The 63,899-nt window shown below is 42.5% G+C and overlaps 1 protein-coding gene across 3 annotated transcripts; it reads left to right on the forward strand.

Annotated features, from left to right (window-relative positions):
- The first annotated feature begins 13,680 nt into the window (after positions 1-13,680).
- Positions 13,681-44,718, forward strand: CDC7 (cell division cycle 7). 3 transcript variants are annotated; one of them, XM_008068271.1, is made up of 12 exons: positions 13,681-13,786; positions 14,467-14,643; positions 25,638-25,721; positions 26,018-26,153; positions 30,826-30,919; positions 31,015-31,157; positions 32,823-33,072; positions 33,694-33,789; positions 34,558-34,736; positions 35,498-35,580; positions 39,373-39,522; positions 44,250-44,718. In XM_008068271.1, exons 2-12 carry the CDS (start codon positions 14,529-14,531, stop codon positions 44,642-44,644), a joined length of 1,725 nt encoding a protein of 574 aa, XP_008066462.1. In that variant the 5' UTR covers positions 13,681-13,786; positions 14,467-14,528; the 3' UTR covers positions 44,645-44,718. The 3 variants fall into 3 exon arrangements, with proteins under 3 accessions (XP_008066462.1, XP_021573363.1, XP_021573364.1); XM_021717688.1 differs by having other exon boundaries at positions 13,687-13,786; positions 14,500-14,643; XM_021717689.1 differs by lacking the exon at positions 25,638-25,721 and having other exon boundaries at positions 13,688-13,786.
- Positions 44,719-63,899: the final 19,181 nt, after the last annotated feature.

Here is a 63,899-nt window from a genome sequence, read left to right on the forward strand (position 1 = left end):
GAGGCCTAGACCTCCTTTTCTTAAAACAAGGAGGGCTATGTATAACCCTGGAAGAAGCCTGCTGTTTTTATGCCAACAAATTAGGGATAATAAGAGAAACCCCTCGCTCAAATAAGAGACAATATAGAACACCGAGAGTCACAAAATCAGGCCTATGGAAACTGGTATCAGACCCTCTTCTCATGGCCCCCCTGGCTCACCACCCTAGTTTCGGCAGTAGCCGGCCCAGTAATCCTCCTTCTACTGGCTGTAACCCTAGTGAGAGGACAGTAATAGAGTGTACCATAGACTTAGGTTAAGAGCATGCTATAACCCAATAAATATGTAATCGACTTGTGGACAATAGCACAACCATTTTTAGTTTTCGATCTTAAAACATAACCTGTAACTGTTTAAAGTTTCAGTTATGGGAAAAACTGCAAAGCTCCAGTTACAAGCTTCAACCCCTTCCCTTATCTCACTTTCCCCTTAGCAACAACCAATCAGGTGCAAGGGGGTAATCACCTAAGTTACCAGATGTCTCTACAACTTCCCTAGCTAGTGGGCCAAGGTCAGCCCGAGTCAGGCTAGCCAATCCTCCATGATTAAGCTGACCACCAGAGGTTACTACCCAATTAAATGGTAACAAGACTGGCGAGCCCCCCAAACTCCTCCTCCCTGTGTGTAAAAGCATAAAAGGCATCTGCTTAAGAAAGTCAGGACCTCTGGGTGTACTCTGCTGCGACAGAGGTCCAGGCTCGAGCTTGCAAATAAAGACCCACTTGAACTTTCATCGGAATTGGCTCTTGGTGGTCTCTCGGATTGAACTTTCGGCCACTACACTAGGACCATGCATCATCAAATATCTCCTTACTTACATAAAAACCACTGCCTCAAACTTTTCAAATCAAAGCCTTAACCTCCTGTTACTTAATAGCTACCAACCTGTTCCAGTAAAAAATCCGGAGCTATAACAACCAAACTTCTCATCTAATTTTTCCTATTTACCCCCACAGTCTGCTCCAAGACAGCTGGCTACTATCACCCTCGTGCTCATTAGAAGACTGGCCGAAACAAATCGCTGTTCTACATTTGCAAGGAACCTTCATGGAACTCTCACCTGCAGAAATTTACACCTTCAGCGCCTATCTTTGGGCCCTGTTCTGGCTGGTTCTGTACCCTTCTACCCCCATCCCCCACAACGTCCCCGGCCATCAGGAAGCAGCCAGGAAGAATAACGATGCCCCTCCCCCCAAAAAACAGAAAAGGTGGGAATGAAGGGTGCAGGAAACAGCCAGAGGGGTGCCTCCCAAAATGGTGCCGAGCACGGTAAAACCACACTAGACAACAAAGACCCTAGGTTCCGGCTTCTTCACGCATGGTTCCCCTAGCGCACATCCAATCATTTTCCATAATGTAGCTAGCTTTGTTATACGTCCAATGGGCCTGCAATACGGCGTCTGCCCACCCTGCTCCCAGGCCGCTCCTCCAATAAAACCTAGCGCTGCCCCTTCCGGCCACTGTCAGGCTAATAAATATAGCCCTCTCCCTGCAGTCTCTCTCTCTCTCACTTTTCCTCGGTTACAGTCCCTTCCTGTAACTGCCCCTTTAATAAGTCTCTTGGTTCCGGCCAGGTGTGGAGTCATTACTGGCGCCAAAGTCCTTTCAGTACTGAACATATACAGACTTTTTTTCATGTCATTACTCTCTAACAGTATAAGTATTTACATGGAATTTACATTTGTAGTAGGTACTTTAAATAATCTAGAGATTATTGAATGTATATGGATGCATAGGTTATATGCAACTACTAAGTTACACACATAATATCCATGGATTTGGGGATTCTCGAGGGATCTTAGAACTAATCCCTCATGGACAGCAAGAGATAACTATAACATTTTGCTTTTCCATTCATTGGTTGATGGACACTTGGGTTATTTCCATATTTTAGCTATTGTGAATAATTTTGCTATAAATGTGAGTATACAAATATCTCTTCCAGACCCTTGCAATTTAAGGGGTTAGTGTATACCCATTGACCTGCTGTACTCTGGCGTTCCTTCTGTCTCAGCCTTCCAAGTAGCCAGAACTACAGACACATGCTAACATGCCCAGCTAATTTTTTGATTTACTTTAGAGATGAGGTCTCATCATGTTTTCCAGGCTGGTCTTGAACCCATGGGCTCAGGCAATTCTCTCACCCCGGCCCCCCAAAGTGCTGGGATTACAGGCTTGAGCCACCACACCCAGCCCAGAGTTTCAGTTTTACAAGATGAAAAGAGTTCTACTGATAGATGGTAGTGATGGTTGCACAACAATATGAATGTACTTAATATCACTCTACACTTAAAAATGGTAAAGATGGTAAATTTCATGTTATGTGAACCACAGTAAAAAGAGGGAAAATATAGTTGAGGTCTAATATAAATCAAGACCTTTGTAATTAAAGAATCCTAGATTCAAATTCCAGCTCTGTCACTTACTGACTTGTTATCAGCAATTTTCTTAATCTTTTCTAAAGCCCATTTTCCTGATCCATAAAATAGGCCCAATAATTAAAGAATTAATAATATAATACATATAAAGATCTTATTGTAGTGCTCAACTTACTGCCTATGTCAGTGCCCATTAAGTGTATCCGTGTCTCTTACATTCATTATGCCAATGCATTAAGTGTGATTGAGAAGAAATTGCAGAGGGGTTCCCTTACAGTACTGTGATTGAACTTTCCTGATTTTTGTTCAGGATGCCTGGATGGGAAGAAAGTCCTTCAGTTTGGTCACAAGAATTTTTGTCCTTTGATGCCAGTACTGTGTTCTTTTACCTGTATCAATTCCCCTCGTTATTCTAAGGTAGGACTAAGCTAAGAGATTATATACCTACCTCAATTCCAGCCGAACCATGAGGAAAAGGTTAGAGGGCAGAACTGCTTATCCCAAATACCTCTCAGCTGTTTATCAGGTTCTTAAAAATGCACCGGCCTGTTTGTTGGGGGAGCAGCAGTCCTCAGAGAAAGGTATGTCACCAGCTGCCTAGCTTTTGTTGTGAGCCCATACCTTGTATATAGAGAGTATCTATACTGTTTGTTCTTACTCTTTCACTGTTGACCCCAATGTAGAGTACTCTTTTGGATGTTTTCCCAGAGATGTGTCTGGAGGCAAGTGCTATGTTAGTGACACTTCTTGGACCATGACTCTGATAGCTATTGACTCTCATCTTCGGGGGAAGCCAAAAAAAGGCAGACTTGAAAGTCTCAATCCATCATCTAGACAGATGGGCTATATACAGAGTTCTTCCTGTGTTCAGAGTTCAGGTCATCCCTTCCCTAATCCTAACTCCCACAGGGACCCACAGTTCAGAATCCACCTCCTCCAAAAATGGTTATATCAGAAGAAGGGATGTACTTTTTTTTTTTTATCGGCTAATTTGTTCCTATGACCTACTCATTAGAATCACTGACCTGGTTATTATTACTTCAATTGCTTTCTCTTGCAAAGGAGACCTCATTTGGGAATGCTAGAAACAACATTTGTGTCAAGTCAGCAATGACAAGAACAGGGTTTCTGCTTTCGCTTTCTTGTATGCCTTGTTCTTCATAAACAAGCTATAAGCTTATTCTCTTTTCATCATCTCTTAAGGAGAGAAACACAAATGTCCTGTGAGCAGGATAAGGCCCCATAGGAGTCAACTAAAACACTGACACTTTTCCAAAAGAGACCATTTCAAGTCATCTATTTTAAGTTCTCTCTCATTTTCATGCTCTCTCTAAACATTTATTAAATAGGTCACTCAGATGATAGGCTCTTTATCATGTAGCTTCTTTCAACTGCTCTCCCTAAAGTGATCTATTTTTTCCCTGAGTTGTTGGAGTTTCACTCTATCGCCCAGGCCACCCCAGCGTCAGCCTGCAGGGCTGTGGTGATCCTTCCACCTCAGCCTTCCAAGTAGCCAGAACTACAGGTGTGTGCTGCCACACCCGGCTAATTTTTTTGATTTATTGTAGAGACGAGGTCTTGCCAAGTTGCCCAAGCTGGTCTTGAACCTGTGGGCTCAGGCAGCCCACTCACCTCGGCCTCCCAAAGTGCTGGAATTACAGGCTGAACCACCGAGCCTGGCCGTTGTCCTACTCTTGTAGAGAGAACAAGTGTCATGGGAAAGAATGACATTAAGAAGAATTATTTTAAAATGTGATAGAAGCAGGAGCACAGGGTGGTTTGGAAGTGCACACACAGGCTCAACCTACTCAGGTGGTGACATTTCCCTGACTAAGAGATGTCCAATGCTGGATCATAAAGGATGGATATGAAAATTGTCTGCTTCAATATCTAGATCAAGGATATCCAAACTTTTGCTTTCCTGGGCCACATCAAGTAAAGAGGAATTGTCTTGGACCACATATAAATTATATAATATAGTGTGTGTGTGTGTGTGTGTGTGTGTGTGTGTGTATAAAATAAGACATTTTATTTTTTAATATTTTTTATTATAAAGTTTAGGAAAAATGAGAACAATATAAAACTAGTGGGAAATTTGACCTTGTTTTTGTAAAACTAATCTATCTATGTCTGGTTCAAAGGAAGTGGTCACAATTCTTTTTTTTGAGTTGGAGTTTCATTCTGTCACCCAGACTGGAGTGCAGTGGCCGCTTGCGGCCACCACAGCCTCGATCTGCTGGGCTCCAGCAATCTTTCCGCCTCAGCCTTCCAAGTAGCTGGAACTACAGGTGCACACTACCATGCCCGGCTAATTTTTGATTTATTGTAGAGATGAGGTCTCGCCAAGTGGCCCAGGTGGGTCTCGAACCCGTGGGCTCAGGCAATCCACTCACCTCAGCCTCCCAAAGGTGTGGGATTACCGGCTGAGCCACCAAGCCTGGCTGGAGGCTCACTCTTTGTCGCCCAGGCTGGAGTACAGTGGTGTGCTCACGGCCACCTCAGCTTCAACCTGCTGGACTCTGGCGATCCTTCTGCCTCAGCCTTCCAAGTAGCTGGAACTACAGGTGCACACTACCATGCCCGGCTAATTTTTGATTTATTGTAGAGATGAGGTCTCGCCAAGTGGCCCAGGTGGGTCTCGAACCCGTGGGCTCAGGCAATCCACTCACCTCAGCCTCCCAAAGGTGTGGGATTACCGGCTGAGCCACCAAGCCTGGCTGGAGGCTCACTCTTTGTCGCCCAGGCTGGAGTACAGTGGTGTGCTCACGGCCACCTCAGCTTCAACCTGCTGGACTCTGGCGATCCTTCTGCCTCAGCCTTCCAAGTAGCTGGAACTACAGGTGCACACTACCATGCCCGGCTAATTTTTGATTTATTGTAGAGATGAGGTCTCGCCAAGTGGCCCAGGTGGGTCTCGAACCCGTGGGCTCAGGCAATCCACTCACCTCAGCCTCCCAAAGGTGTGGGATTACCGGCTGAGCCACCAAGCCTGGCTGGAGGCTCACTCTTTGTCGCCCAGGCTGGAGTACAGTGGTGTGCTCACGGCCACCTCAGCTTCAACCTGCTGGACTCTGGCGATCCTTCTGCCTCAGCCTTCCAAGTAGCTGGAACTACAGGTGCACACTACCATGCCCGGCTAATTTTTGATTTATTGTAGAGATGAGGTCTCGCCAAGTGGCCCAGGTGGGTCTCGAACCCGTGGGCTCAGGCAATCCACTCACCTCAGCCTCCCAAAGGTGTGGGATTACCGGCTGAGCCACCAAGCCTGGCTGGAGGCTCACTCTTTGTCGCCCAGGCTGGAGTACAGTGGTGTGCTCACGGCCACCTCAGCTTCAACCTGCTGGACTCTGGCGATCCTTCTGCCTCAGCCTTCCAAGTAGCTGGAACTACAGGTGCACACTACCATGCCCGGCTAATTTTTGATTTATTGTAGAGATGAGGTCTCGCCAAGTGGCCCAGGTGGGTCTCGAACCCGTGGGCTCAGGCAATCCACTCACCTCAGCCTCCCAAAGGTGTGGGATTACCGGCTGAGCCACCAAGCCTGGCTGGAGGCTCACTCTTTGTCGCCCAGGCTGGAGTACAGTGGTGTGCTCACGGCCACCACAGCCTTGACCTGCTGGGCTTAGGTGATCCTTCTGCCTTGGCCTTCCAAGTAGCTGGAACTACAGACGCATGACACCATGCCTGGCTAGTCTTTGTGATTTATTGTAGAGATGCAGTCTCACCAATTTGCCCAGGTTGGTCTCGAACCCCTGGGATCAGGCAATCCTTTCACCTCTGCCTCCCAAAGTGCTGGGATTACATGCTAAGCCACCATGCCCGGCCCACAATTCTTAGTGAATTCTCAAGGTGCTTGTCAGAAATGCTTGTTTGAATTTTGCTCTTTGTGTGCTTCAGAATTCACGAGTGTATGTGCTGCTGAAAAGTGATGTCATGAATAAGACGTGATTGTGAACTTCAGAAATGCAACTATGAATATACATGGGGTCATGAAGAAAATAAAAGTTGAAAAACACACCATGTTAAAAGATATGGGGCCATATTACTAGCTGTCCTGGGCCACATACTGCCCATGTACTGTGATTTGGACATACCTGCCCTAGATAGACTTGAAGCTACCTAAGGATGGAGTCTCCTTCTTAGTCATCTGCATATTACAGGTACCTATTGTATTGCTAACACAGCAAGTGTGAGAAGACATTTATCAAATGAATAAATACATTACAATGTCAGATGTCATCTATGAGCTCTACCAGAAGTTTTAAATATTATTTGAGCTGGGCATGGTGGCTCATTCCTGTAATCTCAGCACTTTGGGAGGCAGACACGAGAGGATTGCCTAAGTCCAGGGGTTTGAGATGAGACTGGGTAACTCAGCAAGACCTCGTCTCTACAATATATCAAAAAATTAGCTGGGTGTGGTGGCACACATCTGTGGTTCCAGCTACTTGGAAGGCTAAGGTGGAAGAATTGCCTGAGCTCAGCAGGTCAAGGCTGTGGTGGTCTTGAGCATTCCACTACACTCTAGCCTGGGTGACATAGTGAGACTCTGACTCAAAAAAATATATAAAAGTCTGTGTAATAATTCAGCACAGCAGTCACTTTTCCTTCCCACATTACTAACTGAGAAACTGAACTTTGGTTCATTCATGGACCTTTGTGTATTTCAAAATTCCTTGCAGTTCCACTGCATTTACAGAATTGACTCATAGCTTTGATTTTTGAATAATTTATAGTTTGATTTGTTTGTTTGTTTTTGTTTTGAGTCAGGGTCTCACTATGTTGCCAAAGCTGGAGTGCAGTGGCATGACCATGGCTCACTGCATCCTTGACTTCCTGGGCTCAGGCAATCCTTCCACCTCAGCCTCCCAAGTACAACACCCAGCTAATTTTTTGATTTTTTTGTAGAGACAAGGTCTCACTATGTTGCCTAGGCTGGTCTCGAATTCCTGGACACAAGCAATTCTCCTGCCTTGGCCTCCTAAAGTCTTGGGATTACAGGCGTGAGCCATAGGTCCCGGCCTGTGGTTTTATTTCTATTTTTGTGAGAAAGCAGGATTTATTGAGAGGACAGGAAAGCTCCCACAGTGGTAGTGGAGGGGGGACTGAAGGGGTTGCCAGGTTTTATTTTTGAAATAAAAAATTTTCCCCATGAACTTGTGTTTTGCTCTCTATATAATTTTATTTGTTTGTTTATTTATCTATTTTTGAGTTAAAGTCTCACTCTGTCACCCGGGCTGGAATACAGTGGCACGCACACGGCTACCACAGCCTGGACCTGCTGGGCTTTAGCAGTCCTTCTGTCTCAGCCTTCCAAGTGACTTGGAACTACAGGTGCGTGCCACCACACCAGACTCTATACATATTTTGTTGTTGTTGTTGTTGTTATTTAGTTTTTATTTCTCTGCAATCCAACTAGACGTGGAAGGGAATAAGGAAAGTATGGAACCCAAAGAATTGTAGCGAGAGAACAAAGATTATAGGGATACTGCGAGCAAATAGGATGGAAGGGGTGCTCTCCTGACCTACAAAGGGAATGATCTGGTGGTTTAAGATAAAACAAGTCCAATTTATTAGAGTTGTCAGCAATGGTGATCTTGTTGCTGGTCTTGCCATTCTTGGACCCAAAGCCCTTCATGGCTTGCACAACATTCATGCCCTCTTTCACCTTGCCAAAAACCACATGCTTGCCATCCAACCATTCAGTCTTAGTAGTGCAGGTGAAAAACCGGAAACCATTTGTGTTGGGTCCAGCATTTGCCATGGACAAGATGTTGGGACCTGTATGCTTCAAGATGAAGTTCTTATTATCAAATTTCTCTCCATAGGTGGACTTGCCACCAGTGCCATTATGACGTGTAAAGTCACCACCCTGGCACATAAACCCTGGAATAATTCTGTGAAAGCAGGAACCCTTATAACCAAATCTTTTCTCTCCAGTGCTCAAAGCATGAAAGTTTTCTGCTGTCTTTGGAACTTTGTCTGCAAAGAGCTCGAAGGAGATGCGGCCCAAGGGCTCGCCGTCGATGGTGATGTCGAAGAACACACTGGATTTGACCATGGCTGATGGAAAAAGGCTCAAGGTGGCAGCATCTGCAAAGCAAGCCATATTTTTTAAATGGCTAAGATTTTCTCTTATAACCTGGGAATCTTTTTCTCTTATAAGCTGGGAGTTTTTTTGTTTTGTTTTTGTTTTGAGTTGGCGTCTCACTCTGTTGCCCAGGTTGGAGAGCAGTGGCACACTCAAGGCTACCGCAGCCTTGACCTGCTGGGCTCAGGCGATCCTTCTGCCTCAGTCTTCCAAGTAGCTAGAACTACAGGTGTGCACTACTATGCCCAGCTAATTTTTTATTTATTGAAGAGATGAGGTCTCACCAAGTTGCCCGGGTTGTTCTCGAACCTATGGGCTCAGGCAATCCCCTCGCCTCAGCCTCCCAAAGTGCTGGGATTATAGGATGTGCCACCGAGCCCGGCCTAACCTAGGAATTTTTTAACTGACCTGAATATTGCCCTATTATTCCTATTTAAAAGCTATATATTCGCTTTTTCTTTATTCTAGGTTGGCTATCTTTGAGGAGTTTCTAAGAGAATGACTCAGCTATTTCTCCCAGTTTAATAGTGATTGGAAAACAGGGAGGGGGATAAGACTTGAGTAACTTTTCCTCTTGTATGCTACTCATTTTTTTCTTTCTCAGCTTTTCTTTGATGTTTTGAGACAGGGTCCTGCTATGTTTGCCTAGGCAGGTCTTGAACTCCTGGGCACAAGCGATTCTCCCACCTCAGTCTCCTGAGTAGCTGGGACTACGGGCATGAGTCACCAAGGCCTGGCTTCTTTTGTGTGTGTGTGTATGTGTGTGTGTGTGTGTGTGGTTTTTTAGTAGGTACCTCTATGTAGAGAGAGATGAGCAGAATTATTTAAAAGTTGTGGTGGGAACTTATTCTGAGTTGATTATACAACTGACCAGAGACTCCTCATTTTTCCCAGAGTGAGAGACTACACCCTCAAGTTTCCATGGGCCCCAAGGTCTCCAATTGCTGGGCATCTAGTTTCCCCACACAACTGTTACAATCACTTGGCATCTGAATGCAGATTACTTGGTGCCTAAGTAGTTTGAACTCCACTAATAAGATTGTTCTCACATGTTCCCTAGAATAAAGGAGGGCAGGATCCTTTTCCTAAGCACAGACCCACAATGTCACTGGCATAGACAGGTCCATGGCATTTCTTTCTACTCCTCAGTTAATAACTTTTCCCAGTAAAGTGTATTCTTTTACCCAAACTGTGTGATGGTGTCACTGTAGAACTCACCCATCGCTATCTCGGAGGATGGCCCTAAGTTAATCTTTATTTGTCAAATGAAAATTTCTCTTTATTTAGCAATCAGGTGTAAGGTTTTAAGAATGTGATGTGTCTGAAAGAGTTTTGCTAACTGTTTCAGGACAAGGTAGGAATTTTTTTTTTTTTTTTTTGAGTTGGAGTCTCACTCTGTCTCCCAGGCTGGAGTGCAGTGGCACGCTCATGGCAACCGCAGTCTCGACTGCAGGGCTCAGGTGATCCTTCTGCCTCAGCCTTCCAAGTAGCTGGAACTGATAGGCATGTGCTACCATGCCTGGCTAATTTTTTATTTATTGTAGAGATGAGGTCTTGCCATGTTACTCAAGCTGGTCTCGAACCTTCTGCCTTAGGTGAGCCTTCTGCCTTAGGTGAGCCTTCTGCCTTAGGCTTCCAAGTAGCTAGAACTACAGGCACGCCCCATACACCTGGCTAAGGGTAGGGATTTTTATTTTTATTTATTTATTTATTTTTAAAAGTTGGAGTCTCACTCTGTCACCCAGGCTGGAATGCAGTGGCACATTCACGGCCACCCCAACGTCCGACCTGCTGGGCTCTAGTGATCCTTCCGCCTCAGCCTTCCAAGTAGCCAGAACTACAAGCATATGCTACCGTGCCCGGCTCATTTTTGATTTATTGTAGAAACACGGTCTCACCAAGTTGCCCAGGCTTGAACCCGCGGGCTCAGGCAATCCACTCACCTCAGCTTCCCAAAGTGCTGGAACTACAGGTTGAGCCACCGAGTTCAGTGGAGATTTTTAAAACAACTGAATAAACACTGGAGGACTTGATGCTGTGCAGTATCTGGGTCTCAGCCCAGGTGAAGAGCAGCTAACTGTCCCTCTAACTTGCTCCCTCCTTCAACAAACAATGCACAGGTTTTGGGACATAAAGGCTAGAATTAAAAGTCCCCACTCATCTAGTGTCGTGTGAACTTGCCAGGCAAGTTCAATTTCCAACTCAGTTCTTCAAAAAATAATAAAAGGCCAGGCACGGTGGCTCATACCTGTAATCCCAGCACTTTGGGAGGCAGAGGAGAGAGGATTGCCGAGTCCAGGGGTTCAGAACAAGCCTGGGCAACTTGGCGAGACCTTGTCTCTACAATAAATCAAAAAATTAGCTGGATGTTGTAGCGCACATCTGTGGTTCCAGCTACTGGAAAGGCTGAGGCAGAAGGATCGCCTGAGCCCAGCAGGTCAAGGCTGCGGTGGCCATGAACATGGCACTGAACTCCAGCCTGGGCAACAGAGTGAGACTCCTACTCCAGTAATACTACTAATAAATAATAATAAGAGCTATTTCTTTATCTGAATCAAATTTAATTTACCTTTGAGCCGCCCTTCTCCTAAGGTGCATCCTCTCCACCCCTTGCCAAGATTATCAACCAAAGGTCCAGGGAGGTGTCTTAGGCATCACCAAAGGACAAGAGAGACCACATGTTACTGATGGGGTCCCCATGGTTTAGCCCACCTGGTCCATGTTTCTGGGTTAACATGGTTGAGCATCTTTCTAGGTCTGGGAGCTAGTCTTCCTATAAGCACTGGCTAGTCATAATCCACTCGTCTTCCACCTTCCCGTCCAGAGGACAGGACCTACCAGCCTCTGTCCTCATCGGTGTTTGAAGTACCCCATCTGCTCCAATATCTCCTTTTCCTCTTCCCTCCAGAACATCTAGAATAAGATTAAAGCAACATGATCAACTTTTCACATATTCATTCCTTTTTCTTCTATTTTCTCTTCCTTTTCGTACTCTTTCCATTCCCTATCTCTTACCTTGGCTGAACAAGTTGGGTTTACGATTTGTTTCAGTGAGTATGCACACCAGGGGGAACCATGGGAATGTCTCAGGAAGAAGGTATTAGAAAGGACTTGTGGCGGGTTCAGTGGCTCAGCCTGTAATCCCACGCCTTTGGGAGACTGAGGTGAGTGAATTGCCTGAGCCCGCGGGTTCGAGACCCGCCTGGGCAACTTGGCGAGACCTCATCTCTACAATAAATAAAAAATTAGCCAGGCGTGGTAGCGCGCGCCTGTAGTTCCAACTACTCGGAAGGCTGAGGCGGAAGGATCGCCGGACCCCAGCAGGTCGAGGCAGCGGTAGCCGGGAGCGGCCACTGCACTCCAGTCTGGGCAACAGAGTAAGACTCCAACTCAGAAAAAAAAACCAAAAAAAATCAAATAAAATCTACAACATATAAATAGTTTAAAAGATTGACATACATTAAAAAAAAAGATAAAAAAAAAAGAAAGGACTTGTTATAGGTGTTAGGTGATTTACGGAAGGGGTCAAGGAAGAGGGACTTTGGTCTGCATTGACACTGTAAGGAAGGAGGATAAATCTATAATTGAGCATTTTAATAAGGATTATCTAGGTGAAAGGAAGACTAGATGAGGCTAAAATCACTGGGAAAGGAGCAGCAGGCGTTCATATTAGCTAGCATAGGGAGATGCTTGGTTATTTTCTCAGTTTGGACAATGTTTGTGTTTTGTCTGTGTTCAAACATGATTATAGAGTGATCTTATTTTTGTCTTGATCTATCTGGCCTTGTCTGGTGTTGATGTTCTCTGAAATTATGTTCAACAGAAGAAAACTAAGGCTTAGTTGTAATTGCCAGACCAGCCTGTAGCAACAAAAAGCTAAGCTGGTAGTACCAGGCCAGCTCCTGGATGTCAGGGTCTGCTTTTCTCTTTCTCAGTATCCATACAGAAACTCTCAACTTACTCTCTCCCTCTTCACTCAGCCAAAATCCAGCCTTCCCTTCTTTGTGGCACCACCATCCACACATGTGCTCATCCCAAAACCTTTTCCTCATCTTCCACAGTCAGTCAATCATCAAATCCCGTTGTCTTCCTTCCCTTATTTCTTCTGCCGTTGTTCAGGTCCAAACCACCATCATCTCTCTTAAATATGAGGTAGCCTCCTATATTCTCCGCTTCCACTCTTGACCCTCCACAATCCATTCTCTTCATAATAGATTTCAATCACTCCCTTGCTTTAAAACTTCCAAATAGCTTCTCGTTGTGCTTAGAATAAAAGCCAAACTTCGTACTCTGAATTTTAAAGGCCCACCTGCCCTGGTTTCTGCCCAACTCTACACTCTCCTCCCTTGACTATTCCCCCTGGCTTACTGTGTTTAACTCACACTGACCTTCCCCCCCCCCCCCCCATCGGACATACCAAGCTCACCCTTATCTCTGCACTTGCTCTGTCCTTGAAACTGTCCCTATCAGCTCCGTTTCACCCAGGTCCCGTCTCTGAGAGGCCTTCCCTGACCATCTCATCAAGATGCTGCCTTCCAAGTCACTAACACCTCCTTTCATTGTTATCCTTCAGAGTACTAATCAGTGTCTGAAAGGTCTTTGTTCATTTATTCGTTTGTTTACTGTCACCGCCTCCCTGGAATTTGACTTCATAAGGGGATGGCGTTGGTCGGGTGCCATGATCCCAGCCAGGGCTCAACAAATACTATACACTGCCCGCCTGCCACTGTGCCCACGGAGTAAATACGGCTACAATCAGCAATTACATTTTTTTGTTTGTTTTTCACGCGATCTAGAGCAGTCAACGAAGAGGAAGTAAAAGTAGGGGATCCAGAAAGGGCCTTTTATCCATGGAATGGCCAATGTCTGGTGTGGCCAGTCAGTAGAGATGTGTCATGACTACAGGCCCTGAGCCTTTTCTTTCTCTGAATCATCTTCTTTCCTGAAAATAGAGTTGGGTCCCGAACCTTACGTTTCACCCTGTTTATTTTATTTTATTTTTAGTAAAGTATCATCCCAGAGCTTTATCTGTAACCGCCCTTCCACCTGGAGTCTCGGGAGACGAAACTTAACGGCCGCCCCCGCCGCGCCAGGCGCGCAGGCGCGCAGCGACGGAACTCGAGGCGCCGAGTCTTTGTAGCGCGCATGCGCAGCCAGGAGCAGCGCGGCGGGAAGCGCCGCGCAGGCGCATTTGTCCCACTCGCTAGGTGGGGAGCCCTCGGAGGCGGCGGCGACCCGGGCAGCTGGGGGGGCCACAGAAGTCGTACTCCCTTCAACCGTGAGTTTCCGGCGGCTTCTGTCATGGCGCGGGAGTGTGAGGGATTAGAAACGAATTCTGGGCCGTACTTCGGTTTTGTCGCAGTGCAGCTCCGTCCCTCCCCCGGTTCGCACCCCCCCGACCTGCGGCGGGAAAGCCACGCGCCTGCGCAGTCGGCCTCCGGTTGGGTCCAGTTTGAGCGAGGAAGGTCCTTCCCAGCTGAGCTCGCGGCCCGCGCTGGCCGGAGGATGCCCATTCATTCCCCTTCGCTTCCTCCGCCCGGCTGTCAGTTCTCCTCCAACTTGCGTGGGCCCTCGGACGAGTCTCCCCACGCTCCCTCACAGTGGTCAAACGATTTCCTCATCCTTTTCCTCGGGCCAAAGCGCCCCCCTCCACCCTTCCCCACGTTCTCCAGCCGGCTGGTGCAGCCCCCCAGCCTCTTCTCACCTCCACCAGCTGCTGCTGAACCCCCCCCCCCCCCCCACACACACACACTGGGAAATTCTCCCTCCAGCCCCCCTGCCGGCATTTCTGGAAGCAAACGGAATTCCTTAGGAATGGCCTCAGTTTCCGTTATTTGGGGAGTTTGGACATGTGGTGCGTTGTAAAACGTTTGCCCCTTGGGAGGCAGGGGCGTTGTTTTAGTGCTCGGTTCAGTGAGTGATCCAAACTTGTCTTCTCCGGTGTTGTAATTTTCACAGCTGCTTTGGTCCCCCTGTGGACGTAATCTTTAGCCGGCATTTTGCATCCCAGGTGTTTGGTGATGGAGGCGTCTGTGGGGATTCAGATGGATGAACCAATGACTTTTTCTCCTCAGCCTGACCGGTTTCAGGCTGATGGCTCTTTGAAAAAAAACGAGCAGAATTTTAAACTACCAGGTATGTGTTTGATTCCCGAAACGTACAGTTTCAAAGTTTTATAGGCAGCAATTGTATGTTTTCGATTAAAAAGCAAAACAAAGCAACAAAACACCTGATTGACTCTTACAGTGAATTGTATGTTTTATAGGAACATTTTACAAAGCTTCGTAAGATCTAGATTTAGGATTGCATTGCATTTAGGAGGATTTGTCTTTTGACAGATGACGTTGCTAAGGTCTAAATATTGGTAACTGTCTAAGAACATCTAAGTTTGTCAATGCCCAAACTAAATTTCTCTTCTATACTAGTGTTATCTCTAGTCACCATATTCCAGTAAGGTTCTATTTAGAAATACACACTGGCGGGATCTTAAGAATTCAAAAGCAGAATTCACTAACAAAAACAAATTACATGTTCGTAGTAATAATAAAGCACTATATCTCGATGTACATCATGAAGTGTGGTTTGACCATAACCCAGACCTTGGGATGAGGAGGAGATGGTCAAGCAGTACCTACTCCTGTACACTAAAATGTTTACCCAGCACCGGGCCTGGAACATAGTAGACATTTATTTGATAAATAGAGGAGCTCCAGGTAATTGTACTTTTTATCCCCTAAAAGATAGCTGAATCTTCTTTTTCATCCTTGTCTTAGGTGAATTTCATGCTTGTCCAAAAGATACTAATTTCGACTTCACGTCCATGAGGTACACAATACCTTAACCCCACCCCAGAAAAATATACATGACATATTTGTCCTTTGATGAAAGCCACTATTAACCCAGTTATCTAAACTTAAAACTTGAGTGTTCTCTTCAGCTTATGCTTTTTATTTGCTCCCCATACCTTGTCACCCAACTTCATCTTTGAAATACATATGGCATTGCGTCCTCTTGCCATTCCCATTTTTGCCACATGAATTCATTTCCTTACACTTTGTTTCTGGATTACAGCATCGTTTCTTACCTAAACGGCCTGCTTTCACTTCTTTTCCATTCTCCAGTTCATCTTGTACATTGCAACTAGAATAATCTTAAAATGCCACTTTCATCCGGTTTCATGGATGCTGTTCATCTTCCCTCTTCCCTCCCATTTTTCTTATGATTAACTGTTTTTCACAGTTCAGCTTTCCTTACTAGTTATTGGACACGGAATATAATAACACAGTGTATTATTCTTCTTGTACTGTTAAACACTCTGTTTTGTTTCTTCAGTTTATGCTATAAGGTCCTTGAAGGCAGTGTTTCCTGTAATCTGACATATGTTGTGACTTAAGCAGAGTGTATGAATGGATGACTATGACTTGGTTTGAACATTTTGCTCAGGAGAATGCTACTCTTCTAGTATTTTGAAAATCTATTGGGAAATAAAGAGTAGGGTGAATTTCATTCCAAATTTCAAAAGTTTTGTAGCCTTTATATAACAGAACATTGGACAGCATTATAAATAGTGCCATGGTAATTTATAAAACATGCTGAAACTTTACTCATCTGGTTCTTTTTTAATATGACCCTTAATAACAACTGAGGTTATATTAAAAAACATGACATGACTTCAATAAGAAGTAGAGTTGATGAGGTCCAGGGACATAACTGTATCTCGATCCAATTGAGAAAGTAAATCAAATTAGGTTATGAGACAATTATGTGCCTGTACCTCATCAGCTTTACTCTTTATTGAAGTTACGTTTTTTCATTGACTGGTGGGATTCTTTTACATTTTTTTTTTTTGTTTTTATTTTTTGAGTTGGAAGCTCATTCTGTCGCCCAAGCTAGAGTGCCGTAACACCGTCACAACTTCACTGCAACCTTGATTTCCTGGGCTTAGATGATCCTTCTGCCTCAGCCTCCCTAGTAGCTGCGGCTACAGATGCACACCACCACATCTGGCTAATTTTTTTTTAATAGAGACAAGTTCTTGCTATGTTGCGTAGGCTAATCTTGAACTCCTGGGATCAAGCAGTCGTCCCCTGGGCCTTCCAAAGTGCAGGGATTACAGGCATGAACCACCATGCCCAGCTTGAATTTTTTATTATTTCTTTGAATTCCCACAACTTAACAGTGTCCAGCATGTACTAGGTGCTTGAAAAGATTTGATTGAATGATTTAACGTAAGGATATGAAGTAAAATGCATTGTGTAGCCGGGCTCAGTGGCTCAGCCTGTAATCCCGCGCCTTGGAAGGCTGAGGTGAGTGGATTACCTGAGCCCACGGGTTTGAGACCCGCCCGGGCAACTTGGCAAGACCTCATCTCTACAATAAATCAAAAGCTAGCCAGGCTTGGTAGCACGCGCCTGTAGTTCCAGCTACTTGGAAGGCCGAGGCGGAAGGATCGCTGGAGCCCAGCAGGTTGAGGCAGCAGTGGCCGGGAGCGGCCATTGCACTCCAGTCTGGGCGACAGAGTGAGACTCCAACTAAAAAAAATAAGTAAAATAAAAACTAAATTGGGATCTATTTCTAATTTCCATTTTTTGCTTATCTATATCTTTGTCTATATCTTGAACATTTTCCATGGAGTTAAATATTCTACAACATAAGTTCCATTGCATAATACGCTATAATTTAATTACCTTTTATTACTCAACCTGTAGATCGTTTTCCATTTTTTCCTATTAAGAAAAATGCTGCAGTCCACAGACTTTCTGGCATAATATTGGGCAAATGTATGTTCTTTAATTGTTTCAGCAAGTTTTTTCTTTTAAGTATCTACTGTATGTTAAGCTTAATAAGTGAAAAAGATCTGTTCAGTGAAAGAATGAAGTATAAACTATTTACATACGGAATGTCTCCTTTATACTGGTGAACTGTTCTAGAAGGCTTGCTTTCTGTGTGTTACATGGGCACCCTTAGCCCATGCTTCTAAAATGGGCTGTAGATACTATCTTGGTGTGCCTAGGACAAATCCGGTTTATGTCTGTTTTACAATGTAATTATTATTATTATTTTTGAGTTGGAGTCTCACTGTCGCCCAGACTGTAGTGCAGCGGCCGCTCCCGGCCACCGCAGCCTCGACCTGCTGGGCTCCGGCGATCCTTCCACCTCAGCCTTCCAAGTAGCTGGAACTACCGGCGCGCGCTACCACGCCCGGCTAGTGTTTTTTTGATTTATTGTAGAGATTAGGTCTCGCCTGCCCAGGCGGGTCTTGAACCCGCGGGCTCAGGCAATCCACTCACCTCAGCCTCCCAAAGGCGCGGGATGACAGGCTGAGCCACCGAGCCCAGCACAATGTAGTTATTATTAGTCTCCTTTCACCCTCAAGATTGCCCCAGTTTGGACTACATTATATTATCCCCTAGTTGTAGGAGGTATAAAGCAAGCAGTACATGAAACCCCTGGGTAAACATGACTGCATTCGTGGAGTGTCGGTTTTACTCCATAAGATAGTGAACATATTTAATTTATGTGATGAATAGTTACTATTTTTTTTAGATGTTTCATGAATACAAATTTTATCGAGCACTTACTACATGCCTTGTGTGACAGCTGGAACTAGTAGCCAGGTCTCTTGTTTTCCTCTTAGCTGAAAACAGGTCCTGTACAATAAGCTAAGGAAATAGATTTTGCTTATCAAAATACAGCCTTTAGTATTTCTGATTTTAGCAGCATTATAAACTTATTACAGCAAAATTAGAAACCCATACAAGAAAAAGAACACAAAATTTACTGCAACCCTCTCCTATCCATAGACAACATGGTGGCTTTCTTGGTCTGTATACTTCCAGGTTCTCTTCTATGCATTGTCATGAACAGAGGCAGCTAGCAAGGGGACAGTAGCACAGCTTTGGGGCCAGTCTGCCTGGATTTCAGTCCCAGCAACCAGTCACCAGCTGTGTGACTTTTGGACAAGTTTCATAATTTTATTATGTGATGAATATTTATTAGGCATCTGTTATGTGCACTTTTCTAGGTGTCCTTGATAAATCAGTGCATAAAACAGAAATCAACACCCTCAATCTATAACCTTTTATAAAAGTAAATAAAAGGAATAAATAACTATGTTCAAAAATGTTTAGTGGTATGGATAAAATGTAGAAGAGAAGGGAAGATAAGAAGTATTGAGGAAGGAGATTGTGATTTTACTAAGTATGGTTGATCAAAGAAGCCTTCAGTGAAGTAACCTAAAAACTTAAGGTGCTGAATGAGTGGACTGTGCAGCTATTTGGGGAAGAACATTCCAGGCAGAATAACTGGTAAGTGCAAAGACCCTGAGATGGGAGTGTGGTTAGCATTCAGGAATAGCAAGGAGTTCATTGTGGCTAGAATGGGAAAGGTGGAGTGAGATCATAGAGAGATGTGTGGAGGAGTGGTTCTTTGACTTTTATATGGAGTGAGATGTGAAATCATTAGGAAGTGCAAGCACAATCATGACATGGTGACATACTATTTGCTGTGTTGCAAATAGACTGTAGGCCAGCATGGATGGAAATAGAGTATGTAGTTAAGGAGGCTGTTGTTATATTAAAACCAACTTGGATATATTATCTAGCAGAGAACAGTTTACTTAAATTTTAAAAATAGAAGCCTAAACCCTCAGGTATAAAATATGGGCATTTAAATAAATTTTTAGCATGTTATGGACTTTTCAGGGTCTTCCCCAGACCTCTGTCTATATTCATTTGTCTCTGTCTTGAGCACTGTTTTCCAGCTGTTAACATGAATGCTCTTTTCTGCTTTCTGCTCTCATTTCCCACTTAGGATTGGAGGATATTGCATTCACTTGGGTCACCAGGAAGTTTTACTGTTGTTTAAAAATGTCATTGCGTTCTGTAATGACAGGAAACCTTAATATATTTTGAGTTTTGTAAAGAGGGGTAAATACATAATAAGTGAGTAGTGGGGTGGAAGCACATTAAACTTACACAGTCATTTATATGACTTGTGCATTGTAGCGTTTTCTTATTACATATACAGGTATTTTCTTTCTGGCAGTTTCTTCATTTTTTTTTTTTTTTTTTTTTTTTTTTAGTTGGAGTCTCACTCTTGTCGCCCAGGCTGGAGTGCAGTAGCATGCTCATGGCCACTGCAGCCTCGACTTGCTGGGCTCAGGTGATACTTCCGCCTCAACCTTCCAAGTAGCTGGAACTATAGATGCATGCCCACACGTCTGGCTAGTTTTTGTGATTTATTGTAGAGACAAGGTCTCACCAAGTTGCCCAGGCTGGTCTCAAACCTCCAGGCTCAGGCAGTCCTCTCATGTAGGCCTCCCAAAGTGCCCAGCCCTCTGGCAATTTCTAATAGTTAACCAGTATCTCTGCTACTAACTGCTGGCTCATGCTTATGCAAGAGAAGTTCCAAACTGTGGAACTCTTAAGAAAACCATAAACCGTTATAATTGGAAGATGAAGTTCACCTGATGCAGCCTCTTTGTTTTACAGGTTAAGAAACTGAGGACTAGTGTGGTTTATGACAGGAGTTGAATTCAGATCTTAAGTTCCAGGATTTCTCTATATCAGCTCTGTCCAATAAACCTTTCTGTGATAATGGGAATGTTTCTGTACTGTCACATGTGGCTAGTGTAACTGAGGAAAATGATTTTCAGTTGTAATTAATTTGGATTTAAATAGCCATATGAAACATGGACAGCACGACTATATAATCCTATACAAAGCTTTCAGTGTTACTAATCACATGCACAGAATGAAATATGCACACAGATACTGGAATGCAATTAGTAATAAAACAACTACAAATAGCGTTCTTAAAATATACTGATTGTAAGATGCACCATTATTGTATGTACTCTTCAGAAATGCTGCCAGTTGTACTATGACACAATGCTTTCTTATTACCTAGACTTGGTTTTATTTTATATTTACTGCAAGTTATTTTAGATCTAATTAGACAAATAATTGTATATCTCTGGTTTATACATAAAAAGAGAAATAAACATTTCAGGTGTATCTCTTCAGAATCACTTTTTGTACTTAGACTCATTAATATTCTGTTTTCCCTCACAGTATTGTCTTGTGACAATATTGTTTATTAATGATAGAGTTTCATGAAGAATTCAATTAAAAATAAAAAACCATTGTTAATGGACTTAGCAGAAGAGCCCAGTTATGTGGAGCTAGCCTACATTTTATTGCTTCATCTCCTCCCCTTCTCCCTGTAGCCATTGGGCGCTTAAGGGTTAAAGGAATGCTTCTCTGATTTTCTTTAAGTCACTGACACCTATTTTGTAAGTTCTGATGCTGACATTTGTAAGATGCATCCCAGTACCAGAGTTGTTACAATTGTGTCTTAGAGTCAAAGAAATATATTATCAAATTTAACACACCATTTTGGTACCCATTCAGGGTGCCTTTCCTGGTTGACACTGGAATTTGAAGCTGGCTGGAATTGACACTCATTAGGGAAGATTGTAATTGACTGTGGCAATAGTCCAGAGCCACTGCTAGAAAGCCAGCTTTTCCCTCAGACCTGGGTTTTGGCTTCCAGAGTGAAGTGTCATAGCTGATAGTGAGATGGCTGATACTGTTCTTGTCTTCATTCTGTTGTGACTTCTAAACTTGTGCTTTATTTTTCCCTCCAGCTATCTCTGGATGCCATACTGATAGTAATAATTCATGTATTCAGCATATGTGCCAGGCACTGTTCTAACTCGGAGCCAAGTATATTGTAGTGAATTATATAATCAGGAAACCTGTAGGGATAAAGCTTATATGCTAGTGGGAAGAGGCAGACCCCAAATGAATAAACAGGATAATTTTATAGTGGATGAGTACTTCAGAGATAATAAACAGGGTAATGGGAAGAATACTAATTTAAGTAGGGTGTCAGAGGAGGCTGTGACAATTGAACTAGCCTGTAAAACTTTCCGGGAAGAACATTTCAAGCAAAAAGACTAATAACATGAATATTTATTAAGCATCTGTTATGTGCACTTTTCTAGGTGCCCTTGATAAATCAGTGCATAAAACAGAAATCAACACCCTCAATCTAGTGGAAAGAGATAGTAAATAAAAGGAATAGGGAAATAATGTTAATAACAGGAATAGAGAAATAATGTTAATAACAGTAACTACAACAAGAGTTACCACTGTCGCCAAGCATTGTGTTAAAAGCTTTATTTATATTTCATTGAATCCTCACAGTATCACAGTGGCATAGATACTGTCATTACTTACCCCTTTTCTTTGTTTTTATAGGAGAAAAAGCATATAATTTATTAGCATGTGAGGTTGGGGAAAATCACAGAGTGATGACTCCGACCTTCCAATGGGATACCAGATTTTATATACCCTTTTTCCACAGGGGAGGGAGGAGACAGGGTATGTAGACAATTCTTTTGAAGGGCAGTAAATGTTTATTAGGGGGAATGACTAGTCCAGGGAGACAAAAATTAACTTGTAAATGATTTTTGAGGCAGAGAGTCAGGCATTTTCTTGTGGAAAAGCCCATCTAGGTTTGGTTACATTCTTCAGACTTCTTTTTTCTACTTACCCCTTTTCTATAGATGGGGAAACTAAGACACACAGAGATGAGCTGTGTGCTCAAGGAAGGTGTTCATACTGACTGGTGAATAATGGAGCCAGGTTTCTAACTTAGGCCCCCATCTCCAAACTATTATACATAATTACTCTGTTACGTTGTTGCCTCTTGAGTTGAAATCCATGAAGGTTCTCCAGTCCACCTATGAAATACAAGGGGGGGCCCTCCCTCCGAAAAACAGAATTTGTTTGTTTAAAAAAATGTGTATTTTTACATGTTTAAACTTCAGTCACCTTCATAGTACTCTCGGTTTGTTGTAATACGCATATCAAGATTTTTTTTCACTGCTAGAAACAGTTTTTAAGCTCGCCAGTTTTGATGCCTTTTAGTGCTTTTGCCACTTTTTGTCCCACCTCTTCCACATCAGCAAAACATTTCCCTATGAGGACCTTTTTCATCTGAGGAAACAAAAAAAAAAGCCGCTGCCTCAAGATAGGGTGAATAGGGAGGGTGGGGCACTGGGGTCATGATGGTTTGGGGCCAAAACTCCTGAATATGCAATGTGGTTTGGGCAGGTAGGCTCGTAAATCACCCGTCATGAAGTGTGCAAACCAAATGCATTGAAAGAATCTCCAAAAACAGAAATTCACTGAAACCAGAGGGTAGCCTCTCACAACAATGCTACGTGGCACACTGATGCCAATAGGAGAAGCTACCTGGTACACTTACCTAGTGAGAAGTCTGTACTACAAGGAGCCCGCCCTCCAAAATGTAATTCTGCTTTGTTTTATTTGGTTTTTTTTTCGTTCTCCCTCATAGATAGGAACGTGGGGACAATTTACATCAAGTTCTTCCCATTTCCTTAGATGGGTTGATGTTGTGGGAAGAATACAGGGATAGATCTTCCTGGCGTCTTATTTGATGTCTAGTTCTTAATGTTTATCCTCCCCTTCAGATCCATTCTCCACTTGTTTTTCTGCTTAAAAACTTTCCATGGCTTTTATTTGCATTCTCTGCTGCTTTCCTTTTCCCCAGCCACATTGTGGCTCCTTTTCTCTCTTTTTTGTCTTTTTTTTTGAGACAGAGTGTTGCTCTGTTGCCCAGGCTAGAATGCAGTGGCACTATCATAGTTCACTGTAACCTCAAAGCCCTGGGCTCAAGTGATTCTTCCACCTCAGCCTCCTAAGTAGTTAGGACTACAGCCTCATGCCACCACGGCCAGTTATTTTTATTTTTTTGATAGAGACAAGGTCTCTCTATGTTGCCCAGGCTGGTCTTAACTCTTGGCTTCAAGCGATCCTCTCCCCTTGGCTTGTCAAAGTGCTGGCTTTACAGGTGTGAGCCACCATGCCCAGCAGCATTGTATTTTATTCTCTTTCCACTCTGCTGTACCCTAATTATCCATTCCTTTTTCCTTTTCCGTATCTTTACATACATGACTCCTTCTTCCTAAATGTCTTCTTACCCTTTTGCTACCTGGTAAATGCTTCAGAACACAGCTTAGCTGTCACCTGAAGGTTTCCTGACACTCTCATAAATGTTCATTCCCATGCTCCACCAACCTAGTAGTATATGCGTTCTTTAAATTACAGTTATCACCTTGTATTAAGAGTGGTAATATGTCTCCTTTACTCGAGTAGTCTCCTAATGGCTGCACCAAATTTATTCATCTTTTTATATGCCTATTGCTCTGAGCATTTTTAAAAAGGCATTTGTTAAATTAATGAGTTCTATAGACATCAGTGGTACCTCAAATTGGGCAAATTATTTAACTTCCCTGAAATAGGGTTTCCATATCTGAAAAATCAGGGTAATAATTCTCCTTCTGCCAGTAACTCAGTGCTGTTGTGAAGACCTGAAAAGATAATACATATAAAAGTGCTTTGAAAATGTCTAAACTGTTAAACAATGCAGAGTATTATTACAGTAACTTAAAGTAGCTGATGCTTAGTCTAGATATTGTAATGGAATCTGAAGACTCTTAGGTGGTTCTGTTTTGTATCCAGTAGTTTATTGGATTTTGTATTATTGCTTCCTCTTATTTTAATCACATGCATTTTCACAAAGAATATATATTTACTTAAAAATAGCAACTTATCTGCTGTCAAGGATAGAGGATACTATTGGGACTAATTTTTAAAGTATTCCTTAACATGCCCGAGAGCTTTAGTAGGCCTTCTCTCTGAGAGTATACCGTGAATATTCAATACATAAAGCTTTTCCAGTTTGTAAGATTTTGTATTGGCCAGGCTTGGTGACTCAGCCTGTAATCCTAGCACTTTGGGAGGTTGAGGTAGGTGGATTGCCTGAGCCCTCAGGTTCGAGAACAGCCCGTACAACTCGTCTCTACAATAAAAAATAAATAAATAAATTAGCTGGGCATGTTAGCGTGCACCTGCAGTTCCAGCTACTTGGAAGGCTGAGGTGGAAGGATCGCAGGAGCCCAGGAGGTCGATGCTGGAGTGGCCACGAGTGTGCTACACTTGAGCCTGGGCGATGGAGTAAGACTCCAACTCAAAAAAAAAAAAAAATTTTTTTTTATATCTTTGTGGGAAGGAAATAGTTTTCAAGAACTTTGCATTTTGTCCTTGTCAAGCCTACTAGTGATGACAACACAAATTTTGAGTTATTTTTAAAACGTCATTGTGCTATAGTTTACACAGTAGTGATATATCTATTAGTATGCAGTTTCAGTGTAGTAGAAATTTGGTGTGTGTAATTCTGGGACTTTCATTTTTGTCTGTTCAAGAGATAGGTGTGAGTTATAGCAACTTGATGGGGCTCTGATTATTCTTTTTTTTTTTTTGAGTTGGAGTCTCACTCTGTCGCCCAGACTGGAGTGCAATGGCCGCTCCCGGCCACTGCTGCCTCAACCTGCTGGGCTCCAGCGATCCTTCCGCCTCGGCCTTCCAAGTAGCTGGAACTACAGGTGCGCGCTACCACGCCCGGCTGATTTTTTGATTTATTGTAGAGATGAGGTCTCGCTGCCCAGGCAGGTCTCGAACCCGTGGGCTCAGGCAATCCACTCACCTCAGCCTCCCAAAGGCGCGGGATTACAGGCTGAGCCACCGAGCCCAGCTTGATTATTCTTAACATTTTTTTGTTTGTTTGTTTGTTTTGAGTCAGAGTCTCACTCTGTTGCCCAGGCTGGAGTGCAGTAACATGCTCACTGCCACTCCAGCATCGACGTGCTGGGCTCAGGTGATCCTTCCACCTCAGCCTTTCAAGTAGCTGGAATTACAGGCATGCACTACCATGCCCAGCTAATTTTTTGATATATTGTAGAGACGCGGTCTCACCAAGTTGCCCAGGCTGTTCTCAAACCTGTGGGCTCAGGCAGTCCTCTCCTCGACCTCCCAAAGTGCTGGAATTACAGGCTTGAGCCACTGTGCCCGGCCTCTTACCATAATTTTAAGGTTTATTAAAACTTTTATTTTAATTAATTACTCATGTTTTAGAATTTATTTACTTGAGTTTTTTAATTTAAGAAACTGCTGTATACCATTAAGAATAACTCAAAAAAAAGAAATGATAAAATATACTCTCTTGATTGTAACTATAAATTTTTATTTCCTTGATAGGTGTTAAAAAAGACATTGAGAAGCTTTATGAAGCTGTACCACAGCTTAGTAATGTGTTTAAGATTAAGGACAAAATTGGAGAAGGTAATTTGGGGATATGCTTTATTATTCTTACACTTTTTTTTTTTATTTTCCTTGGTTTTCATTACCATTCCTTATTGAAAAATATATCACTTATAAAAATATTAAGACCGTGGTTATATTACTAATTATGGTAACAGCTTTTCTTTTTTCCCCTGGAAAGAAAGAATAAACATTACAGTAAAATAAAATCTTGTTTTAATCTGTTACGCCATTAACATTGTTTTTGTAGTCTCTTTTGGTATTGTTTCACGTTTTTAAAACCCAAATACTGAAAAATCTATTAAATCGTTTTACAGGCACTTTCAGCTCTGTTTATTTGGCCACAGCACAGTTACAAGTAGGACCTGAAGAGAAAATTGCTCTAAAACACTTAATTCCAACCAGTCATCCTATAAGAATTGCAGCTGAACTTCAGTGCCTAACAGTGGCTGGGTAGGCAATTTAAAGATATTTTAATTGAACTGGTTATATAAAATTTATAAGATTTTAAAGTAGATGCTTAACAGAGACGAGGAGATTGTACATTTTTCAGTCAAGTGTTTGCAATTTGCTAACGCTTTTCTTACCTTGCAATAGTTAGTTAAATTTATAGTAATTCTTTTAGAGTAGATTTCCCTTGAGACTCAGCTTGATTTCCTGTTCTTTTACCACTTCTTTTTGTAACCTTTCTGCTAAATCATAAACCTTGGCTTTCATGGTTTAGATTTTTTTTTTTTTTTGAGTTGGAGTTTCACTCTGTCGCCCAGACTGGAGTGCAGTGGCCGCTCCCAGCCACCGCAGCCTCGACCTGCTGGGCTCCGGCGATCCTTCTGCCTCAGCCTTCCAAGTAGCTGGAATTACAGGCGCGCGCTACCACACTCGGCTAATTTTTTTGATTTATTATAGAGATGAGGTCTTGCCAATTTGCCCAGGCGGGTCTTGAACCCTAGATCTTTTTTAATGTGGGGAACTCACATTTCATGCCTCCCCACCTATTGACAACTTCATCTCATGTTTGATTTAGAACAACAGAATCATATAATGTGTCTTTCTCCTTGGTTCCTCTCTGCTAGGTCTTTGCTGTCAACATACCCACGTGATATACTATCCCTCCTGAACTGCCCCCCTCTTCCAGCTGCTCTATCACTTCTTTGCTCCCCTTCACTACCAGACTTCTCAAAAATTACCTGCACACTCTGTTTATTGTCTGCATACTTCTGCACATCCCTTTCGCTACATAGTCATTGTGACTGCTCTCCTCTATGCTAAATTGAAACTACTTGAGTTAGAGTGAGGCATGACTGTGGATTTCAGTTAACATTACTGATTTGAACGATTGTCTTTTGATTTCTATATTGCCACACCCTTCTTGTTTTCTTCCTGCTTCATTTGGCCTTTATTTTTAGTTTCTTTGGCAGCTCACTGTCTCCTTCCTGACTCCTAAATGTTGGAGTTCCTCAGTGCTGATTCTTTTTTTTTTTTTTGAGTTGGAGTCTCACTCTGTCACCCAGACTGGAGTTAAGTGGCCGCTCCTGGCCACTGCAGCCTCGACCTGCTGGGCTCCGGCGATCCTTCCGCCTCAGCCTTCCAAGCTGAAACTACAGGCGCACACTACCATGCCTGGCTCATTTTGATTTATTGTAGAGATGAGGTCCCGCCAGGTAGCCCAGGCGGGTCTTGGTCTTGAGCTCTCTTTCTCTGTATTCTTTCTTAGTGTACTGCATTTTCACATGGCTTATAGTAATGATTCTCAACAGTATGTATCTCACCTCAAACCTTTTATCTTACCTGCAGGCTTGTGTATATTCACCTGCTTATTTGACATCCCACTTGAGTGCCTGATTAATATCTGCAACCTAAATTTGTCAAAAACTAAATGTTTTTATTTTGTTTATTTATTTTTTTGAGTCGGAGTTTTACTCTGTCACTCAGGCTGGAGGGCAGTGGCATACTCACGGCCACTGCAACCTTGACCTGCTGGGCCAAGGCTTGCTAACACGTGCCTGTAGTTCCAGTTCCCTGGAAGACTGAGGCCAAAGGATCGCCTGAGCCCAGCAGGCTATTGTAGTATAGCAAAATGTTGGTGTGGCTATGAGTGTGCCACAGCGCTCCAGCCTGGGCGACGGAGTGAGACTCCCACTCAAAAACAAATAAACTCATCCTTGTCTTTCCTGCCACTACCTCAGTCCTAGCCTAGACTACGATTATAGCCTGCTGATTCTCTTCCCTGCTTAATTCTATCTTCACATAGTAACCAGAGTAATTTTTAAAATATATTTGTACGTAACATAAATTGACTAACATTCCGCCACTTAAAATCTTTCGATAATTTTTCTGCGTCCTTTGAAAAAAAAATCAACCTTATCTCATGCCCGTCTTCCTACCTCCCTTACTGGGCTCCAGTTCCTCAAATACGTCTGGAGAGCCTTTTTCACTCCCAGTCACTGCCCCAATTGTTTCAGCATTCAGAAAGACCTCTCCCAGTCTTTGTGTGCTGACTCGTCGTCTTTCTGATCTGAGCAAGAGTGGCACCAATTAAAAGAGGTCTTCTCTGAATTAAATTCTAGATTCTCCCACTTCTTCATTGTCATAGCACCTTTTGATTTCTTTCAAAACCCTTATCATAATTTGTGATTATTTTTTGCCTTGTCATCTATATTGTCCACTAGATGGTAAATTCCATGAGGATCGAACCTGTATTCATTTTAGTCACTGTTGTATCCCTAATGTCTATAATCCCTAAGGCAAATAACAGTGCTCTCTAAATATTTACTGAATGAACAAATGATCCTATTTCTTTGTTTTACTCTTTTTTGTGTATTATAGAAGACAAGAAAATAAGATGGCCTCTCTAAGGAATGATTGCATGCATTCTGGTCTCCTCAATGTGATCATTTCTTTTTCTGTTCTTTAAATATCTCCCTCTACCATGTTTTCTTTCTCTGTGCTTCAAAAAAGTGCGATCTGGCCAGACCCAGTGGCTCATGCCTGTAATCCCAGCACTTTGGGAGACTGAGGTGGGAGGATTTCTTAGGCCCAGGACTTCAAGAACAGCCTGGGCAACATAGTGAGACACCACTTGTAAAAAATAAAAAATAAAGTGTAGGCCCGGCACAGTGGCTCAAGCCTGTATTCCCAGCACTTTGGTAAGTTGAGCTGAGAGGATTACCTGAGCCCACAGGTTCAAGACCAGCCTGGGCAATGGCAGGATTGCATCTCTACAATAAAATTTAAAAATTAGCCAGGTGTGGTAGCATGCGCCTGTAGTTCCAGCTATTTGGAAGACTGAGGCAGAAGGATTGTCTGAGCCCAGCAGGTCGACATTGGGGTGGCCATGTGCGTGCCACTCTCTCCAGCCTCAGCAAAGGAGTGAGACTCCAACTCAAAAAAAAAAAAAAAAAGTACAGTCTAAAAATGTTTCCATCAGATTTTGTGATGCAGTCAGGCAAACTTTCTTTATGCTTTGCTTCCATTGTATCATATTTTCCTTCCTGCTGTTTGTCTCTTCTTTTTCATTTAAATTGCTCTCTGAAAAATTACCAGTTAATTCCTTCTTGTCAAACTAAAAGCCTTCCCTCAGTCCTTATTCTCTTTGAATTCCATGCTACCCCTTCCTTCAAAACTCCTCACTTTGGTGCCCCTTCTCTTGTTCTTCTTTTCTTTTCTTTTTTTTTTTGAGTAGGAGTCTCACTCTTGTCCAGGCTGGAGTGCAGTAGCACACTCATGGACCCCGCAGCCTCGACCTGCTGGGCTCAGGCAATCCTTCCACCTCAGACTTCCAAGTAGCTGGGACTACAGGTGTGTGCCAACACACCTGACTAATTTTTTGGTTTATTGTAGAGATCAGATCTCACCAAGTTGCCCAGGCTGGTCTTGAACTCAGGCAGTCCTCTCACTTCGGCCTCCCAAAGTGCTGGGATTATAGGCTTGAGCCACCGCGCCCAGCCCCTTTCTTGCTTTTCTCTCCAACTTGAGACTTTTTCCAAGGCTCAGCTTTCTCTTCTTGCTATTAATTTTCATAATTTTAGGTATCACTTCCCTGAAAGTACTGCCACTGACCTTCCACTTAAGGTTTAGTCCCTTATCCTAGTTATCTATATCAAGTTGAAGAGGTCTAGTTTTAGATCCTTCTCTTTTCCTGATTTCTCTATTATTTTGTTGGTATCTCCATTGTTTTACCTACTCAGGTTCAAAGCCATGGAAATCACCTTGCTCTGTTTTCCTCATCTTTTACAAAGCAGTGTAACATGGTAATTGAGCTGGAACACATGGCCTACTAGTTGAATAGCCTTGGGGAAGTTCTTCAAATTTCCTAATGCCTTACTTTTTTTCATCTATTAAAAGAGGGAAAGAAATAATAGCTTTTTAAAGAGTTTTGTGAAGATTAAGTGAATTTGTTAATTAATAGGTGTGAAGTGCTTGGATCAGAGCTTAGCATATAGGAAATGTTCAGGAAATGTTAACTATCATTTTATTTTTGTTACCATCTTTTCTGCTACTGAGTCTTGTTAATTAATTCTTGTTCATTTCTCATTCTGCTACTTCCCCAGTTAACACTATAATTATCTCATGTTTGAATTATAGTAACCTTATAACTGGTGCTATTTTTGCTTTAAAAGAAAACTTAATCTTTAGTGAAAGTCACTTAAATGTCTGTACTATTTTTTTGTGTGTGGGTGTGTGTCCGGAGTCTTACTCTGTCACCCAGGCTGACAGTGCGGTGGAGTGCAGTGGCATGCTCACAGCCATCCTAGCGTCAACACGCTGGGCTCAGGCGATCCTTCTGCCTCAGCCTTCCAAGTAGCTGAAACTATAGGCGCGTACTACCACGCCCAGCTAATTTTTTGATTTATTGTAGAGATGAGGTCTCACCAAGTTGCCCAGGCTGTTCTCAAATCCATGGGCTCAGGCAATCCCCTCACCTTGGCCTCCCAGAGTGCTGGGATTACAGGCTTGAATCACTGTGCCCGGCCCTAAATGTTTATACTATTTTATCAGATGATGACTTTAAGTCAGTCTTCTAGTGATAGGAATGTGTTGCTAAAATTACATTTTAGCAGATTAAGCATAAAGTTTCAGTTTATTTGACTTTTCCTCTAAAGTTTATTGTGCATTTTTCCACTAGGGGGCAAGACAATGTCATGGGTGTTAAATACTGCTTCAGGAAAAATGACCATGTGGTTATTGCTATGCCATATCTGGAGCATGAGTCCTTTTTGGTAGGTTTTAATATTTCTTGAGTTTTTATTTACTTAGATACTTAATTGAAAATGATTTTCACTCATAACTCCTTTCATTCATAACTTTATTTTAGGACATTTTGAATTCTCTTTCCTTTCAAGAAGTACGGGAATATATGTTTAATTTGTTCAAAGCTTTGAAACGCATTCATCAGTTTGGTATTGTTCACCGTGACGTTAAACCCAGCAATTTTTTATATAATAGGCGCCTGAAAAAGTAAGTATGAAGCGTTACTAGAAATATTTACACTTGAAAGGATTTGTGCTATGGAGTCTGTCTTTATTTTTTAAAAATTGTCTACATTTAAGGTATTCGACATGATGTTATGGGATACACAGATACTAAAAAGGTTACTATAGTGAAGCAAATTAACATATTCATCATCTCAGTTACCATTTATTTTGTAAGATTAGCTAAAATTCACTCATTTATCATGAAAGCATAATTTTTTTAAGGAAATCCTCTGTTTTGAATTTTTATTTTATTTATTATTATTATTTTTTTTTTTAGAGAGAGATGGAATCTCACTGTTGACCAGGCTGATCTCAAACTCCTGGCCTCAAGCAGTCCTTGTACTTAGATTACAGGTGTGAGCACCGTGCCTGGCCTATTTTACAATTTTATTGCCTGTAGTCTTCATAGTGTACCTTACATCTGTAGATTCTAGATTTTTTTTATCCTATGTATCTGCTACTTTGTACCTTCTGGCCTACATCTCTTTTGTTTTTTGTTTTTTGGGGGTTTTTTTGAGTTGGAATCTCACTCTGTCGCCCAGGCTGGAGTGCAGTGACATGCTCACGGCCATCGCAGCCTTGATCTGCTGGACTCAGGTGATCCTTCCGCCTCAGCCTTCCAAGTAGCTGAAACTGTAGGCATGTGCCAACACACTCGGCTAATTTTTTGATTTATTGTAGAGATGAGGTCTCACCAAGTTACCCAAACTGGTCTTGAACTTGTGGGCTCAGGCAGTCCTCTCACCTCGGCCTCCCAAAGTGCTGGGATTGTAGGCATGAGCCACCGCGCCTGGCCTACATCTCTTAAACAGTACTAGTGTACTGTAACAGCCATACACAGATTATTTGTTTCAAATTTTCATTGTGATTGGGAAGGGAATTCAGTGAAGGAGAAGATAAAATTGTATAATACATCATTAGATATACCAAGGTTCCATGGAAATAGCACTTTAGCTAAAGACATAGAAAGTCTTAGTCCTTTTTGACCTTAGACATGTCTCTTATCTCTGGGCTTCAGTTTTCTTTTCTAGTAAATGAGGGTATTGAATCACGTGATAACCAGTTTCCTCTTTTAGCACTGAGTTCTGTCTTTTTGTGTATCTATTTTTAATTATGATTATAATTATAGAGATATTATAAGCTAAAAAGAACTTAAATACTGCTGTTTATATAGTGGATCATATTGAAAATGGTAAGAAGATTAAAACTGTTACTTCTTCCAGAGACTTTTATACCCCAGACTTTTCTCTTTGACATTCTTTAATTCAGATTTCAAAATCATGATTTTTAATTTTTTTTTAGCTTGCTTAATTAAAATTATCTGTTGTAATGCCATCTCTGTTGCCATCGGGTAATGAAAGATTGTGTTTATATTGTGGATTCTTCTGTCTTATCAGCATAGGCCACTGGGAAAGTGAGAGAAAAGATTGATTGATTTTAGAGTACATTTTAACTTTCAATCCTAGTTAGCTATTAAATTTTTACTTTGCCTGGAATACTTATTTTTCTTTTCTTTATTCCAGACTGTTATAAATTCTTAATTGAGCTCTAAAATAATTATTGTTTATGAAGATGGTTTGAGAATATTATGCTGTTACTAAGCCTTAATTTTTACAGAGAAGTGAAAATGCTTAATTTTGTTTCTTAGGTACGCCTTGGTAGACTTTGGTTTGGCCCAAGGAACTCATGATACCAAAATAGAGCTTCTCAAATTTGTCCAGTCTGAAGCTCAGCAGGAAAGTTGTTCACAAAACAAACCCCACATAATCACGGGAAGCAAGATTCTATTGAGTGGCCCAGCACCCAAGGAACTAGATCAGCAGTCCACCACAAAAACGTCTGTTAAAAGACCCTACACAAATGCACAAATTCAAATTAAACAAGGAAAAGATGGAAAGGTTCTACTTCTTTTATTTCTTACTCACTGACACTGTTTTAGAAATGTACTCCTTCAGCCAACAGAGGGCGATATAATACTAGAATAGTACTTATAATTTTTTCACATCTGTTATATGTATTCAGTTGATTAGATTTTCAGTAAGATTTGTACTGAATCATTTTGCTTACTATTTCAGAACTAAAGTTAACATTTCAATTTATAATGTCTTTGTCATTATGTGTTACAAAATTATGACAAAAATGGAAAATAATAAAATTTCCCTGCATGTTTAGAAGCTAGGATTTATTATCCTTTTTAAAAGAAAGCATTAGTTATAGGGGAAAGATTCTGAAGTGTCTATCTCCATTTTAGCTGCACAGCAAAATGTAAAATCCATGCAGGTGGCTTTTGAATTTTTTCAGTTATATATATTTGTGGATTCTGATAACATTGTATGGGTATTGAGTTTTGTCTAGACTATTTTCTCCTTTCACAGAAATGTTTTGGTGCCTAAGAATGACTTGGATGCAGCTGTTTTTGTTTTATGTCACTTAACTCTTTCAAAACTATGGCAGAGTACAGCTGGCAGAAAGTGTTACAGATATAATCCTTGTTTTCCTTGTTTTTGTTGGTATTGTAGGAAGGATCTGTAGGCCTTTCTGTCCAGCGCTCTGTTTTTGGAGAAAGAAATTTCAATATACACAGCTCCATTTCACATGAGAGCCCTGCAGTGAAAGTAAGTAATGTAGCTTAATAGTGCACTGGTCAGTCGGTCATACACTGAAGAGAATTTAGGTAATGAGTAGAAAAGTGTTGATTAACGACAAGTTTTTAAAAGCAGAATTTGCCTTTGGCAGAAGGTATTACTTCTCTGAGCATTTAGTTAAAACTTTTGTTTTCTCCAGTTTTTTCCTGAACTTTTCTGGTGAAATTTTTTAAATCATTTTTGGTTAGCTGACTATTGTTGCTCTTTCTCTAAAGTGACGTTTAGAACATTAAAACCTTTTCTGTCATTGTTAGAATGTGAGCTTCCAACACCTAATGTCATAGTAGCACATAGTTGTTAATGTAAAGATGTTTGTAAATTTAACAAAATTGTCCTCCATGTTAGATGATTTTAATTGAACTTATATCATGTGACAGCTAGATAGCATGAGCAGCAAATTAAAACTCTGATTTTAGCCAATGTAATTGTGCAGTTTACAGTTCTGAAATGGAGTTAGACACTAGAACGTAACTGTTTTTTACTTTCATAATATATTAGGAAGAGTCCTGATAAAGTATTAGTCAAATATTTGCCAAACTAGGACTCATTATACATTTTAATATAAGGTATTATACAAAAGACTTTAACCATTTTAATAGACAGTTGTTTATTTACAATCCATCAGCACATTCAGGAGTTTTTAAAGTTACGCTTCTGCTCTTGCTTTTTGCCATGCCAGCATTTGAGAACATCATATTAAATGTTATTAAAATAGAAAATGTGACTTTTCTTTTACAGCTCATGAAGCAGTCAAAGACTGTGGATGTACTGTCTAGAAAGTTAGCAACAAAAAAGAAGACTATTTCTACAAAAGTTATAAATAGTGGTGTGATGAGGAAAACTACCAGTCCTTGCCCAGCTAGCCTGACATGTGACTGCTATGCAACAGATAAAGTGTGTAGTATTTGCCTTTCCAGGTAATGTGTTTTGATGGTATTATGAAGTCACCAGCATGCTGCCAGACTAGAGTAGAAATTGCACTGGTTTTGGTGGGCAAGTGATTTAGCGAATGCAAGGGAACAACACAGGTCGCAGACATTGAAACCGAGCAGTACCTTCGAAGAGCAAATGATAACAGTTGTCATGGTGTTGATTTAACATGAATATGCTCTTTGGAAAACACATTTGCTTTTACAGGCAAATAATTGGGGTGGTGAGAGGGGCAGATAGCATTTCCAGAAACTTAAAGACCCACATTTTGCTTGCTGTTGTATCTTTCCTGTTTTCTCTCTTTGCCCCTGCCTTTGTGAAGTAACGAGAATCATAATCTGTTTCTAGCCTTCAACTCTGGCTCATAAACCCCTCCCTTTCCTTTAAGACTTGGCTTTGGTAAAGCCTGTCCTGATGAATTCAAACATATAAGTAACATATCAGTGGCCATCCTGAAGAATTCCTGTTCTGTTTTTCTATTATGGCTTTTATTACCTACTACCTCTTTTTATGCTTGGACGTTACCTCAAAACCTTCTGGAGTAACTCCAGGGAACTAGTAGAGAGGGAAAAAAAACATTAGAAGCAAATCTAGCTTGTTCATCTATGAGATCATTTACTTTATGATAACTTTTATTTAGATAGATATCAAGGCAAAATTTACTGTGAACTAAATTGATCAGATTTTATTTTTTGAACTTAAATATTTCAACTTTAGCATAACTAGAGAAATTTTATTTTATCATAAGGCGTCAACAAGTTGCCCCTAGGGCAGGTACACCGGGATTCAGAGCACCAGAGGTCTTAACAAAGTGCCCCAATCAAACTACAGGTATGTTACATTGGAAATAGAGAACCCAATTCAATGAATTGTCCCAGATACACTTTTTATCTTATGGTCTTTGTCTGTTTATAACATTTGATTGCTCTGCTTTTAATTATATTATATAAGCAATTCTAGCAGTGTGGCATTCCTGTTTTTGAGATAATGCTATTCTTTATGAAAGTTTTTAATACTAGTGTTGCCTTTCTTTTAAGTTTTTTTCCCCATAGATTACATTTTGCTTATTCATTTACAAGATAATTTTACCAAGAATTTTTTAAATTGGGGTTTGGGCTCCTTTCCTTTGCCCAGACCCTTTCTTTCCCTCCCTCCCTCCCTTTTCTGAGTTGGTGTCTTGCTCTGTTGCCCAGACTGGAGTGCAGTGGCACAATCACAGCTCACTGCAGCCTCAGCCTCCTGGGCTTAGGCAGCCCTTCTGCCTCAGCCACCCGAATAGCTGGGACTACAGATGCATGCCATCGTACCCGACTAATGCTTTGATTTTTTTGTAGAGATTCAGTCTTGCTATGTTGCCTATGCTGGTCTTGGAACTCTTGAGCTCAAGCAGTCCTCCCTCCTCGGCTTCCCAAAGTGCTAGAATTACAGGCATGAGACACCGTGCCCTGACCGATTTTGTTAAGAATTTTGTTGGAATCACTTTTGTAGGGGACAAAAAATATGTTTAATAGTTTCTGTCAGCTGAAGACTTGGAGCGTTTTATGTGTTTACCTAATGATACCTCAAAAATTTTCTGTGATACAGATGTAATTATGTTCGATTAAAATTATCTTCTGTTATTGTATAAATAATATAATAGTAGTTAAAAGATTTTGAAGAAGAACCAGGTACAGTGGCTCATGCCTATAATCCCAGCACTTTGGGAGGCCAAGGCGGATGGATTGCTTGAGCCCTGGAGTTCAAGACCAGCCTGGGCAACATAGTGAAACCTATCTCTAAAAAAATCCAAAAGTTAGCTGGGCATGGTGGCTCATTCCTATAGTCCTAGCTACTCAGGATGCTAAGGTGGAAGGATCACCTTAGCCAGGGAGGTAGAGGTTGCTGTGAGCCATGATCATCGTGATCATGCCACTGTACTACAGCCTGGGCAACAGAGTGAGATCCCTGACCAAGAAAAAAAAAGATTTTGAAAAGGGAAAATATCTTCTATAATCTAAAAGGGTGTCATGGAGCAGAAACCCAAGAAACATCTTGTTGAATAAATAGATGAATCCTGCTATTCACTTGGATTATGGGCTTTTGAAAAAAAATGTATTTATTCATTGTGTTTTGTGCTTACTAATGATAAAAATAAAATGGACCATCTGTTCACATTCTAGTCAGGACACACTGCCAATAATTATAAAATGACCTGTTGAGAATAGTGGATAAAACTTAGATAAGGCTTGTAAGGAGTATCTTCACTGTCTTAACCTAAAAGGGATATGGAAGGAAATTAATGGAAAAGATGACCTTGGAGATGAGAGTGTAAGTTGGGGTGGGAGGTTAGCGTTGAGGCATTAACCAAGAAACTCAAGAAACAGCATAATGTTGTTATACAAAAAACTGAAAAAGTGGATGTTGCTAGAATATTAAGATGCAAGCTGAAGAATGGTGAGAAGTAAACCTGGAAAGAGATTGACATGGTCTGAAGGCTTTTAATAAACAGCTTGGACTATATGCTGTAGATGTTGGAAAGTTATTCAAGGGAAAGAGGTGGTTATGTTGTATTCTAGATGGATCATTCTGTCAAGTGGACAGAGGATAGATTTTGGAGCGTGGTGGTCTGAAGTGGTCCAGGTGAGAAGACGAAAGTATGAATGAGGTCACTGGTAGTAAGAATGAAAAAAAAGGCAGAGCTTGGTGGGTGATTGTGGAATTTGGGTGTGGTGTAGACGAAGGTATCCAGGCTGTTTGTCAGGTTCCTAGCTTGGGGACTTGAATGTGTACCAGTAACCAAGGTGGAGAATAAAGGAGAAGACTCTGGTCTATAGGGAAATGTAAGGTTGGTTTGGGACATATAATTGGTTTGAGATATTTGTGGGACATCCAGATAGAGACATCCAACAGGATATGAAAGTTAAGTCTGAAACTCGGAAGGACCTGGGCTGGAAATACAGTTGCGGGTCACCGTTATATAAGTGGTAGTTGAAGCCATGTGGATGGACCAATCAGGGAGAGTATACAGGGGGAGGAACCTCAGGCCTCAAGGCTTGGAGAAAACATTGAAGGAGCAGGTATGGGGCAAAGGACATCAAGGGAAGCTGATAGCGAGGCCGGGGAAATAATAATAATAACTTGGTGATACTAGGTCAACAATAAGAGAGATGTCCATAAAAGGGGAAAAATTAACTTCTTGGCCGGGCATGGTGGCTCAAGCCTATAATCCCAGCACTTTGGGAGGACGAAGCAAGAGGATTGTCTGAGCCCATGGGTTCAAGGCCACCCTGGGCTACATGGTGAGACCTAATCTCTACAATAAATCCAATAAAATTAGCTGGTCGTGGTAGTTCTGGCTACTTGGAAGGCTGAGGTGGAAAGATTGCCAGAGCCCAGCAGGTTGAGGCTGTGGTGGCCGGGAGCATGTGACTGTACTCCAGCCTAGGTGCAGACAGAGGGAGACTCCAACTCAAAAAAAACAAAAACAGAAAACGAGGTTCTTAACATGAAGTGGAACTGGTCTTAGTCTTAACTGCCAGGATTAAAGATTCAACAGCGGTAGCTGCTTGTTAGCATCTGGCTGAAGAAGATCTAATGTCCATTACTTTTCAGTAAAATAAAACCACTTTCCACGACCATGGCTTGTAATTCTTGAGGAGCATCCAGATTTTTTCCCATGTAGCTATTTTTGGAAATCTTTTGTTCTTATAAAGTGTGCATTTATCATGTTTTCTAATGATGAAATATCCTTTTAAACTTACCAACGTGTTACTCAAAAAAATGTATTTTGTAGCCAGGCTCCGTGGCTCAGCCTGTAATCCCAGCACTTTGGGAGGCTGAGGTGAGTGGATTGCTTGAGCCCATGGGTTCGAGACCTGCCTGGGCAACTTGGCGAGACCTCATCTCTACAATAAATCAAAAATTAGCCGGGTGTGGTAGCGCACGCCAGTAGTTCCAGCTACTTGGAAGGCTGAGGCGGAAGGATCACCGGAGCCCAGCAGGTCAAGGCTGCAGTGGCCAGGAGTGGCCACTGCACTCCAGTCTGGAGGATAGGGTGAGACTCCAACTCAAAAAAAAAAAATGTATTTTGTATTGAGCATGTTGAATCAAGGATTCTCAATCCTGGTTGTATATTAAAATCAGCTGGGGAACTTTTGTTTATTTTATTTTGCTTTTTTAATTTTTTTTACTTTTTTGAGTAGGAATCTCATTCCTTCACTGATGACCTCCCTAGCGTCAACCTTCTGGACTCCAGCAATCCTTCTGAGCAGCTGGAACTGTAGATGCATGCTACCACACCGGGCTATTTTTATTTTATTTTAGAGGTGAGGTCTCGCCAAGCTGCCCGTGCTGGTCTCAAACCCACGGGCTCAGGCAATCCATTCACCTCAGCCTCCCAAGGTGCTGGGACTACAGGCTGAGCCACCAAGCCTAGCCAGCTGGGGAACTTTTTAAAAAACACTGATGCCTGAGCTCTACTTCAGTACTATTCATTCAAAATCTCTGTGAGATTGGATATAGGCATCTGAATTTTTTTAAGGCTCCCAAAGTGATTCTAGTGCACAGTAAATGCTATGAACTATTGATTTAGATGATAAAATTATAGATTTTAAATTTACTTTTAAAATTTGTCTTCTGTTGCAGCAATTGACATGTGGTCTGCAGGCGTCATATTTCTTTCTTTGCTTAGTGGACGATATCCATTTTATAAAGCAAGTGATGATTTAACTGCTTTGGCTCAAATTATGACAATTCGGGGATCCAGGGAAACTATCCAAGCTGCTAAAACTTTTGGTAAGCAGTTTTATATTATAGAATAAAACAAATGTCTTTGATTATTTCTTACAAATAATTAATCCATTACTAAGAAATGTGCTTACAAATTAACATATTCACTGTTTATAAAGTTCTCTAATCCTAGGTAAAAAATGTCTCAATTGCTTGAAATTAAGTTGTATTTGTGTATGAAAATAATTTATTATCACTTTTCTGTACATTTAATCATATTAAGCACAAAGTACTATGCTGCTCTAGTACTTAAAGTTCAACTTTATAATCTTCATAAAATAAGGAGTAAAATCTTAACTCCCTTTAGTTGTGGTTTGACTTTTTTTTTTTTTTTTGAGTTGGAGTCTCACTCTATCACCCAGACTGGAGTGCAGTGGCTGCTCCCGGCCACCGCAGCCTCAACCTGCTGGGCTCCGGCGATCCTTCCGCCTCAGCCTTCCGAGTAGCTGTAACTACAGGCATGCACTACCACGCCCGGCTAATTTTTGATTTATTGTAGAGATGAGGTCTCACCAAGTTGCCCAGGTGGGTCTCAAATCTGCGGGCTCAGGCAGTCTACTCACCTCGGCCTCCCAAAGTGCGGGATTACAGGCTGAGCCACCGAGCCCGACTTGGTTTGACTTTTATTACATAAATATTTTTATTGTATATTAAGCATCAGGTAAACTACTTGGTACTAAGAATGAACGATCTTAATCTATTCTAACAAGTAAACAGTTAATCATTAATACAGCCTAATATGGACTACAGTAGGGAAGCAAATAGAAATGTGTGTTACTTGGCAGATGACTTAGGATTAAGGTAGTAAAGAAGCAAAATGAATAGAGTACTTTAACTGGTGGAGTATTATTGTAAGCATATATCAGACACGGACGTCATCTCCTCAGGCATGCAAGTTCTTCTTCAAGACTGGAATATGCAGTGTACTTCATAGGACACCCAAGAATTATCTCAGGTTTGCCGTGGCCAACAGCCTGAACTCGAATACCCACCTTGTGTTTGTTTTCCAAGTATAGTTACAGTTAATACTGTCCAAGGGGTGAGTGTGATGAAGTCGGCTTGCTGCCACACAGGGATTCACCCTAAAGGACAAAGTTTCAGTCAGCCTGCCTTAAGAGCGGCCGGGTGGCCTTGTGCTCAGACCTAGGAGCAGTGGGTCTTACAAATCAGTGGGTCTTAACCAGAGGTGCATATTGGAATTATCAGAGAACCTTTAAGAAATACATATGAGCCAGGCTCGGTGGCTCAGCCTGTAATCCCGCGCCTTTGGGAGGCTGAGGTGAGTGGATGGCCTGAGCCCGTGGGTTCGAGACCTGCCTGGGCAACTTGGCGAGACCTCATCCTCTACAATAAATCAAAAAAAAAAATTAGCTGGGCGTGGCAGCGCACACCTGTAGTTCCAGCTACTTGGAAGGCTGAGGTGGAAGGATCGCCGGAGCCCAGCAGGTCAAGGCTGTGGTGGCCGGGAGTGGCCACTGCACTCCAGTCTGGGCGATGGAGTGAGACTCCAACTCAAAAAAAAAAGAAAAAAAAAAAAGAAATACATGTGCTTGCCCGCCCCATCCATTCCTGGAAAATATGATTCAGGAAAATATGATACTTAGGAAGGTTCCAGGCTCGTTAGCTTGAAAAACAAGTGATTTTGATCGAGAACTACTGGTTTTGAAGAACCACTGCAAAAATGACTGTCTTTGCTTAGGCACCAGTGCTGTGGTCTCATCCATAAGAAAAACTTGGTTGTGAAGAAAGTCTCTGCTTAATAGAAACTTGCCAAAGTGTTTCTACAGCAATGCCAGTCCACAATTTGTGCCCATCTTGTACCTATTATAAGACATTTTTATTCAAGGATAATAGGGTGAAATGATACATATGTACAAGGGAAAAGTGACGATGAATAGAAAGCAAGATCGATACCTTAGACATGATATTCTTACATGATCATAAACAGCATGTGCATGTTTATTTTCAACTAACTGAGAAAACTTTTGTCTACTATTAAATAACTTTATAAGAAGTATATGAACTTGAAGTTTATCAGCCAACACCAAAATGCTTTGTTGAAGGCTAGAGTCGCCCCAGTTGGTCATCAGAAGCAGGACTAAGCACAATGGAAGTACAGCATCTGACATAAAATCCTCCAGTGCAGGTGCCATGAGAGCAGGCAGCAGCTTTTAGGGATTTGTAATTATAATCTCTTTTCTCATATTTTTTAAAAAATGCTGCATAGCATTTGTGTCAGTTTTATTAGTGACTTCTGTAGTTAGTTCAGTCAGATCTTACTCTAACTTTGGACTGAGGATGGGACACTCAACATTTCAACAAACGCAACTGCATTCTCCTTTAAACCCAAAGAAATGATTTGGCTGAGATTCACAGTGAGAACACCTTTACTTCTCTTGTCTGTAACCTGCCCTGCTGTCCTCAGCCCTTAGACCTGGCCCTGTTGTGGGTTGTCAATAAGTACTTGTTGAATTGTATTGAATGAATTACAAGTAAAAACCTTGAGCTAAAACAAATTCCTGACACTTAGTAGTCTGAAAGAAAATACATTTGACTGTGAGAGTTTATTTAATTTTTTTTTGAGTTTGAGGATTCAACACGCCAATCCTCTTTTATTTTATTTTATTTTTTTGAGTCAGAGTCTCACTCTTGTTGCCCAGGCTAGAGGAGTACAATGACACACTCATCATGGCCAGGCACCGCAACCTGAAACGGCTGGGCTTAGCTATCCTTCTGCCTCAGCCTTCCAAGTAGCTGGAACTACAGGCGCATACTACCTTGCCCAGCTAATTTTTGATTTATTGTAGAGACGAGGTCTCACTAAATTGTCTGGGTGAGTCTCGAACCCGTGGACTCAAGCAGTCCTCTCACCTCGGCCTCCCAAAGTGCTGGGATTACAGGCTGAGCCTCCGAGCCCGGCCCCAAGAGTTTATTTTAAATGAGCAGTCTCTTTGGTCATGTGAAAATAAGTAATTAGGCATATTTTATACTTTGGGGTCACATACTATTATTTCATGACTTCAAAGTGACCTAATAAGGAATAAAACTATATGACTATTTTCTTCTGGTTATAATCTTCTAGAGAGAACAGGAATGATATAATTTAAGAGTAAAAAAGGGCTGGGTATGCTGGCTCATGCCTATAATCTCAGTACCTTGGGAGATTGAGATGGGAGGATCCCTTGAGTCCTGAAGTTCTAGACCAGCCTGGGCAAAATAGCAAAACTTTGTCTCTACAAAAAAAAAAAAAAAATAGCTGGGCGTGGTGGCGTGTGCCTGTAGTCCCAGCTACTTGGGAGACCGAGGCAAAAGGATTGCCTGAGCCCAGATGGTCGAGGCTGCAGTGAGTAATGATCATGCCACTGCACTCCAGGCTGGGCAACAGAGTGAGACTCTGACTCAAAAAAATAAAATAAAATAAAAGAGGATTGGCGTGTTGAATCCTCAATGAACTTAGGTTTTGGTAATTTGTTTCCTTATTTCCTCCATGCCTGTTCCCCACCCCCTTCTTTTTCCTGCCTTAGTACACTGGTTGGTTGTTAGATCAGAATATGCAGAGGTAACTTTTTAGCATCCAGAGGCAGATTAATTATTTTGTTGACAACCTATATACCCCAGAAAGGAATCTAAATGTTGTGGAACTCATTGTTTAGAGCCACATTCCTGTTTAATAAGGAAAAGTGGGACAAAAATAATGCACAATTGCCATTTGTGTGGTTAACTGTTTTTGCCCATGTCTGATAATAAACCTGTCAGGAGATTATTTCAAAGACATTTATATTTTTAAAAACTGAGATCTGGTTTGTTTATTCAAAAACAGTTATTGGGGATTTGTGGGTGCAAGGTAGTATTGTGAGTCTTTCTCTCATAGAGCTTAAATTCTGGTGAAAGAGAGAAAATAAGTTTATACTGTCAGAGGTGAGGAGTATTGAGAACAAGAAAAGGAAGAAGATAGTGAAGAGGGCTCAGTTATTTAGGATAGTTTGGTCAAGAACAGCATTTCTAAGGATGTGTCTATTTGAACAGAGTTGTTGAGATGAATGTCTTTTTGTCCAGTCCAACGGACATTAACTGAGCACCTAAAATGTACTGGGAATGGCCTAGGTTTTGGGGATTCAGAGATGAGTAAGACAGTCCCTGCCTTCAAAGAGCTCACAGTCTAGTAGGCAGGACAGACAGATGTTTTATCTGTTTCTATATAGGATAACAAAAGTAATAGTAGAGCTCAGGATACAAGAAGCTTAAAATGATCAATTCTCTCTGAGGGTGTTGGGCCTCAGAGGTGATTCTTCAGCTGAGTTGTGATGTAAGTGGGAGTGCCCTGGGCACACAAGGGGTGCAGGGCATCCTAGGCAAAGAGGGGAGCCATGAGTCAAAGGCATAGAGGCATGGTAAGGGGCCGGGGAGGACAGGAGCTGCAGCTAGTTAGAGGTTACAAAAGAATGAGAGGAAGCTGGAAAAGTTGGCAGAGTCAAGCGAGTGTCTGGCATAGCTTAGCAAGTCACTGCTTTCTACTTACTGTCTCCCACTTTATGGTTTGGCTTTCAACTGCGTAGTTCAAACACAACTTAAATATAGCATGTGATATATATGTGTGTGTGTGTGTGTGTGTGTGTATGTATATGTATCCATAAAGCATATCATTAGACTTACATGTTTCCATGAGAGAGGCTTTTGCTATATTCAGATAAATAATAAAGTGTGTGTGTGTGTGTGTGTGTTTTTTCTTTTAGGCAAATCAGTATTATGTAGCAAAGAAGTTCCAGCACAAGACTTGAGAAGACTCTGTGAGAGACTCCGGAGCATAGATTCTAACATGCCCAAATTAGCCAGTGATACACAAGGACCTGCTTCTCATCACCCAGCCTTCTCAGAGAAAACTGACTGTAAAGCGTCTCACCTCACACAAACACCTCAAGCTCCACACTCAGGGAGTTCATTTAAAAAGGAGGATGGTCATGGCTGTGGGAGTCGTTTTGATGAGTATACTACTAACTTAGAAGGCTGGAATGAGGTACCTGATGAAGCTTACGACCTGCTTGATAAACTTCTGGATCTAAATCCAGCTTCACGAATAACAGCAGAAGCAGCTTTGTTGCATCCATTTTTCAAAGATATGAGCTTGTGATGATGATTCATCATTTAATATTTACTGTTGTATATTGTGAGATGGGGTAAATAAAGAATTCTTTATATATAGCCGTAAGTTCTTGCTTAGAGACTGAGGCAGGACACATAATTTATTGAAAAATTGTAATATTTGCTCTGGTGGAAGATTTTAAAGTATAGATTAACCTTACTTAAAATACCTGAGATAGTTTTTTGGATTAACAACATGATTTTCTTCGAGTTAAACCTACTCAGGTAGCCTCAGATCTTTAATTTCCTTAATTACTTTTCACTGCCATAGCAGAAAAAGGAGCAGTTTTAGTCTTAACTAATTAGTTTTAATGAATTATTGGATGTAATCGGGATTAAATGAGTCAAAAGACGTGGTATACTCATTTTTTTAGAGCTGTGTATGCAGTTGGAAAACTCAACTTGGTGCTAGTGCTCTGACAATTTTGTAAGTGAAGAAGATAACTTTGTTTTATAGAGGTATATATTATGCCCTTTATGAACACTAAAACAATGTGGAAATGCTGGTCATGGGGCAAAATGTCACTTAGAATTGAATTTATCCATTTTTAAAAACTATTTCATGAAAGCATTTTTGTGTGAATTGCCATTATTTTGAGTAGCTTCTCATGATTATTCTTTTCTCTCTGCCCCCACCTAAAACATTCTCCTTGGAAATTATATGGTGCTGGCCACAGAGTTTTGGGTGCTTTATTAAATATTGCATGTGTTTACAGTCGAGAACTTAAAGCATACGTTGGTGGGTAAGGGGAAACTGCAGGACCAAAGTGAAGACTGAGAGTCCAAAATGCTTTCCTTTTTTTCTTCTAAGATGGTTGTTTCACACCATCTTAGGTATAATTAGGTCGCTGCTAAAAGGAAAAGTGAACACCAGAGTTGACAATATTATTCGAGAACTTTCCTCTGCCTAGAGCCATCTAGATCTCTGTATCCTGTTTTGACTAAGTTTGTCCTGCTCATATAGAACAATGATTACTGGAGCCTCAGGTGGGCTGGGGGAGAAAATGAAGTAGGCAAAGTAGACAAGGACCTGCAATAGAGGTTTATATATTATTTACGTTTCAAAGTGATATGTACCGATGACAACATATCAAACTTCCTATGGGAAATAGGTTTGGGAGAGTGGATCAACTGACAAGTTTCCCATTTAGCTGTCACAGTGTAGAAACAGCTGAGGGACATTCATTCTGTTATTTTGACCATCGATAAGTCAGTATGTCTTCTTAATCTATTTGTTAAGATGTGTATACAACCATTACCATTGATCTGCTCTGTCTTATGCTATAGTCTTTAATGTTCTTGAATTTGTATATTTAATAAAGTAATCTTTTTATATTATGTCAGACTACTCCTTTGAAAAATCATAGCTGCTTTTTTCTTTAATTGGCCACTGAAAGTTTTTTTTTTTTTTTTTAGATTGATGAATGATCTCTCTTCAGCAAATAGCGACTGGGTAGTAAATTAACAAATTTGGCCTAGCTCAAATAAAATATAGGGAAGATAGGAGTCGATTTTGCTGTTTAAAAGGGTCTCATTGACTTAGTTGTATTGACTTAGTTTATAAACCATCTTTGTAATAAAAATATAGTCTTTACTCAGCTAAAATTTTTTACTCACGGTCAAGTTAATGTGCTCAGAAAATTAAGGAGGGAAAATTTACAGAAAAGGAGGGAAGGAAGACATTCTCTCAGAAAGTTTAAAATTCAGAGCTGTTTTAATTTTCCATTAATGGTACTTTTAGCACAGAACTTGGTTGGTATTCAAGGAGGAAGGTAAAGGGAGCTATATTCTAAAAAATATCTAGTGTTACAAATTCTCAGGGAATTTTAATTCCACTGAATACTGCCACCATTTTGAACAAATATTCCCAATGTGCCAAATGAAAATTAGGGAGTTTCCATATGTATTCTTCAGAGTTTAAAGCCTTCTGAACACTAAAATAGCAGATATCTCTCTAAAAGATTTTACTCAGGAAAAATAGTCATTTATAGGGAAAGACTAAGCAAATAGTTAATGCCATTTCCTATCATTATGGAAGTTCCTGGAATATTCAGCTATTTTTCATTATCAGCTTTTTAAAATTCTTGTTGCTCAGACCCACAATAAAACTTAAGGATATTTTCATTTAATAAGCCTTAGACATTTACAACTATTAATGTAACATACTACAAGTAGTTTTTGTAACAGGCTGAGCTCTCTAGCATTTTTAATGAAACTTTTCCTTATAAGGAGATGATTACAGTTGTCATAATGACCTAAATAAGATTGTGGCTCAAGAATTATTTCAAGGAATTAAACATAGTTATTTCAAAATCTGAACAAAAATCATCAAATGATGTTGATATCTTTCTGGCATCAGCATTTTATGGACAAAGTTACAGATGTTAGAATATTGATTGCATAAAATCTTGAAACCCACAAAACTCGCAGGCTTAGGTCTTCGTAATTTCTGTTGTTTATGTAATTTCAGCCCTATGCGTCACTGAAAAGTTATTTATTTCAAGAAACTGGCCAAATTTGGTGGGTGATGCTGTCTGCCAGTGTCTGCAGATGTATTGTTTCCGCCTACATTTGTGCATGTTGTCTGGTCTTTAAAGAACACGAACACCAGATAGAAATGTTAGCTCTCTGTTAGTTTTTTCCTATGTTCTTAGAACTGATGTTGCTGTTTCCTGATTTTGTCAGATTGTATGTCTGAACTGTCTTCCTTTCTTGAAAGGTGGATATTAGCAACCATGTACCAGATAAGTAATCAGAAGTAGTTAATGCTGTGTCAAATTACAGCAAGGTTTTCAACAAAGTAACCACAAAGATGAGTGCGAAAGCAAGTATTTAGTAAGTAATGACATCTTAGCTATCTAAAGTGAAAAGGCATGATCTCAGGAAAGCAACTGCAAATGGGTGAGAAAACTAAAAGTGAGATTTAGAAAAGTAATTGTAACACTTCAAGAGCTTAATCTGACCTGCTAATTTTTTTCTCAGTAAAAGAAAATGAACTGAAAGGATAAACTTGTTCTTGACCTGTTTTGAGTGCTTTAAAAAAGGAACAATTCAAAATGGAAAAGAGTTCAAAATGGAAAAAATAAAAACTTATTTGGAGAGTATATGCATAGTTTTTATAAAAAAGATGAAAACGTAAATGGTTTGGAATTTCTATTTAAGCACTCACCATGTGCAAATTACCTTTTTGAATTTAACACACATCCTAGCTATTGGCAGATTCCATCTTAGATACTACTGAAGCAGTTCTTTAAGGAAAGTAACAAGTCTAACACTAGGAAGTTTAATCCTAACATGAAGGAAAATGAGGAATAACTTACAGATTCATCTCTAGTCCTAGATTTAGAGAACACCAGCATCACTAGCAGGTGATGGATCAAGATGCTGGGCTTCTGACATCTGAAATCAACAACAATAATGACACTGTCAGCTCTGGGGTAAGTACAGAGCAGAAAATGAAAGAACCATCAGATGATACCTTTTTAATCAGAATTATTGCATATGCTCCTTACCCACATTCTGTTGATGATGTGTTTTTATATGTGTATTTAATTATGTGTTTGCCCTTTGCGTACATTCCTTCCATAACTTCTCTGAAGACTGTAACATATGATCTAGAAATGACTCCAGCTAGGACAAGACCAAGAAAGTTAAATCAGAAACACGAATGGCTCTGTTGCCTCACCTCATTGCAGCTCTGTCCTTAAGAAAGGGGAACAGGAGCTGGGCTCGGTGGCTCAGCCTGTAATCCCGTGCCTTTGGGAGGCTGAACTGAGTGGACTGCCTGAGCCCGCGGGTTCAAAACCCGCCTGGGCAACTTGGCGAGACCTCATCTCTACAATAAATCAAAAATTAGCCGGGCGTGGTAGCGCGCGCCTGTAGTTCCAGCTACTTGGAAGGCTGAGGCGGGAGGATCACCGAAGCCCAGCAGGTTGAGGCTGCGGGGGCTGGGAGCGGCTACTGCGCTCCAGTCTGGGTGACAGACTCCAACTCAAAAAAAAAAAAAGGGGGGGGGAGCAGGGACCTAGGGCATGCAGCTGCTTCCAGATTTCTCTAGGCACTTGTAATGCTTTTATTTATTTTTTATTTTTAAATTATTTTATTTTAAAGATGTGGGGTACAATTCAAGGTTAGGTATACAAACGATTATGTAGGTACCCTTGTTGATGAGGTGTGCCCCACCAACCTCTAGCAGTTTCCCTCAGCTGCCAATCCCTTTCTCATAGTATTATAATTGTTCAAGGTCCACTTATGAGTGAGAACATACGACCCTCTGTTTCTGTGATAGATCACTGAGTATGATCAACTCCACAAACATCCAAGTTGCTGTGAAGTCCATATGTTTGTCCTCCTTTATGGCTGCATAATATTCCGTTGTGTATATGTACCACATTTTTTTTTTATCCAGTCCAGCTTCGATGGGCAGCATAGTTGGTTCCATGTTTTTGCTATTGTGAATAGAGCTGCAACAAACATGCGTGTGCAGGTATCTTTTTTGTAGAGTGATTTGAGTTCCTCCAGGTATATTCCCAATAACGGAATTGCTGGGTCATATGGAAGGTCAATTTCTAGTTCTTTCAGAAATTGCTACACTGTCTTCCAAACACTCATAATGCTTTTGTGGCCATAGAAATGTCCTTCTTTCTTCTGGCAGGTTGCTGATCACCATCTTCCTACACTCAAATACTCTGGCTAAAAAGACAGTCACATCACAACCCTGGGTCAAAAAGAGAGTAATTTGGTTTATAATGTTGTTTATAATATTTATAATGTTAAAGCAGGAAGGTGAGTAAATAAAAATTTTAGTGCCAAAAAAAAAAAAAAAAATAGTCATACTGTATATGAGCACTCCTTACACTTTCCCTAGAGTTTGGGGAATGAATGCCTGGTGTTCTGTGAATGTTCTTTCTGTGATTTTAATTTGTTAAGTTGAAACTCCGTAGATAAATGGCCATATTGAATGTGTACTCCTCTTAAAATGGAAATTTGTCATTTTTATGTTTTAAAAAAATAAACACCGGCATCTTATGCCTCTTTGTTGTGTATTTTGAGGAAGCATCTTTTTTTTTTAGATTGGAAAATATAGTTTATTTAGAAAATAAATTGGAGAGAGAGATTCACCTCCCCAAGGTAGGGGAGGGGGCCAAAACTAGAAAATATGGTGGCCATAGCTCAAGGAGCCACATGGTCAGACCATAGTTTAGCACAGCAGTGGCCGAGGGAGCATCTTTCTTGTTTGCCCCTATACGATGTGACCAGACTAGTGCCTGACATTTCTTGAGTGGGGTGTTCAAAAAATATTTGTTGAGTGAATGTATTTAAGTTACATTGAATGAATTTGCTTTCTTGACAAAATAATAAGGCCAAACCTCTTTTAACAAGAGTGTCTGCTTTCCTAAGTTCAGTACAATTTGATTGAAAGGGATACCAAATGGTAAGAAAACTGAATGCTTCATTCTTACATAATCTCTTCCCACTTCCCCATAAAAATGTAATTTAAATGAAGGCAAGATTCTAATGTCATGCTTTAGGTTTGGAGTATTTTCTTTTTCTTTTTTTTTTTTTTTTTGAGTTGGAGTCTCACTCTGTCGCCCAGACTGGAGTGCAGTGGCCGCTCCCGGCCACCGCAGCCTCAACCTGCTGGGCTCCGGCGATCCTTCCGCCTCAGCCTTCCAAGTAGCCGGAATTACAGGCATGCGCTACCACGCCCGGCTGATTTTTTGATTTATTGTAGAGATGAGGTCTCGCTGCCCAGGCGGGTCTCGAACCCGCGGGCTCAGGCAATCCACTCACCTGGAGTATTTTCGAATGAGTGTTTGGACTTCCCATTGTCTGGGATGTCTTTCCCTCCAATCTGTATCCCAAATGAATTCATTCTTATCAGAAGTCCCACTCCTCCTACAGAATTTTCCCTGATCAGTCCAAACAATCACTTCCTTGACTTTTTTTTTTTTTTGCGTTGGAGTCTCACTCTCTCCCAGACTGGAGTGCAGTGGCCGCTCCCGGCCACCGCAGCCTCGACCTGCTGGGCTCCGGCGATCCTTCTGCCTCAGCCTTCCGAGTAGCCGGAATCACAGGCATGCGCTACCACGCCCGGCTGACTTTTTGATTTATTGTAGAGATGAGGTCTCGCCAAGTTGCCCAGGAGGGTCTCGAACCCGCAGGCTCAGGCAATCCATTCACCTCAGCCGCCCAAAGGCGCGGGATTACAGGCTGAGCCACTGAGCCCGGCTACTTCCTTGGCTCACACAGATTATAAACTGCCTGGAGGCAGAGTCTTTTATACTCCCCCCCATCGCCTATCACTACATTCAGTCAAAACTTGGGGGTTGACTAGGAATCTAACACCATGGGGTATTTCCAAGTCCCACCAGAATAATCTCAGTCTAAGGACAGCTCCTTTAATCCTTAAAACATCTAGAGGATTATACTGTTTTCCCTTGGTCATTTGTCCCAAGGCTTGTCAGCTCCCTCACCACCCCCGACCATGTGAATTCTAATTTCTCTCCACTCCAGTTTGCTGATTCTCCCTTCCCATTGCTGTGACTTCAGTGGAGACAGAGAACAGCTGGTGGTCATTTGATCTGTAACAACACTTCATGTCCTTGTATAAGAGGTAGGTGAGCGAAAATGTCACAATTCTCTATTATAGCCATGTTTTTAGCTGTGTGCCAAGCCCTATACCATTAAAAAATTTTGATTTAAGGACTTGCAAGAATATGTAAAGTACTATGGGAAAGCATATTGCACACACTCGATGATGCTTTGCTAATGTGATTCATCTCCATACACATGGGGCCCTATTCATCCTGTATGTTTTGAGACAGCTTCAGATCCAAAAACATTCATCAATTCCAAAAACTCGTTGATGTGTTCTGAGAATGCCAACATTTCTGCATCCAATTTGCATTTTTAAGAATCTCTCAACTAGAAGTATGAAATTATTAGAAATGCATTCCAGTTTATTAGCTTTGAAAATACTTCCATTTTAACATTTGGCATCTGAGGCCCACCCTGCCTTGGGGACCAGCTGATGTGTATATTATTGAGTGAAATACAAATTCCACCAATGTCTTTTGAGAACTGAATGGGGCCTTAAGTATGTTCATTGATGTCTGACATTTAAAAGTTTAGATGTCACAGCTGGGGAACATTTTCATGCCTCCTGACTCACCCTCTGTCGAGTCAAAAGTAAATCTTGCCTGGGAGTCAGCATAACAGGCTGACTCTTCCCTGTACCATGAGTTGCGGTTTCCTTACCTGCAAAATGCGGTTTATGTGCTTACCTCACTGATGGGAGGAATAAGTGAGAGTATGCTTGCTAAGTACAACATAGACACAAGTACGTCATTATCTCCCTTCCCTCCTCCCTCTCTTCCCCTGGCTTCCCTTCATTTCCCCATACAGGGGAGCATTGCCTGAGAACAGTCTTACATATTTCTTCCCTAACCTATTTTGGCACATTAGGACTTTTAAACCATTGAGTGGAAAATTGCTGCTATGGGTAATGCCATGAGCCTGACACTAGTAATGCTAATTTTCTGTACATGATGAGGTCCTCTCTGTCCACCAGATGGCAGAATTTCCTTTGGCATGTTCTGGGAGGAAGCTGCCTAGACACGTTTGGACTGGTGTATCAGTAAGGCTACTAAAAGAGAAAAGAAGGTATACAAAAGGTACTGGCTCTCACGCAATTACCAAAGTTTTACCAGGCAAAGGGGGAGCTAGTGATCATCTATTACTCCCTCATCTTTTCCAGCCACAAATGTCTCATATCTTCTGTTCTTTCTCCTCTGAGCTTTTGCATATCCTGTTTCCTCTGCCTGGAGCATTTCTCCCCCAAACCCCAGCTTCCTTCACCTAGCTAACTCCTCTTCATCCTTTGGGTCTCAGTTCAGCCATCACTGCCATTAGGAAGACCTTGCTGGCCTCATATTCTGGGATCAGGACACCACACCCTTCCCCCACGAGAATCCTGCTCATTGTTTAGTCCCCTGCTCGAACGCAGCCTCTTCAAACAGGCCTCCTGGCTTACTTTTTGATGGTGTCTCCTTGTGGCACCTAGAACAGTGCTTGGAACAAGTAGACACTCAACTCTGGTAAGGAAGAACTGTGCTCCCATGGCATCTTGTGGCCTCGGTCATTCCTATCGTGGCGTTCACAACACTGTATTATCAGTTCCTCTATTCTGTGTCACCTACTAGATTGTGAACTTCACGACAGCAAGGATCAATTTCTAGTTGACGCACCATGTTATCTCCAGTGACTGGCATAGAATCATATTCGCTGAAAAATGAACATACAGATACATATACATAGGCACACAGTATGGCTACAATGAAGCAATTTTTTGTTGTTACTTTTTTTTTGAGGTCAGTGAAGCAGAGGAGGAGGAGAAATGGTAGCAAGGATCCATCCCAGTCTTCCTTTACAGAAACAGCATTTGTATTTAGTCAGCCAGGCAGGCTTTTGATAGCTATTGCACTAAGTAGGTTTTATGTTGGCCTGAATTTTCTGTGAGTGAATTTAGAATTAATGTCAAACTTTGTAGGAAGTGAAACCTGATTTGCAAAGCAAGAATCTGGAAAGGCCACAGAAGGATTGAAGGGATAGAACAGATATGTTTGAGCAGCCACTTGGTGACCAAACAGATAGAGTGATATAGAAATATGCAACAGGAAACCCTATGTGGATTCAGATAGTGAGCTATGAGAAAGGAGGCTGAGATATAACATTGAGAAAAAGACTCAGATTTGAACATGAGAACACTTTGCAGGATGTATGCTTGTCTTGAGCAGCAAAGGATGCTCATATATGAAATCCCCCCTGTAAAGGTCCCAGGAGGGAGTCAGAACCTGGCTCCAGTCGGGGTCTCTCAGCATAAAGAAGGGCCTAGGTCACTTTCTTTTTTTAAGGGTGAAAATATGTTATTTTAAATTTTATTTTATTTTTTAGAGATGGGATCTTGCTATGTTGCCCAGGCTGGACACAAACTCCCGGGCCCAAGTGATCTGCTGCCTCAGGGCCCTGATTTGTTGGGATTATAGGCATGCACTACTGCACCCATCTCAGTTATTTTATTTATTTATTTATTTTTGAGTCAGAGTCTCACTCCATTACCCAGACTGGAGTACAGTGGCATGCTCACGGCCACCGCAGCCTCGACCTGCTGGGCTCCAGCGATCCTTCCACTTAAGCTTTCCAAGTAGCTGGCAGGTGTGCATTACCACACCCGGAAAATTTTTTGATGTATTGTAGAGACGAGATCTTGCCAAGTTGCCCGGGCTGGTCTTGAACCCCCGGGCTCAGGCAATGCTCCCGCCTTCGGCCTCCCAAAGTGCTGGGATTACAGGCTTGAGCCACTGTGCCTGGCCTCAGTTATTATTTTTTTTAAATGACAAAACAGGTTTACAAAAACGATCATTTAAAAATGCTTTCATTTAACACATCGACACCTTTCATACACCATTGACAATAAATTATGTATTAAGGTGAGCCACATGAAATTGTTCATCTGCAACCGTTTTTGACCTAAGAATATCAACAATGTCATATAGTTCAATCTCATGCAATCTCATTTGTAGATAAATGTCAGAAGACTGTATTTGAGCTCCTGCCTTCTAGTGACTATGAGGACCTAGCTGAGTGCACCCCTATCCAAGCTGACTCTCCCAATACTGACTATAGCCTTCGGGTTGAGGACGTCCCATCTGTGTGTGCAAACACTCAGCAGCCAAAGCAAAGGGTTTACAGCCCCAGCAGTGGAGACCAGACATTGGGCTAAAAGAGAGTCAAATCTAAAATTCAAATTGTATGTATTGCAGGCAAGGAGATGTCTGGTATGTCTTTGCAAGTCTTTCTAAGTACAAATGCCAGAGGCTTCTCTGTCCCTAAGTTCCCGAGTAGAAGAACATGCAGCAGTGCCTGATGCATAGTGGCCTACAGAAATATCAATGGACTCACTCCCCACCTCCCTCAGCCAGCCGATCATCTCGTTTCTTACTGCCGAACACGAGGCTGGTTCTGTTTTACTCCTTCTCCCCCACTTCACACAATGAAAACAGCATGGAAGCCAGGCTCAGTGGCTCAGCCTGTAATCCCGCGCCTTTGGGAGGCTGAGGTGAGTGGATTGCCTGAGCCTGCGGATTCGAGACCCACCTGGGCAACTTGGCGAGACCTCGTCTCTACAATTAATCAAAAAAAAAAAAAAATCAACTGGGCGTGATAGCGCGCGCCTGTAATTCCGGCTACTTGGAAGGCTGAGGCAGAAGGATTGCCGGAGCCCAGCAGGTCGAGGCTGTGGTGGCCGGGAGCGGCCACTGCACTCCAGTCTGGGCGACAGAGTGAGACTCCAACTAAAAAAAAAAAAAAAAAACAAACAGTGTGGAACGACTCCAGGGTCTTGCCTTCCCTTTTCCCTCTGCTCCCAGACATATGTATACCTTCCTTCCTCTTTCATTTCCTTGACCACTGGCTTCTCTAGATCTCCCTTCCTTCATCCTTTTTGCCTCCTGCACCTCTGATAACCACTGGGTAGTAAGGAAAGGAGCCAATGCATCCCCCAACTTCCTTCCTGAGCTGATCGATCTTCCCTGATCTTGAAAAGGTAGGAGGTGCACCTTGGTGCTTCCAGTAAAGCAAGGTTGTTTGAATAAGCCAAGCAAGACCAAGAGGTTTAAATCCTTCCCACTCTCATCACCACAATGTGAGATAGATCCAAATATGTTGCAATAGCATGGCCTTGGGCGCACCACTGTTGGGTTATAAAATGCTGCAGCAGACTCTCCCTGGATAGCAATGTTACTATCCTTAACCCTATCAGCGAGAATTCTGGAGCACTTCCTCTTTGCTGTGCTCACAGATTTTTCCGAAGTTTCTCCCTGATGGAATCAACATCTGAAATCCTCATAGAGTGTAGACAGGAATCCTCCAGCAATTCCTTTTTTCCAAGGCTCAGTGACTCAGCCTATAATCCCAGCACTTCGGGAGGCTGAGGCGAGTAGATTGCCTGAGCCTGCGGGTTCGAGACCAACCGGGGCAACTTAGCGAGACCTTGTCTCTACAATAAACAAACAAACAAAATTAGCCGGGCATGGTACGTGTGCTTGTAGTTCCAACCACTTGAAAGGCTGAGGTGGACAGATCGCCGGAGCCCAGCAAGTGATCGCTGGGGTGGCCATGAGTGTGCCACTGTACTCCAGCCTGGGCAACAGAGTAAGACTTCAACTAAAAAAAATTCCCTTTTTCCTTCCCAGACACCAATCTATCCAAGCAGGACCTTAGCAGTGGCACACAAGTCCCTGAACCCAGTGCTTCCCTAATTGCACAATTATGAGGTGGCAGATGTTTGCCTTGGCAGTCAGACTGCAGAGAAAGGGTAGGCTGGAGAAGCTGGTGGGCAAGGAAATCAAGGAGAAAGGAGGGTATAAGAACAGTGTGCTCCTTCGCCCGCAGAGTCATGTACAGATTTCGTAGTATATGATGAAGTTGCAATAATAAGAGAAAGCTGGACTTCAGCTTTTTCGTTTTCCTCTGGATATAAATGCTAGGGAATCTCTTCATATCATAAAACCCCGTAGCACTGTGTACCACTTTCAGAGTATCATTTCCCTCATCCTTTTACCTTGCTGTGCCATGATTTGTATGCCTGTCTCATTCTTGAGAGGGCGCCAGGTCTTACCCTCACATTCCAACCTCATCCCTGCTCCCACCCAGTGTCCAGCATAGCACTTTTCATGGGATTAGTGTTCAGTGACTAGCTGTTGAACTGTTAAAGTTGCTTTGCTTTGGAGCTGTTTTGTCTGATCCTTCCACTGTTCTATTTTATTGGAGGGACTTTGTATGTACTGTGTTAGAAAGATGACTGTAAGAAACTCACATGAGGTGTATGTCCAGGCCTCAGTCATTGCATTTTCTTTGGGAAACTTTAATACACAGGGTTGGTCCCCTGATGATCACATCAGTGTTCTGTGACCCTGCGTAATTTCCCTAACACATTCTACCATAGCCGATTGACCCAGGGAATAAACCTAACAGGATGGGTCCTTCAACTTGTCCCTTCCAGATCTTTAAAACTTTCAGAGAGTAGACTTGAGCTGAGTCCTAGTAAAGACTGGGATCTTGAGGGCAGATTCCAGGTCTTATCACCAGGGCTTCCTTTGTTCTCACTTCACCCAAGGTCTGATCCTTCAGCTCCTCCTTAAGGTCTATGAGCTGCCCCAGCATCCTTCTGGGAAATCCCTTTTGTGCTCAAGTTCACTAAGGCCCACTTCTTTTCTTTTTCTTTCTTTATTTTTTTTTTATTTTTATTTTTTGAGTTGGAATCTCACTCTGTCACCCAGGAGTGGAGTACAGTGGCACTCTTACGGCCACCACAGCTTTGACGTGTTGGGCTCAGGTGATCCTTCCACTTCAGCCTTCCAAGTAGCTGGAACTATAGGCGTGTGGCTATTTTTTATATAGACCTGGCTAATTTTTGATTTTTTGTAGAGACGAGGTCTCGCCAAGTTGCCTGGGCTGGTCTTGCACCTGTGGGCTCAGGCAATCCACTCACCTTGGCCTCCCAAGGATTACAGGCTAAGCCACCGAGCCCAGCCAAAACTACATTTTATTTATTTTTTTATTTTTGAGTTGGAGTCTCACTCCGTTGCCCAGACTGGAGTGCGGTGCACACTCACGGCCACCGCAGCCTCGACCTGCTGGGGTCTAGCGATCCTTCCATCTCAGCCTTCCAAGTAGCTGGAACCACAGGCGCGCGCTTCCAGACCCGGCTAATTTTTGATTTATTGTAGAGACGAGGTCTTGCCAAGTTGCCTAGGCTGGTCTCAAATAAAATGTAGTTTTTTAAGAACTGAGTACCACATGTTCTCACTCATAAGTGGACCCTGAACATTTACCATAATATAATAAGAAAGGGATTGGCAGTAGCGGGACACTGCCGGCGGGGGCGGCACACTTCATCAATAAAGGCACCTGATCTCAAACCAGGTGAAGTGGGAACCAAAGGGAGGTCCAAATTTTACCTGTATGATGACCACTTGTATACCTAAATCTGAATTGTACCCCACGTCTTTAAAATTAAAAAAATGTTAAAAATACAAATAAGTAAAATGTAGGTTTTATTATTTTTTTAGGTATAGCAAGGTCAACAGATTAGGAGATGGCTTATCAAAAAGATAGTGTGTTATGCTCAGATCCCAAGAGAAAGGGGTGTGTCACACCACAGGGGGGTCACACAGGAAGCAGCCAGGTCTGTCAGGATGCAGAAGGAACAGGAGAAAACATGGGCAAGGGTCTTTATGGTGGTTTCCATGGGAAGGAACTGACCAGGCAGGGTAAGCAGATTAAGGACTAGCCTGAGTAGTCTGGTGACTGGCCCTGAGGCGATTAGGGCAGGGGATCAGTGGTCCTAAGAGTGACAGCCCAAGAGAGGAGGTGTTTGGGGGTGTTGGTTGGTTTGCCTTTGAAAGGTAGGCTCGTGGGCATGTTGTTTACTATCTCTAGGAACTGGTGACTCCTCGAAGAGGCTGCCACTCCAGGGTCATTGAGGCCCTAGCTGTCAAAGCATGAGAATACAAAAAATGAAAAACATGGCTACCACATTCCTGTAGGAAGTAGCAGGGCATGAGGGGAGAAATGGGAGCTGGGGCTAGATCATAAGGCACTCCAAATGTTAAGCTAAGGAGTCTGAGTTCCATTCTGCAAATATTGCAAAATCCAGAAGGAATTTGAGCCTGGGAGTGATATAACAACTGTATATGGCTGGGCAGAGTGCCCCGTGCCTGTATTCCCAGCGCTTTGGGAGGCTGAGGCAGGAGGATTGCTTGAGCCCAGCAATTTGAGACCACCCTGGGCAACACAGTGAGACCCCACCTCTATTTAAAAAAAAGCAAAAACAAAACTATATATTAGGAATACTACTCTGGTGTCTTTGGACAGGATGAGGTAGAATTTAAGGACCAGATCAACAGGTCCTAGTAAATAACTGAACGTGAGGTTGAGGGAAAGATGGGAATGAAAACTCACTTCAATATTTCAAGACTTTGTGACCGGAGGACAGCACTGCTATTCCATAGAGATGGGCATCTCAGAAGAAGGCACTTCTAGGAGGGGACTTAAGAGCTACATGGGCAGAAATGATGAGGTGCATTTCAGAGATGTTGATGTGACCACATCCCACAGGCAGTTCTTGTCTGGTGTTGCCTTGTATGATTTGTTGTGGTTGTTGTTTGAGTTGGAGTCTCACTCCCTAGCCCAGGCTATAGTGCAGTGGCACACTCACAGCCACCCCAGCATTGACCTGCTGGGCTCTGGCGATCCTTCTGTCTCAGCCTTCCAAGTAGCCAGAACTACAGGCGTGCGCCACCGTGCCCGGCTAATTTTTTATTTATTGTAGAGATGAGGTCTCGCCAAGTTGCCTGGACTGGTCTTGAACCTGCGGGCTCAGGCAATTCATTCACCTCCATCTCGCAAAATGCTGGGATTACAGGCTGAGCCACCGAGCCCGGCTGCCTTGTGAGATTATCTGGCATTGTGTGTGTCTCAACTCTCCAGCTGTCAAGAACCTGAAAGGGCTGGTGCTTTGCTGTCTTCATTCCTCTCCAATACCCAGCACAGAGTCTCTGGTCCTTGCCCTTCACAAGGTTAATGCAGGCTCTTTCTTTGGTAGTTCATCTACCAGGACTCGTCCACACAAGAAAGGAACCAGTCTGGGCTCTCTGACTGCCTACCAGGGTCTAAAGGCATCACAAGATGACACACTCAGGATATGGATGAGCACTTAACTCCAGGGAGTTGTGGTTTCCTCATCTGTAAATAGTACCCTTTCTGAATGTTATCCCAGATCTCTTCCAGGGCTAAAATTCTGGGAGTCAGTTTTGAGATTTTTGCGATGCTAGAGAGGCACTTAGCGGATCAGGGAAGTTGCCTACTCTTGTTTTGTCAAAACATCGTCTTTAGACAAGCCTCCTCCATCTTGACTCCTACCAGACCTTGTTAACCCAAGAATCAGTCAATTCTGAAGGTATTCAAGCCTTCCTATTTCTTTCTCCATCCTCTTAACCTTGTCTTCTCTTTATGCCCCAAGGAAGGACCCCCTCACACCAAGTTGATCCCCACGTTGAGCTGAGTGGGCTCCAATTGATGCTTCAAACACAAGAGGCAAGTGTCAGTCACTGGACCAATCCAGGACTCATTTGGAAGAAGAAAACACACATGCAAAATGCAAAATGGCATGATGGAGAAGACAGTCAGGAGAAAGAAGGGAGAAAGGAAGTCAGTTATCAAGGGTCTTCCACACATGGCCCTCCAGTGGATTTTGTGGGTCGTCTTGTCGACCACTCCCATAGTGCCTTGAGCTTCTATTAGCATCACCAGACTTGTCAACATACCCAATGTCTCTCTCCCCATTCAAATGTATGCTCCATGAAGACAATGTCTGTCTTGTTTACATCTCTATTCTGATTCCTCACAGAGTTCCGGGCAGGTAGTAGCCGCGGGGTAAGTATCATATGAGTCAAAGAATAAATACATTTAATTCTGATAATGCTGCAAAGTAATATTATCTCCATTTTACAGAAGAAGTTGAGGCTCAGAGGGACTGGTGACTTGCCTGTGGTCCTACAGCTAGGAAGTTGAAGAATCAGAAGACTGCAGGTGGGTGCCTGAAGCTAGGTTCCGCCTACGGAGGTGTCACCACAGAGGGGACCACAGCAAAGTCAAGCACAACAGAATTTAATGGATGAAGTCAGGGGTTCACAGAATGGGAGAACAGTGAAGAAACTGGGCAGAGCTGCGATTCCAGGAGCAGGAATGAGTAAAGCTTAAAGAAGGACCATGGGAGTCGGGTCTTCTCCAACAGGATGTTGTTCCATTCTTTCTCTTCACTCACTCAATTCAGAGTCCAGGTGCGAACATTTCATTGTCGTTGACAGCCCCATCAAGACTGGACATCATGGGGAAGAGGAAACTCTCCCCAAATAATCCAAGTGATCTTACCAGAAAAAAGCAGGAGTGTGTGCCGGGCACCTGAAAAAATAGCAGCGTCCACTACAAACTTACATGGAGGACTGCCAGCAACCTGAGCCAGAAATGCCAGAACGCCCCCCTCAAGCTGCTACTTTCCCTCTCCTCCCCTGGGAGGTGTTACTGGAGGAGAGAGTGGGTGGAGGAATCTACCACAATGCCATCTTTGAATGCCAGCTGGGCTCCTCCTCAGAAGTTTCTGAAGTGTTGAAGAAAGTGAGAACTCACTTGTCTCCCAACCCAACACCCACCCTCCCCCGAGTCGGACCTGGCTGGGCTGGATTTTTGTTGTTGTTGCTTCTGTCGTTCACACCTTCTTGTGGGAACTTTTCAAACCCCTATTTCCTGATGACCCAACATCCTTCTGCAATCAACTGGCAGGGGGTGAAGCCTGCCAAAACCTCAGGTGGCAGCCCTGCCCGCCACCATTTTCAGCAACATCCTGTGTTCACAAGTTTCCAGCTCAGCTCTGAATGCCAGTCTTGACTTGTGAAAATTTCCATGGCCAGCTACTGGGCTTCTCTTCACATATCCCAGTTCAGAAGCACAGAGATGTTGACCTCTCATGCTGGGCCCCAGCCCCACCCTAGGCTCTGTGCCATCGTTACCTTACACTGGACACTTGTAATGTTGGTAATGAGCTCTGACTTCCAAATCATCCCAACAAACCCCTTTGGGGAAGTGGGGCATATTTTAGGAACCCAGAGAGGTGAAGGAGCCCTGTTATTGTCATATAGTATGATTATGGTGGAAGCAGTACTGGAAACCAAGCCTTTTGGTCCATGGCTCCAGTCTTCTTCATAATAAGTCTGCTAAATCAGGTGAGAGGCTTGTAATTCTGCCACAATACACCCAGAGAGCCCACAATTCTACAGTTAAAACAAACCTCTGACTTTTCTGTAGAAGCAATTGGTTCAGAATTTTCCCTCAAGCATCTACTATGCTGTCAGGCTCTGAGCTAAGCACTTTACATACATTATCCTCAATATATTATTACTATTATTTATTTATTTATTTATTGAGTTGGAGTCTCACTCTGTCACCCAGGTTGGAGTCCAGTGACACACGGCCACCTCAGCATCAGCCTGCTGGGCTCCAGTGATTCTTCCACCTCAGCCTTCCAAGTAGCTGGAACTACCATGCCTGGTCAATTTTTGATTTAGTGAGACTCCAACTCAAAAAAAAAAGAGGACAGCATGCCTGGCTGATTTTTTGATTTTTTTTGTAGAGACAAGGGCTCGCTATGTTGCCCAGGATGTTCTCGAACTTCTGGGCTCAAGCAATCCTCCTACCTCAGCCTTCCAAAGTGCTGGGATTACAGGCGTGAGCCACTGTGCCCAGTGAATTATTTCCTTAATCTCATTTTTTAATTGTTTGTTAATGGTGTGTCCTGCTTCCTTACTAAGTTTGTTTATTGGTTCTAGTAGACTTTTGTAGATTCCTTAGGCTTTTCTACATACAGGACTATGCTACCTGTAAATAAGAAGTTCTACTTCTTCCCCTTCAATCTACACATCTTCAATGTCTTTTTCTTGCCCTAGAGCATGGATAGGCTCTCTGGTACAAAGTGGAATAGAAGAGGAGCAGACGTTCTTGCCTTTTTCTGCCCCAGTCTTTTTTTTTTTTTTTTTGAGTTGGAGTCTCACTATGTCGCCCAGACTGGAGCGCAGTGGCCGCTCCCGGCCACTGCAGCCTTGACCTGCTGGGCTCTGGCGATCCTTCCGCCTCAGCCTTCCAAGTAACTGGAACTACAGGCATGCACTACCACACCCAGCTAATTTTTTGATTTATTGTAGAGATGAAGTTTTGCCTGCCCAGGCAGGTCTCAAACCCACGGGCTCAGGCAATCCACTCACCTCAGCCTCCCAAAGGTGGATTACAGGCTGAGCCACTGCCCAGATGCTCTATTTTCCAAAGGAACTGTTGCCCCTTACAGAACAGGAGGAGGTAAATCAAGTCTTTCTGCCTTCCTAGGGGCCTCATCAGCATCTCCTCCTGCCTTCCAGCCTAGAAGACAGGAAACGCATAAGACACCCATCTTTCTCGCTCCAAATCCCCCTAGAGTAGCTTCGTCCTCTCAGCACCAGAGTCTTAATACCTCAGAGAAGTACTTGCTTTCGGACCCTCTTCCATGGGGATTCAGTGAGAGAAATTGGAAATCGACTAAAGTGTTTGGAACCCTGATGAAAGATCTCCCTAAACCCCAGAAGGAGGTGAGAATGAGTCTCAGAAGACCCTGACAGCTGTGACCCTCCTCGGCACTGTGGGGTCCTGCAGCAAGCCCCTTGGCACCCAAGTTGCCTGTGGTCTCTCCAAGTTCTTCAGAACACCTGCTAAATGCCTAGTGGTCTAATCCCTCAAAAGCCGCTTCAACCCACCATGCTCGTCTCCAGGGCTTTGCTTATGCCGCCTCTCCCCTCCTAGAATGCCCTCCCACTTTCCTCCGTTTGTCTGAATCCTGTCCAGCCTTCGGCATCTGACTCTTGCTTCTTCTCATCGCCCTGGTCCCCAGAGATCTCTCCACACCCGCCACCCAATTTATCACAGGATCACAGCAGGTTTGCACCGTGTAATTAGTTTGGGTTCGCCCCAACCGCTGGGATGTAAGGACCCCCACATTTATTTGTTCTAAATTATGATCTCTGGCTTGGCGCTAGTCACCAACACCAATGCAAAATCCAGTCTCGGCCACCACCAGCGACACCTCCTCCGGTCTGTGGTTTCTATGGTGCTGCTGGGGCTGGTCTTTTCCATATACTATAGCACTGCCAGGTTATTCACTATCTATGCCCCAAAGCCCCCTCATTAATTGGTAGTGGGAGCCAATTCACCACCATGCCGAGCACAGTGCAAGCTTCCAATACATCTTTTTTTTATTCTTATTTTTATGTTTTGAGTCGGGGTCCCACTCTGTCCCCCAGGCTGGAGGGCAACGCCTCAGCCTTCCAAGCAGCTGGGACTACAGGCGTGCGCCACCACGCCCGGCTAATTTTTCTCGATGTCTTGTAGAAAGGCGGTCTCGCCAAGTTGCCCAGGCTGATCTCGAACCCGTGGGCTCGGGCGATCCTCTCACCTCGGCCTCCCAAGGTGCTGGGATTAGAGGCGTGAACCACCGCGCCTGGCCTCCGGTGCGTCTCTGGGGGCAAACTGACGTGGGGTGCGCCAGGCTCCCCCCGCCCCATCCGTTCGTGGCGCCTCGCGTGGGCACCCAGCAGCGTCCC

The sequence above is a fragment of the Carlito syrichta genome, unplaced genomic scaffold (assembly GCF_000164805.1).
Source record: "Carlito syrichta isolate Samal-C Ts95f unplaced genomic scaffold, Tarsius_syrichta-2.0.1 Scaffold309922, whole genome shotgun sequence".
In the NCBI taxonomy this organism is placed as follows: Eukaryota; Metazoa; Chordata; class Mammalia; order Primates; family Tarsiidae; genus Carlito; species Carlito syrichta.

Excerpts from the sequence above, each read along its gene's own strand:
- CDC7 (XM_008068271.1), top strand. The coding sequence starts at position 14,529 with ATGGAGGCGTCTGTGGGGATTCAGATGGATGAACCAATGACTTTTTCT. Across the intron at positions 14,644-25,637 it reads GCAGAATTTTAAACTACCAG|GTGTTAAAAAAGACATTGAG; the intron begins GTATGTGTTTGA and ends TTTCCTTGATAG. Across the intron at positions 34,737-35,497 it reads TGTAGTATTTGCCTTTCCAG|GCGTCAACAAGTTGCCCCTA; the intron begins GTAATGTGTTTT and ends TTTTATCATAAG.